The following is a 71,827-nucleotide window of genomic DNA, read 5'->3' on the forward strand; positions in this document are numbered from 1 at the left end:
ACTGAGCACAGGTGGGGACCACCTTCACAGGCCCATCCCAGGCCCACTTCTGCCAGGCAGGCCCCGCCCACTGACCCAGTCTTTCAAAAACAGTTCCACCAACTGGGTAGCAGACATTCAAAATGCAAGGCTGTGGGAGGTTCAGATTCAAACTGTACAAAGGAGGAGAGAGGGCTGCAGATGGAACCCAGCGACGAAGCTGTTCTGCGCTCAGGGAAGCATGACATGATACCTTTTTCAGACTGCACAGGACTTTGTAGCTCAGGCTGGTATTCGATGCGCATGTTAAAATATTACTTAGGGGGCCGAGAAGACTTCTCAGTGGTAAAAACACTGGCTGGTAAAGAACAGAGCCCATTACTTAGGTCAGGGATCCTAGGGAGGGCCTAACAATACACCTAACGGCATTCCTCATGTAGGAGTGGAATGAGGTCACTGGAGGGGACAGAGCATGGGCTGCCCAGGTCACTTGGGAAGTAAGCGGAGGGCAAGAGGGCGCCACACACCAACCCTGCAGATCAGTTGGTAATGCGCTTCCATGGGAATAGGGATTCCAGGGACACCCCCTACACACACACACACACACACACACACACACACACACACACACACACACACCCTACACACACACACACACACACACACACACCCTACACACATACACACACACACACACACACACCCTACACACACACACACACACACCCTACACACACACACACACACACACACCCTACACACATACACACACACACACACACACACACACCCTACACACATACACACACACACACACACACACACACACCCTACACACACACACACACACACACACACACACCCTACACACACACACACACACACACACACACACACACACACACACACACACATTGAAGGATGGAGTGGACTGTACAGGTGTACAGGTGGGGTCAGGCCGACGAGAAAAGGAGACAGAATGACCCAAGAGGCAGGGAACTGGCTGGACCATCAGTATAGACTTGTGTTATCACGCTATATGTAAAAGTCGGAGGTTCAGAAGAACAGGACTGACAGAACAAACATTATCTTACAAAGGGAATTTATCATCTTGCCTCACATGATATGAACTGTGCTGTCCAACAGTGGCCAACTGCGTGCTGCAGAGCCCAAGGACCTGGGGCCTCTTTGGTTCACAGGTCTGGAGAGTATCTGGACTTCAGTCCACATGGAAGGCTGAAGAACCAGGAGGCTGAAGGCTGTGGAGTTTGGTGGCATCGGCAGTGGCTGACATATTACTTAGGAAGAAGTGAAGACAGACAGGCAACACTTTTCCCCCTCAGACATCTTTGTTTGTTTGATTGTTTGTTTTTGTTTTTGTTTTTTGAGACAGGGTTTCTCTGTGTTAGCCTTGGCTGTCCTAGTCTCACTTTGTAGGCTGGCCTCGAACTCACAGCAATCTACCTGCCTCTGCCTCCCGAGTGCTGGGATTAAAGGTGTGTGCCACCATGCCCAGCCCCTCAGACATCTTTATTTCTGGGCTGCCTACTGGACTGTGTCTCTCACTCTGAGGACAGACTTTTCTTCCTCGGTTCGTCTTCTCTGGAGGATACCTCACCACACACCCAGTGGTGTAACTCTGAGGTGACTCTAGAGCCCCTCATGTTCCCAATCAACGTTAACGGTCACAATGTTGGTGCACATGGCTACACATAGGAGCACCGCGGAAACTTGTGCACATGGCTACACATAGGAGCACCGTGGAAACTTGTGCACATGGCTACATATAGGAGCACTGCGGACACTTGTGCACATGGCTACACATAGGAGCACTGCGGACACTTGTGCACATGGCTACACATAGGAGCACTGCGGACACTTGTGCACATGGCTACACATAGGAGCACTGCGGACACTTGTGCACATGGCTACACATAGGAGCACCGCGGACCCTTGTGCACATGGCTACACATAGGAGCACCGAGGACACTTGTGCACATGGCTACACATAGGAGCACTGCGGACACTTGTGCACATGGCTACACATAGGAGCACCGCGGACCCTTGTGCACATGGCTACACATAGGAGCACCGCGGACACTTGTGCACATGGCTACACATAGGAGCACCGAGGACACTTGTGCACATGGCTACACATAGGAGCACCGCGGACCCTTGTGCACATGGCTATACATAGGAGCACCGAGGACACTTGTGCACATGGCTACACATAGGAGCACTGCGGACACTTGTGCACATGGCTACACATAGGAGCACCGAGGACACTTGTGCACATGGCTACACATAGGAGCACTGCGGACACTTGTGCACATGGCTGCACACGGGAGCACCGCAGACCATTGTGCACATGGCTGCACACGGGAGCACTGCAGACCCTTGTGCACATGGCTGCACATGAGAGCACCGCAGACCCTTGTGAGCATGGTTGTGCAGACTGGAGGCTCTGCTTGGTCTGGGACCTCTGTGTGGGACACACTGGCCTTGGTGATGCTCCTGGTACTGGGTCTTCGCTTTGTTCCTCTCTGGGGCCTTCAATGACTGACTGCAGGTGAGCAAGAAGTGGACGAGGGGGATTTGACGTCAGGAAATGACGGAAGCTCTCAGTCCTAACACCCCTTGCCACGGCCACAGCTGAACTGGAGAGATGGGTAGAAAGGAGAGTGGTCATGGCTTTAGTGACATTGGTGACATCAGATCATGATTTGCTAGAAAAACGCATCTGAGGAACTTTGAGGAGAAAGCTGAAAGCTACTGGGAAAGCCAGGTTACATGCAGTCAAATGCCCCAGAGAGGTTACTTAAGTGATGATGATGATGATGACGTATGTGGGTGTTCGGCCTCCATGTATGTGCACTATTTTTATATCTGGTTCCCTCAGAGGGTGTTGAATGCCCTGGAACTGGATCTACATATGAGCCGCCATGTGGGTGCTGGGAATTGAACTCTGTCCTCTGGAAGAGCAGCTGGTGTTCTTAACCACGGAAGCATTTCTCCAGTCCCTGTTAAGTTATATATTTTTTAATATTCCAAACCGTATTAGTTACTTTCTCTGTGATTAAATACTTGACAAAAAGCAACTCAAGGAGGTAAGGTTTATTTTGCCTCAAAGTTCACAGGAATAAAGTGAGGAAGGTGGGCTCTGTCCGGCTGACCAGGAAGTAGAGAAGAGAGAGTGGCCGAGCTGGGCGCCGTTTCATCTGATCCCGCGCCTTAGCCCATGGGACCAACTGTGCAGCTGCTGTCCTCCCTATGCACCCTCTCAGGAGAGTCCCCTGGAGGTGTGTCTCCTAGGTGGCTCCAAATCCGGGCAAGCTGACAGTCAAGATGAAGCACACACTAATCCCTCTACACTTCTCGATTTTACCAATCTAATCTGATTTTATGCATTATCAGTGCTTATAACTTTAGTTCTTGGTTTGCCGTGCTACCTGGATCCGGTTTCACAGGCAGATGGGCTCAGAGCTTTACTGAGCTCCTGTATCTCTGAGGTCTGTTGTTTCTGTGACTGTTTAGACACTCCCAGGCTGGCAGACCACACCGTTTGGCATCCAATCTGGAGCGTTAGCTCCCTTTGTTTTTTCTTTTTCTTTCTTTCTTTTTTTTAAATAATTAGAAATGATTTTCACTGCAACACGAAGCCATGACAAACAATAAAGCAAGTAGACGCCCTGTTGGCTTTTCCTGGCCTGCCTGTTGCTGGATGCCATCTGCTTTGGCAGGTGTGGGCTCCTGACGGGGGCATACACCTCCTCTGTTCACACAGACACCCTCACCCGGTGCTCCATCCACACTCAAAATGTACCTGCTCCTTTCATTCTTGAAGCTTTCTTCCCATCCGAGGGCAGAGGGGTTCTGAGAGGAGAGTGTGCTCTGAGTAGGGACAGCCTGAGCCCTGGGAGGTTCCTGGCCACTCTGTGTGTGTTCTTTATACCTCAAGACAGGTTTATTGAATAGCAAATTCTTGGTCACAGTAGTTTTGCTTTTTGCCCTGGGACCTTTCTATTTTCCTGATTTTTCCCAGTTTTGGGGTATTTACGGAGGGTCTGTAGGCCACCTATGAGTGCTTGCACAGTAGTGACCATGTGCACTTGTGTACATGGTGGCACATAGGAACACCACAGGCACTTGTGCCCATGGCTGTGCAGACTGGAGTCTGCTCTGTCTGGGGACCTCTATGTGGGACAGTCACACCCATAGGCTTGAGCTTAAGCACCCGGCCCTTGTCGCAGCCACTGTGATCATCCTCCTCCTTGCCCTCTTCCTGGTGGGTGTGGCATGGGCCTCTGCGATTTCTTCCTGCCTACTTCTTTTCTTTCACATTGTGCATACGTTCACTTTCTCTGTGTGCTTTTCCTCCTGCGTCCTCAGTGTTCTGTCTCGTTCCGGGTGGTGGCAATCTGCAATGTGGTTTTCCTAGTCAGCTCTTCACAGCCTCTTCTGGCTCCCAATTCTGAGTATCCTGGGGTCCCTTTGTGGAAACCAGGCGTCCTCTGAGCTCCCTTTTCTTCTTAGAATCAGGTCATGATGGAGGACAGAAATCCTGCCCACATCGCCTGACTATTCTCTGGTGATTCCTCTGGTAATGGCTGTTCGACCTTTGCCTTTTGTACTTAATTCTCCAGCTGAGCTTTCTGAAGTGTTTATGCAAAGGTGTGAAGTGACCTGCCTAAAGATAATTAACCTGCTGGGTGTGTGTGTGTGTGTGTGCACATGAGCTTGTGCATGTGTGTGCGTGTGTGCGTGATGATCACAGCAGGGCATGCCTCCTCTCTAGGGTGTCCTTCTGTGACTTGGTCACATGACCCACCAGCCTGGAGCAGGGGCAGTTGGCTGGCTCGTAGGCGTCCTGGTGGCTGATGACTACAGCTGCAATTTCTCTGTGGCGTCTTCCCAAGTTTCTTTAGGGGACGGCAAGAAATTCTGATCATATTCTCACTTACCCACTTTTCTGCAAAAGGTGACGCATTCATACAACCTGTTGTTTGTGCTGTTATGTTTACACCGAGCCCAGTCTTCTGCACGTACTGCATTCACGGGGACAAACGCATGTTCAGAGCAGAACTGCTGCATCCTTAAATCCATGTACCCGCCCCCCCCAGCCTCCCCATCCCCCCACCTCCTACCCCCCCACCCCCCAAGGCTTGGTTGTGCTCCTGCTCATCCTCATACTGCTCAGGTGGTTGCTCTCAAACTTTTGGATTTCGCCCTCCTGGCAGATGAAAAATGGTATCTCAGTGTATATACATACATATACATATATATACACATATATATACACACACACACACATGAAGTTGAAATGAAATCATGAAACGGACACTTACTACTTTATCGTTCTTTGTCTATGTGTGCAAGCACGTGCATATTCATGTGTGTGCGTGTCTGTGTAGGGCAGAGGACAACCTTAGGTGTTGTTGCTCTTCTGGTATCATCCACCTTGTGTTTTGAGGCAGGGTCTCTCACTAGGACTTGGTTCTCACTGATTTGGCTACCCTGGCTGGCTAGTGAGCTGCCCCGCCTCGTCCCTGGCTCCTGGGGTCCTCTGTGCCTCCTTGCTGTTGCCTTCCCATCTTGTGTGACATTGTTGTGTCATTTCCGTTGCTGTGATAGAATACCCTGACCGGAAGCAATGCAGGAGGGGAGGGTTTATTGGGCTCACGCTTCCAAGATGCTGCTAGTTGTTTCAGGAAGTCAAGGCAGGAACTCAAGTAGCTAGTCACACCTCACCTACAGGGGAGAACATGGAAAAAAGATGCGCCATGCTGCGTGCTGCCCACAGTGGCAGGTGTCTTCTATGTCAACTACTAGTCAAGACAATGCCGCACGGACATGGCTGCAGACCAACCGTTACTTTCCCCAAGTAATCCTAAATTGCGGCAAGGTAACATTTAAAACTATCATGGACATTTGAAAAGAATAAGTGCCCCTTCTCCTTTAAAACAAAGTTCCCATTTGGATTTGGCTAGTGGTCATGGAAGAAGACAGGGTGAGCTCAGCTCAGATGGAAATCTGGATGGGGGTAAAGAGAAGCCAGAGTGCTGGTACACACAGGTGGCCCCGTGAGTCTGGGCCGGGACTCTGAGAGACATGAGCTCGTTTCCCTGGGTCAGTGGCCACCTCTCCAGTGTCTGCCACTGTAATCCCTTTGTCCCAACCAAGCCTGCATGCTGCCATTACCATGAGCTAAGTGCAGAAGCCCATGTGGGTCTCAGGACAGATGGGAGCTGTATGACAGTGCCCAGTCTGGAGGCGTATAGCTAGTGGTCTAGCCTCTGCTACCCTGTAGCCTTTAACATGGAGGTGGAGCTGGTTACACCTGACTTGGGTCCCTTGTTGAAGGGATATAGCCACGGCAGCTGAAGAATCTCCTCACTCACACATACCTGGTTCGGGACCCCGGCTTCCTGAATCATCAGGAACTAAATGAAGGAATGCCTCTAGTAAGCTGGCCAGGGCTGCCCAGCTTTGCCACCTGCCTTGCTCTGCCCTGAGCGCTGGCCACTGGCCCTTCTAGGTGACTGTTGGGCAGTTCAGCCACTTGCGCAGCCTTCCCGGGCCCTCCCCTTCTTGGATATGAAAACAGGTGAAGAGGGTGAACTGTTGCCCGCAGAGTCTCCTGGGAGCAGTGGCTGCAGGTGCCAGCCCTGGGGGCAGTGGCTGCAGGTGCCAGCCCTACCACCCTAGGAGCCTGAGGAGCTGCTGGCCCCAGCTCCACACGGTCTATCAGCCTTGGCTGTGAGGAGGATCTCTATGTGGAACGAGAGCTAGCGAGCTAGCGGCCTTTCAAGCCTGTGTTTGTTTGTTTTGGGGGGATCCCGCTGCCGTCTGAACCAACAGCTTGAAGCTATTTGAGTATTTCTGCGGTTGGTGTGGGTATGCAGTCTGCCTTCATTCTGGAACAGCTCTTCTGCCAGACTGATTCATCTAGCTGGGGACCCTGCCACGCTGGCCACCAGCAGGAGCGCCAGGCCTATTCATCCAAGGCCTACTGAGGAGCCCAGACCCAGAAAAGAACCCTCATAGTACAGCACTCCCAGGGCCACCTGCCTGAAGGATGATATAAGGTACCAGTAAGGCTGGGCCAGGCGAGCTGAGGTCATGGTGGGAAGACAGGTAGGGACCTCAGGAACCCCCGAGGCTCCCTCAGCTGGAGGCTCGCTCAGCAGGGGAGGGAGACTGGGAGGATGTCCAGTTGGGTAGGCAACCCCATAGCCTCCTGCAGGTTCTGTCTCCAGAAGTACCAGCTGAGACAGGGAAGAGCATCAGTAGCAATAGCTGTGCAGAGGCACTGGGACACTAACTTCCAGGCACCTGAGGGTGTCGGGACAGGGGCTGGCAGGGGTGGGGTGGGGTGCCTGCCTCACAGGTGGTGACGCTAGCTGCTACTGTGAGCCTGTCTTCTCTGAAAGCACCTCCTGCATCGAGCCATTTTCCCTGTGCCTGTACACAACGCATGCCTTCACGCACGCATGCACGCACACACGCACGCACGCACGCACGCACACACATGTGATGTCCGAGGGACACAGGAACGAACTTGCAGCTCTCCCACGAAACAGAGCTGAAGTTGCAGCAAAGTACACTTATAGGTTTTTTCAATCCAAAGCATAAAACTAATATCTATGACTCCGTCATGATACAAACAAACCTCAGAGAAGAGGCACCACCAGCCTCTCTCACAAGCGAGAGCAGGGTGGGGCAGCAGCTTCCCACAGGGAGGGAGCCCATTTGTCTCCCACAGGCTCTCAGCAGGGGACCAGGCATCCAACTGTCCAAATGGGGCTGTGCTTTATAACTTAAAACGACCCCAGAGCACACCACCTCCAGACAGGGCCGGATTATGGCGGCTGCCCAGGACCTCACTTGGAAACGTGGAAACCCACCCCCCCTCCCCCCAAGTCTTTGTACAGCTGAATTAGACAGACAGACAGACGCAGCACAGAGACTGTCTCAGAGGGGAGCTCTTTAACGCAGTCACACACTAACTCTGCCAGGTCCCAATCACAAGAGCCGGACACACGGGGATGCTGTGTCCTGGCTGAGTCAGCTCCCATATCCACAGGAGGAGCGAGAGGTGTGGGCACGAAGTGCTGGGGTCTCCCCTGTACCTCTTTGCCCTTGCTTCATGTATGCTAGAGCACTTTTTAAAAAAGCACCCGTGGGTTCTCTGTGTGGGTTTTGCCTCCTGGGCTTTCCTCTCCATCCACGCTGGCATGTCTCTTGTTATCCGGGTCCCGCTCACGTTTGGGCAGCCATGTTGGTAAGGCTTTATGTGTGTAGTTTCTGACATTAGTAAGAGACACAGTATCAGCAGCCCCCGAACATCTGGGTTTCACAGTCTTTCTGCCCCCCTCTTCTGCAATGAGCCCTGAGCTTTGTGTGGGGGTTGGTTTGTAGAAGTGTCCACTGGGACTGGCTCCATCCACACCTTTGAGTTTTGACTGGTTGTGGTTTTCTGTACCGGTCTCCATCTGTTACAGAGAGAAGTTTTCTTGGTGCTGGGTAAGGACAAATATTCAGACTATAGTTATAGGATTTACATTGGTTTAATAAAGTGGTACTTGTCGAGTTCTCCTCGAAGACTTCCTAGTTATCCAATACCAAATGGTCATCCCTGAAAGGTAACTTTATACAGACTGTTCTTATGTAGTTATATATATATATATATATATATATATATATATATATATATATATGTGTGTGTGTGTGTGTGTGTGTGTGTGTGTGTGTGTGTGTGTGTGTAAACACATAAATATACACGTTTATTTAACAGCAGTTAATGAGAAAGGCCATGAATTTTAAAAAAGAACAGGGAATATATGAGAGGAAAGAGAAAGGGGAGATGATGTAATGTGGTATCATTTCAAAATAAAAGATAATTTCCAAACTGGACAGAGGTGGGATGGGTGGCCCCCAGTGCAGGTCTCCTGACCTGTTCCCCGCACCCACCTGCACTTGGCTGACTCAGGGCCTGTACACATTGCACCCACCAACCCCACAGCCACCAATGTCCTGTCTTGGGGTATTTCACATGCACAGAGACATAGAAGCACTGTTCCGTCCAGCTTCTCTTGTGTCGTGACATCCAGTTCTGCCTTGTAAGTGGCTCAGTTTTCCTTCCTGGCTGAGTAACTTCCTGTTGTGGGGAGGAAGGAGCCATGGCTTGCTCATCTTCGATGAACACATGGCCTTGAAACAGTTTCTTAAGATACACATCTGTTTGCATTGCTTCTGCTCAAATCTGTCCAGGCTAGCAGGGTGGCAGGATCCGTGTGGTCCAGCCCTGTGCATGCTGGGAGTCTTCCTGCCCTCCACGGCGCTGATGCCTTGGGCTCCCCTGGCCATCTTTCTATGCCTCACCATGCTGTCTGCCTTGCCTCCATTTCCAGTTCCCAGAGCCCCACACCAAGCTCTTTAACTCTTCCTCAGAGGGGCATTCTTTGAGGTTTTATATAAATGTCGCTTCATGGGGACAGCCTGCGCAGCCCCCAGCCACACTGCTGACAGTGCACTCCCTCCAGGCCTAGCTGACCTTCAGCCTCTGGGGATAGACCCGCCTTTGCTTCACTGAGCCCAGCTCATGAAGGGAGTCTAATCATCTGGCAGCACCCAGTGAACCTCAGGGTGCCTACCTCAGCACTAGTGCTCACAGTAGACTGTACAGATTCTCGGAGAGGGTGAGTGTGGGTGCTCCTAAGAAGTGTAAGGGTACAGAGGTTTGAGGGAGGGACAGGGAGCTCCTGCTTGGCATCAGGGTACAAGCTGGCAGCGGGCAGTAGGCGAGCAGCTCCCATCTAGCTGGCCTGTGCACAGTGGTGAGTGGTACACACCTACAGCAGGAGATGTGACATATATATATATATATATATATATATATATATATATATATTTTTTTTTTTTTTTTTTTTTTTTTAAATCAACAAAGCATTTGTGTGGCTGCCACCAGCTACTACATGGCTAAATTAACCCCTTGTCTGCAGCGGGCCCACCTTGCCTCACATACTTTCAGAAATAGCTGGCATGTCTGGGTGCTGTTTTCTAGGTTATTCTGATGACCAGGGTGCAGGCAGGAAGCTCAGGGGACACCCAGGACTGAGACTCTGCCAATAGATGCGCCCACCCTTCCTACTTTTTTGGTGCCTGGTGTGCACAGTATTCGGGCCGTGGAAGTAAGGGGACGGAGCCACTTAGAGACTCCTCCCAGCTCCAGAACCCCAAGTTGTGCTTGCTGGGCTGCAGAGATGTCTAGGGTGTGGCTGCCATCGGGGTGGGTACTTGGTAAAGTTCTGAGGACCGCTATGGTTGCCTAGGATTCTACATCAAGGCCACCTTGTCTGAAACTCTCAAGGTCCTAGGTCCTGTCATTCCCCAGAGTAACTCAAACTCTGATCCATTTCCTTCCCAGGAGACTAGCTGCCCACAGCTGGTCTCAGTCCTGACTAAGGCTTGAGTCCATCTGCAAGCTGCACAAGGCTTTTCTCCTCAGAACCTTGGAGATCTTTAGAGCAAACCCAACTCTCTTCTTCTTAGGCGCGCATGTGTGCATGTGCGCTTGAGTGCATGCATGTATGTGCGCATGCTTGTGCACGTGTGTATGCATGCGTATAAGTGTGCATGCATGTGCATGCATGCATGTGCGTGCATGAGTCCGTGCATGTGTGTGTGTGTGTGTGTATGTGTGTGTGTGTGTGTGTGTGTGTGTGTGTGTGTGTGTGTGTGTGTGTGTGTGTGATGTGTAATGTAGTCTCATATAATGTCAAATCCTGCCATCCAGAGGAAGGAGCAGAGGACAGGGGTCTCCGACTCAATCCTCTTGGCTGCCTGGCCTTTCCCTGCTGGGCCTCAGGCAAGCTGTAGGCTGGCCACTGACTGATGATTGAGCACATGCTACAAGTCTGCTCTCGATCAGTTGCCTTGGGTGGCCAATTTGTCACAGGCCGCATGTTGTCCTTAAAGCCCATTCTTTTGGCTTTGAAACGTGGTAGACATTTGAAACACAGACTCACCTCCTTAAGCCTGTCTGTCCAACCAGTATTCAGTCAGTTTACATTGTGTAGGCATATTCCAGCCTCCAGAATGCCCCAGTTCCAAGGGGCATCTCGGGTGCCCTTCCTAGCCTTGCCTGGCCCCAGAGGTCCAGTTTGGCTTACTGTGTTGGCTCTCCCGTGTAGTATTCTCAGGACCCTGCCTGCTGTTTCTAGCCTCCGCCCCTTTGTTTCTGTTGCTCTTTCCTCCTCAGTATCCTCAGTTTCCAGAAGGACCTGGTGGCTCTCTGAATGTCCCTGGGAGTCCCCTCCAGCCAGAGTAAGCCCACATTCTCAGGGTGTCCCTTAGTCCGAGTATCCGCTGTCTTTGTGTCACCCTTTGCAAAGAGGAGGGTAAGCTGCTGATTTCAGCCCTACAGCTCAGGGTCTTGGGGTCGTGGGGACCTGTGACCCTCCCTGAGGACATTTGCTCACAGGAACATCTAATGAAGACACCAGAGAAACCTGGAGGAACTCAGGCCGGTACCACAGGAGATGGCCCAGCCCGTTTTAATGGAACATTTGTATAATTTTATATAAAACAAGTAACCTCTAGAAATAACAGTTTCTCCCTGCTACCTGGAAAAAAAAAATAGTGTGTTAGTGCCCAGACATGGCAATGTCCTTCTTTTGTGTCCTTGTTTCCCACTTGCCTTTGTGACTGCTCACCAGAGCGAGGGTAGGGAGATCTGGGGGTGGAGGTCTCAGTGCTCCTAGGCAGGTGGTAGCTTGTGCACCTACTGTGTGCTGGACTGGCAGAGGCTTGTGTCAGATGCACTAGTTTGTATGTCTGTGGGTGTGCTGAGGGGAACCAGGGTAGATGGCGCCAGAGGCAGGTGTGAAGTAGCTCTGGGAGGCCTCGTGAAGAGTAGGAGGATGAGGCTGAACGTGGCGCTGGGAGACAGGCGAGGGTCTGGCAGCTTTGTGGGCAGGATGGAGTGCAGCTGCTCTCCTGGCTGGGCCACCTCTCACCATGTCGCTGAGTCGGCAGTGCAAGCGCAAGCCTTGAATTTTGGCTGGGTGTGAGGCTGGGTGTGCCAGGCACTCAGATCGTCCCCCGCCACAAGGCCCCCCAGGACATATTGCACATCAAATCCCTGGACCAAGGCCCTTCCCAGATGGTGTGGCTTGTCTGGGGGGCGATGGTGGAGGAATGTTGAGCTCCGCCAGCCCCTGGCTTCTGGCCCCATGGTCCCCCTTTCCTGAGTGGGTTGCTGAGCAGCTTCTGGGACCTATGATGCCAGCAGTCCCTGGACTGTCACCTCCTAAGGGGTGCAGAAGCCAGCGCTTTGAGGGGGCCCCCTGCCTTCTCTCTACCCCTCCTTCTTTTGTCTATGACTATTGAAAAGAATCTAGCCTGTGTTCAAGCCCTGAATCAAATCCCGTTTGCAATTTGTCAAATTATGCAGAGGAGACAGCGGAGAGGAAAGGGAAGCAGTTTGATTCTATTATGTGGAAATTAGCTTGAAACAGAGGCTGTTCGCCTGTTAGAGCAATTTCTCTCCATTTGTTTCTGGAGAAAATTGCGTGTGTGCCAGCCCTCCTCTGCTGCTGGCGATGGTCCCCAAGCTGGGGGTGCGGCAAAGCAAGGCTGCTGCAGGCCTGTGCCAGCCCTTGGGTGGGCAACTTCCTTAGCCAGTAGGTGTCCCCAGAACAAGGGTAGGAAGTTAGGGTTAGCCACTATATGCTTGGGCACGAGAGGAAGGGACATGTGCCAATCACTGCCAAGCCTTCTGTCTGTCCCCTGTCTGCCACTGAGGCATTTCCTACATGTCTGTGGGTGGCCAAGGGTTGGCCCGCAAGATGGGCCCAGCCATAGTAGGACACAGGGTATGATGGAAGGCAGCAGGCTGAGGTGGGAATTTGTGGGTGACTTGTCCTGGGGTGGGACAGCTCTGCTGGAGGGGACTTGGCATCAGGAGGTCAGTCAGGGACAGACCTGGAGGTAGAGCTCCCGTAGCGGACTCCAGGGCCCTGCTGGCTGGCACGGTTTGATGGGGTAAGGGTGTCTTGGGAAGCCTGATGGGAGTGGCTTACAGCAGGGTCCTGGCCTTCGCTGACTCCTCTAAGGCTCAAAGCTGCTATGGTGCCACCCAGACCCTATGCCTCCTCATAGTGCTGTGGCTCCTGACTATGGGTGGAGAAGCTAGAAGCTCAATAGGGAAGTGTACGTCTCACCAGCAAAGCCTACATCAGCTCTACAGACCCCAGTCTGTACCCACGAGCCCTGAGCAGAGCCGAGGTCCAGCTGGGCAGAGCCCCAAGGGCGGAATGCTTGGGTAGTGGGATCTTCGTTGCCCGGTTGACTGGACTGTGGTTGAGAAACACCAGTGGAACTGGTAAATCGTGCCTCTGGATGGGACAGCGAGGGAGTTTCCAGAGAGCACTGGACCTGATAAATGGACCAGTTATTTTTTAAGACAACGTTTTATTATGTAACTTCACTGGTCTGGAACTTGCTATGTGTGTAGAGCAGGCTAGCCTCAAACCCATAGAGATCTGCCTGCCTCTGCCTCCTGAATGCTGGGATTAGAGGTGTGCGCCACCATACCTGGCCTGTGCATCATTTCTTGACAGTGACATAACGTGATGGCATCATGGAAAGGCAAGAAAATGTAGGAGGTGGACCCAATTGAAGGATGTTAGATAGGCCAAGTCACTAGGGAATGTGTTTTCTGTGTTTGTGTGCACACACATACGTGTCTATCTGTCTGTCTGTCTGTCTGTCCATAGTAAGTAGGTGTGGAGATCACAGGTGCCTTTCACCGTTGTCCGTGTGTGAGACCAACTCTCTCAACAGCCTGCAACTCATTAATTCAGAGAAGAAGCTGACTGGCCAGTGAGCCCCAGGATTTTGAGGGGGGTGCTTTGCCTCTATCCAGTCACAGGAAGCCCTCCCCTCATGCAAGGGGTACCGCTTTGTCAAGTGAGCCCCTTAACTTCTCTCAGTGGTATTTCTGCAGTTCTGGGCTATGTGTAGAGTTGGTGAGTGATGTAGTGGAAGACTGAGCTGCAGTCTGAGGCAAGACAGCTATGTATCCATGACGCCAGGGTCTGCGAAGGTGCTAGGTGGTGATGTTTGCTGTCAGAGTCTCCTGTGCAGATGCTACAGCCTACAGCAACCTGTCTCGAGGCCCATGGTTCTCTCATGATAACCCCAGTCCACTTTCTGGAACATTCTAACCGTCCTTGTTCAACGGGCAGGAGAGGAGGAGAATCTTCACCCACTGATGCCCTGCACAGCCCCCCTGGCCTGGCCTTGGCCTTTGCTTTTGCCTTCCAGGTTTGGTTATGTGTTGAAAAAAAGTGGCCTGGAAAGTTAAGCAGGGCCATCCTCATCTGTTGTTATGGTTACAAGGAGGGAAAACAATTTCCTGTGAGGTATCTCCTGATCGTTCCTGTCGGATGCTGGGGCAGATTAGCCAAGCTCCGTGGCGACGTGCTCTCGGTTCTGCTGGAGGCCGAGTGGCATTCATTTTGACCTCATACATGGGGTTACCGTCTGCCAGCTCAGTCGGAGGGAGATAGAAGGAATCTCATTAAAATCATCAGAGAAGCTCGTTGCTGGTTTTATTGCAGTGGTAAAATTGCCTTTGCCTTATTCTCTCCAAATGCCAGATCGCGGACATCACAAAAGCTGGAGGAACCTGGGTGTGAGCAGAGCAGGCGGTAGGCAGTCACCTTGGTTGGGAGTAGTCCAGTCACCAAGTCTGGTGAGGTCACAGGGTCGGTTGTGTCCTTGCTGCAAGGAGTGGAGCCCCCAGAGCCTTGGCGTGGCATGAGAAGGAAGGCGGAAATAATCTAAGAATGAAAGTGGACTGCTTAAGACCGTATGCCCCAGAGTAACAGGTGGCTGGCCACCAGTGGGCAGAGACACAGGCTGGGCTGCTTCCTGTGAAGGTGGGGCACAGTAGACAGGGCCATTTCTATGTCAGTCCTGTAGGCAGCCCGTAGCATGCTGCTTTGTTTACAGGTGTTTGCAGCTCCAGGCATGGGCAGGAGCCTCTAGGCTGAGGTCAAGGGGCAAAGGGCAGCTCCTACCTGGACCAGCCACCCCTTGACTCTCTTTGTCTTCCGTTCCCAAGAGCCCAGAGTCACTCACGGTGCTACTGGTCCTCTTCTCGTTTCAGTTTGACCACTGAAGTCCCCAGGAGACATATTCATGCCAGCCTGCCAGGTGATCCTCACCTGAGGAGAGAGGGGCTTTCTGTGTGCAGAAGTGAGGAAAGCAAAAAGAGGTTTGGATTTGATGTGAAGATCTGGTCTGAGGAGGCAGTGGGGAGCTGCAAGTGCAGTGGTTTCTAACAGGGGCAGGAGTGACGTCACCAGGGAAGGATGGGAGTGTTAGCAGTGAAGTAGATGGTTCCTGGTTCCCCGTAAGGGGAAAAAGATGGAGAGGAGCTCACAAGAAGGGACCAGCTCCTGCAGGTAGAAGAAGGCTCAATGCAGTGTCTTCCCAGGTGGGTGTCCCTGCAGATATCAGGGGTGTCTCTGCAGAGATCAGGGTGTCTTATCTCTGCAGCTACTAGGGTGTCACAATCAGGGTCCCCTTGGCTGTGTTAGGGCCTGTGGCTGATAAGTGCCTTGAAGGCTTGTGTGGACTCTCCAGCTCTCCCTCAGCCTCTGAGTGAGCGGGCGACTGCTGGCAGCACGAAGGAGTCCCACGTGCTGGGGGTGACCACATTTGATACCTGTCTCTTGCAGCCCCTTGGGCCTCATCCTCGGCGGGGTTAGGTTCTTTCTGCCTGAGCCACACCCTGAGTGGTCGGTGGAAGTGAATTTGCAGTTCCCAGGGGCAGAAGTGGTGGTTCAGGGGCAGAAAGAAGCCAGTGGAGGAAAAGACTGTGGTAGCGCAGAGGGAGCCGCAGTCCAGGCCTGACAGGAGGCAGGGCTTCCGGGGGCCACCGAAGGGGGGCGAGATGATTGGTCACTATCGTCCGTGGGCAGCCTTGGCTTGGCCTGCACAGCCCTGAGCATTGCTAGCACTAGGGACCAATCCTGTCATGACAGACAGTCAATGGCCTTGAGGCGCCGGAATTGAGGAGATAAATAGACGATCCAGGGGTTGCAGAGGGACAACGGAGAAAGCCGTGTTCTTGTTCTGTGTGTTCCTTCTTCTGTCTGATGAACCCTGAGGAGCATGGGTCAGGGCAAGAGGGGTCACCTTTCCACCTCAGTACGGGCTGCCTGGCCCTCCTGGCCTTTCACTCCACGCTGGTATGGGTCAGTGTGCCTCTAACTCTTTCCCCCAAGGGTCCTTTGGTTGAGCACAGGCTAAGAGCTAGCTCCTCCCTTGGTCTCCGGCAGGCGTAGCATCTGCAGTGAGCAGAGATCTGTGTCTGAAGTTGCCCCCACACAGATCTGAAAAGCATATCTGTAGACATGCTCTTGGTGTGGGTAGGGGTGGCACGTGTGAGATCACCGTTGCAAGGGCTGGCACTCAGGCCACTTGGACAGTGGGAAAGGGTTGCTACCATAGCTTGGTGCAGTAGCATAGCCAGGCTCTTTCCATAAGGGCTCCCTGGCCAGATCATGCCTGCCAGAGAATGAATGAGTGTGGTGGTGGTGGTGGTGGTGGTGGTGGTGGTGGTGGTGGTGGTGTGTGTTGCACATATCTTGGGGTTTGGGGTTCTAAGCAGAATTCAGAGTCATGAGCCTAATGCCCAGGCTTGTGGGAAGACTGGGTGAGTGGAGTGGGTATAAACCATGTGTGGCCAGAAGCCATCAAGAGGTCCCTTCTAGCCCATCTAAATCGGCCCTATGGTTCCTATGCTGTCCCTCCTAGACTCTGAGAAACCAGTGACCTTATTGTGCGAGTCAGGCAGAGACTCCTTCTGAGGCCTCTAAGAGGGTCCAGGTGGCTGGAGGCTAGGTGGTAGGACAACGGATATGACATGGGGACCAGGCTGGCTTGCTGGATCAAGTCAAGTACTGCTCCCCTGGGGCTTGGGAGGTTCCCTGGGGCTGAGGGTTCTCCAGCTCTGCTCTGTCTGGCTTCCTTACATCATCTTTATGACTCACCACCCTGTCCTGTGTGTGTAGGGGGGAGGGAGCCATTGGCTTAGCGCTCTTGCTAAGTTGAGGAGCAGCAGATGTAAAGACTGAGAGGCTGAAGTAGCTAGCTTCCAGAGAGGAGGCTGTTAGCGAAGAGGGTGGAAAGGAGCTCTAGTAACTTATGTGGGGACTGCACAGGCCCCTGAGTGCCTGAGTGCCAGTGTCCCATGGAGGAGGCAAACTCCAGGAGCAACCTCAAGAAAGAGCGAGAAGCAGAGAGCTATAAGGCTATAAGGCGGGTGCCTTAGAACCATCTGAGGCCTCCCAACCAGGTTCAGAGGGCTCAAAGTGTGCACAGTGCTCAGCAGAGACCTCAGGAGAGTTCTGGCTTCACGGCTGACCCAATGCTGGAGGAAAGGCTACTCTGAGTCCCTCCTAAAGCATCAAATCAATCCTCCAGAGATCAGCATCCTGCAGTAGACACGGCTGCTGCCAGGTGAAGCCCAACACTCTTCCAAGGAATGTAAGTCAATCCAGGGACCAACTCCATGTGTTCTCCAGGGCAGCGTCCGGCATCCAACCAATAGGCGATGACGACGACTTACGAAGACATGACCAGAAACAGGGGTGAGGTAAGGTACGAGAGGCACTCCAAAAATGACAGGGGTGACCACAAAGGTTGACAAGGACATTACGACACTGGTTTCACATGTGTTTATGTTCAAGCACTTAAAGAAGATGATGAAAAGGGTGAAGAGAATCAGGAGATATGAAAACTCCTAATAGAAACCGGAGCGATGGTAGACACTGCTCTGCAGTGATAGAAATGGCAGTGGGCCATACTAGCAATCAATGTGCCTTACAAGGCCCTGGCCTTTTGGTCCACTGCTCACTTCTTCTTCTTCTTCTTCTTCTTCTTCTTCTTCTTCTTCTTCTTCTTCTTCTTCTTCTTCTTCTTCTTCTTCTCCTCCTCCTCCTCCTCCTCCTCCTCCTCCTCCTTCTTCTCCTTCTCCTTCTTCTTTAAATTTTTTTTTATTTTTCACATACACATTTATATTATTACACATATATACAGTAAACTAGCTACAGCAAGAAGAACCATGAAACAATCAGGACTTATATAAATGTTTACTGCTCGTTTCTTATAAGTAAAGTTCTATTGCAATGCAGGCACGTTCCTCAGCTTGTGTTGTCACCACAGGACATCAGAGGAGAGCAGGAAGAAAGGCTGACATGTTCCTGCTGGCCCTGCTGGAGCCTTGCCCCAGAGTCATGACCTCATGATCTCTGTGCACTGTGAAGCGCCGAGCAAACGCCCTTTCTATCGAGGATAACGTGCGTTAGTACGTTTCCTCTAGTGGTCAGACTCGTTCCAGATCGTCAGAACACATATTCCCAAAGGTGACATTGTAACCTTGGGGTACAGCATGGGCATGGCGGAAATGCTGAAGAAAATACACGTGGGAGAGCAGGCCACTCTGAGATGCTTTCCAAGGCTTAGTTCACTAGTCTGGGTTTCCCGTACCCCAAAACTTACTTCAGTTGTGTGAGTATGTGGGAGAGGGGGCTCTCCTCCTGCCAGAGCATGGGCTTCTCTTGGCAGCGACATCCCTCTCATCCTCTGTGCTGTGGTCAGAGCAAGCTGGCCTCAGATGGCTGGTGAGATGTGGGAGGACCAAGGCTTGGGTCCGGAGGGGTGGGCTGAGGGCCCAACTCTCACCCTGGTGCCCTCACACGGGAGGGGGAGCTTGGCCTTTCTTCTCAAAGGCAGCTGTTGCCTCCTCTTCCCATACTCTCTTTTGTCAGTTTTTTAGCTGACATCTATAATTTGGAAAGCCATAAAAATGAATATAGATGAAATATTAGAGGGCGGCAGTATGAAGAAAGCGGGAACAAAGAGGCTCTTGCTGCTTTAAACAGGTCTTAAAACCGCTTTCATCTCCGTGCTCGCCTCAGCCCAGTGAAATTGATTCATTGACCAAATTGGCCATTTAGATTCAAAAGGCTCAGCTTTCTGAGCGCGGCCCCCTCCTCTCCAGATTTATGGGGCCGCGGAGAGGCACCCCAGTGTCTCGGGTTTCTTTTTTAAGGATGATCTACAGTGAGGCAACAGGCCCCTTCTTTCTGGAGAGTGCACATTTGCTGACCACTGCAGCCTGAAGGGGGCGCTGTGCCCGACTTGGCTCCAGGGAGCTCAGAGGGCACCTTGCAGTGTCAGCCAGGCCCCTCTGTGTGGCTGACTGGCCCTAAACTGCTGTCCCTGTCAGTTTGAAGCTGCCATCTCTGTGGGGAAGGGGGTGAGGAGCATCAGCAAGGAGGAAGGCCCTCAGCTGGGCAGGAGCGCAGGCAGCACGGGCTCCCGCCCCCCCACCCCCAGCCTACATGAAAGAAGTACAGGAAGTCGGAGTAGTGTGAACGTGGGCAGGGGCTGGAGTGTGTGTGTGTGTGTGTATGTGTGTGTGTGTGTGTGTGTGTGTCTGTGTGTGTGTGTGTCTGTGTGTGTGTGTGTGTCTGTGTGTGTGTGTGTGTCTGTGTGTGTGTGTGTCTGTGTGTGTGTGTGTGTCTGTGTGTGTGTGTGTGTCTCTCTGTGTGTGTGTGTGTGTGTGTGTGTGTGTGAGAGAGAGAGAGAGAGAGAGAGAGAGAGAGAGAGAGAGAGAGAGAGAGAGAGAGAGAGAGTGACTGCGTCTCCCTGGGTGGCAGGCAATTGTGAACGGGCCCCTGTGGGAATTACTTCACAGAGAACACCTTTCTAGCCACCCAGCCTCGATGCCTGCCTGCCGCCTAGAACCAGGATGCTACAGTTCCCCTCAGAGCTCTGTCTTGTCGCTGGGAATAGGGCTAAGGGTGAGATAGTGATTCAGGCTCTGTCTCAGATCAGGATTCTAGCTTAGCCTAAGACTGTGGTCAGGTGAGACCAAGAGTGGAGTCTGTCCGAGAGGAAACTTGAGCAGAGTTCCTCAGTTTTGACACGCAAAGCTCAGCTTTCCTTGTGTTAGGCAGCCTCGCTGAGCGACCCATGGGTCTATGGCTTCACCCTGTGAAAGGGCTTAGACTTCCCTGAACTTGCCCCGCCTCTAGATGCCCCTTCTTCTTCTTCTTCTTCTTCTTTTTTTTTAAAGATTTATTTATTTTATGTATATGAGTGCTCTATCTGGATGTACACATGCATGTCAGAAGAGGGCATCAGATCCCATTGTAGATGGTTGGGAGCCACCATGTGGTTTCTGGGAATTGAACTCAGGACCTCTGGAAGAGCAGCCAGTGCTCTTAACCTCTGAGCCATCTCTCCAGCCCTAGATCTCCTTTCTTGTCTGCAAAGAGCAGGTTGTTCTAGTCACAACACAGCTGCTGTGCCTGCCGACTCCCCAGCCAGATCTGGACACCTGGGTCCCGTATCTGGCACTGCCTGGCACGCATCAAGCTTGGCGCTACCCTACCACCACCACACACACACCTGAGCTGCCCTTTGTCCCTGGAGCTTTTGGGTCAATGAGAGACTTGTAGTAACCAAGGACTTACCAAAGGAATATGGGGGTGGGGGTGGCTGGAGTCACCCAGCCACAGGGTAGGGGCAAGCCAGCTCCTGGGGTTATTCCCAGGTGCTCTGGCCAGAAACAGAGCCAGCGGGAGCATGTAGGAACTAAAATCAGGGGCTGGGCACCACCAATCACCAAAAAAGAAACAGATGGGGCTTTGCTAGCCCTGAGCCCCGGTTACCAGAGCCTTTCACAGGCCTGCAGAAAAAGGTCAGTCATATCTGGCCAGACTGATGGAGACCATAGTCCCCAGAGGCTACACTACCTTTCCAGATGGCCACGGTGGCATGAGCTGGAACTTCCAGGCCCCCCACTCCCATATTGCTCCATTTCCATTATTTTATCTTATATTTTGTAATTTTAATTACATATTAAGTGACATACTAAAAAACCATCGTTAAAATTTAAGCCTTTGTAATACCGTTTTATTACATTTTGATGACTTTATAACTATGATACTTTATTATTCCTTCTATGTTATTCTATGAAGGCACAGTGAGATTTTTTAATATCTAATTACAGCACAGGGCGGTCATTAAACCGGATGCATGGTGAGCTCCAACCTGGACCTCCAGATTATTGGTGCATGTAGGGCCAGGCTTCCTCTGTGGGCCAGGCTGGGGGGAGGGTGCATGTGGGTGTTCTGTCTGTGTCTGGAAAGCCACTAGGTGCAATTAGCACCACACCATCTTTCAAAGAAGCTTTGGAAGGCCGGGGAGAGGCTGGGCACGGCTAATGATCTGGGTCTCTTGCTAGTGGCTCTGGGTGGCCCAGCCTCTGATGTCACTGTCTCTGCAATGCCCCCTCCCTTCAGGGGACCACTCCCTGCAAGCTGAGCAGCCTGCTAACCTCCTTCAGGAGTCTGGGGGAGTCCTCCACGAATGGGAAACATCTCCTCCCAGACTCCCCTAGGCACTTCTGGCCTACCTCAGTCTCTCTGCTGCGGCCAGATAGTCTTAAGGTCATTAGAATTGGGGAAAAGCTGGAGTGGGGAGGCCCACAGGGCAGTGCAAGGCCAGGAAGGTACAGGAAGGTGCAGGTATTTGGGCTGTCTGGGTAGTCCACTGGCCAGGGTTCTCTGCTCTCTGTCTTCTCCAGACAGAGGTGAGTGTCACAGATGGGAGACAACACCACAGACAGAAAGATTCTCGGGAACCTTTCTCATCTCTGGGACAGCAAGAGAGCCCCTTAGGGAAGAGAGACAGCCCTGGGCCTTGTCGCTAGAGAGCACTTGGCCTCAGGGTGCTGCTGGCAAGGCCCAGTCTTCGCATCTGAGGCCACCTGCCCCCTTCTCTTCTGCCCCCTGGGCTCCAGTGCCGTGAACACTTCTCATCTGGCCTCTTCTCTGCCTGCCTCGGGCCTTCGTCTCTCTGTAGACCTCAGGGTCCGAGAGATCACCTGCCCCCTCTAAGCCTTGGACCTGCCACCGAGTGACCTATTATTTCTGTTACCTGTTGCACCTGGGGTCAGCTGTAAGGGCAAGTTGCCATGTTTCTAGTACTGCCGTTCAGAAGGGCCACGATGCCACCTGCTGCTGAGCTGAGCCCCGTCCTCCTGCCTGGAGCAGAGTAGTCTGGGCCCCTCTAGACTGTTAGACCCCTGCATCTCCACAGCTGACTCAGTTCCTGCGGCCAGGCATGAGTGTACCACACTTCCTATCTGGTGGGTTCCCTGGGACCACTGAGGACCAGATGGTGGTGGTGGACACTGCGTGCAGCCCAAGCTGCTATCCTGGTGACCCTGGGGCCACACTGCACGCAGCCCAAGCTGCTATCCTGGCTGGTCCCATGCTCAGTATAGAGGCAAGAGCCCACACCGTGGTTGTCCAGGGCCCTTCGAGAAGTGTGATTGAGAACAAGAGACTTCTGTGTGAGTGCAGGGTGGGTGAGGCTACACGTGAGCCGAGGTCTCCAGAAGGCAGACCAGAGGGAGGCTTTCTCTGGGCTGTTGCCCAGCTGGTGAGTCAAAAGTAAAATTCACCCCAGCAGAGTGTGGGGTGGGGGGTGGGGGGGTGGGGAGTGGGGGCACTTGAGATGCCTCATCAACAGGACAGTGCCAGGGCCTCGGGGAGCAATTGTCTCCTAGGCACACAGCAGCAGCACAGTGCTCATTCTGCAATCCCACGACTCAGTAACTGTGCTCGGGCCCTGGCAGGGTTTGATCATCCTAGAAATTATATTGCTTGCTGGTCCCATGTGAGGGAAACTCAATTACACAGAATTGGGAGCAATCAGCATTTCATTGGCTGCGGAGATGTGGGGTCCCTGAGCCGAGGCCAGCCTGCAGCTCCTGGCCTGCTGACAAGTGGGGTGAGGCCCAGCTCCCAGATCCTGTGCCTCTCACCTGTGACCTGCTGCAGGATGATTACAAGGCCTCCAGCTGATGCCAGCGACCTCTTCCGAGGGCCCGAGGAGAAAGCTGCCTTCACCACATAGCATCTTAGCAGAGAGGGCCGTGGGTGTCCTGGGGCTGAGGCTGGGGAGATTTGGGGCACTCCAGGCATGTCTGTCCTTCTCGGGATATCCAGCACCACCGGCCATCCCAGGACGTGGGGCTGTGACTTAGCAGGAGATGCTGTGCCCCCAAGCCCATTCAGTGAGGATCCTATGTTTTGCAGACAGGTGGGAGACTCGGCCTCTCAGCTGTCCATGGGAGTGAGCTATCTGTAAGTCCTCAGGGAAGTGCCAGTCTGGCTCTCTTCTTGCCTATTTTTTCCTGTAGCATCAGTTCTCTTCCTCTATCCGCCTCTGCAGTTATGCCTACAGGCACAGCTAGTGTCCCCCAAATGCTCCTGGTGATGGCGGAGCCAACTACGAGCACCCCATCTGCAGTGTTCCCTTACTTACCCAGGAGCACCTTCTCCTCCTGCACTCACCAGCTGCACTGCTAGCCTACTCATTTTCCACCTGCCTCTGCAGGCAGGACTACTGCAGACCTGTCCTCTCAAAGGACAGTGTCACTCACCGCACTGCCTTTGTGAGTGGTTGTTCCCTCGTCTCAGTCTCCAGTCTTTCCTTCCTGACTCCAGTGGGGGTACACACTGTAGCTCCGCCCCCAGCCCCCACCATGAGGCTCCTTTCCTCCTTCATACTCACGTGTCCCAGTGAGCGTAGCATGGTGACTGCGACCCTTTTATGAGCTTCCCGGCCGTGTGTTTAGCTTTCAAGGTGTCTTTGCAGCTCTTGGGAGCTTTATGTGGCACCAAGGTACCATCTTGGGAGCTGTGCAGTGCTCATGAGGTACCGTTAGGGACCCTCCCCTGTGTGGGCTGCTGGCGGAGCTGCCTTCCTTTCCCTTGGTGGGTGAGGACCCTCCTCACCTGTCATCCTTTCTTTGTTGTTTGTCCCTCTCTGCACCCTTCTACTCAGGTGATCCGCCAACACCTCAGCTGGTGGCCCGCTCTTGAGTCAGCAATCACTGTGGTGCCCTGCCCTTCGGAGAGCCTCGGGAACATGGGGGTCTCTGGACACTGCAGTGTCCTAGCATGAGGGTGCCCTTCACTTTAGCCATGTATAACAAACAGCTTCTTGGAGGGGGTCTCCTGGTTTAGGGTTTTAAGGCTCTTTCTCCTGTGAGCAAATGCCAGGGCCAGAAACTTCCTTTTTCCTCATACCAGCAGCTTGCTCTGTGTTGGAGAAAGGCCTTGGGCTGTTGAAAGCTGAGCTGTGCCACCACTTTCTGTGATGGACAATCTTTTAACTGTCAATCTAGAATGACCAGGGAAGGGACTCTCAATGAAACATTGTTGGGATCATGTTAGCCCTACGAAGGCAACCCTGTCACCGAGGGTGGCACCATTCCCTGGGCAAGGGGTCCTGGACAGCCTAGGAGAGGAGAAAGTGGATGAGCACCAGCATGCTTCCTGCAGCATGGCTAAAATGCAGGGCTGTGAGCCAGATAAGTCCTTTCTCCCTTAGCTTACTTTTGTCAGAGTATTTTATCACAGTAACAGGGAAGGAAACTAAGACGCCTTGGATCAGAGGTTCAAGCACTATCCCCCAGGGCCTTAGCACATTGACTGTGTTTGGACCCAGCACTTTTAAAGAACCAATGGCAGTTAAAATTAAAATCACTAGGGTACCCCAATCCACTGAGTTGATACCCTTATGGGAGGAGGAGGAGATCAGGACACAGACACGCCCAAAGAGATGGCCCTGTGAGCACAGGATGAGAGCAGGAAGGAGAGTGGCTGGGAGGGCTGTGCTTGGCCAGGCCTGCAGACTTCAGGCCTCTGGCTGGGCCTGTGGGCAGGCAATGCCATCTGTGCAGACTTGCAGGCTGGGGGCTTCTCAGGCAGCAGAGCACAGAGCAGAGCCTAGGGCTTGTGAGCTGACAGGGTTTGGTGCTGGAAAGCTGCTTTCTAGGATGGCTGAGAGGCCCATTTCTCTGCCAGCATCCATGTGCCTGCTGGTCCCCCTCCCCAGAGCAATGTATCACTCTGTCAGTTTGCCAAGGTGGGTTTCCAGTGAAAGCCCCTCCCCCATCCATCTGTACTCCCCCAGTTACTGGAGACAGCAAGTTCTTACACTGACATCATATGTGCCGTCCCAGGTTTTCTTGTAGCATTTTAAATAGAATTTTATCATTACTATTCTTTTTTTTTTTAAAGCTTTACTTATTCTGTGTGTATGGATGCTTTGCTTGTATGTATGTCTGTGTACCATGTGTGTGCCTGGTGCCTGAGGAAGGAAGAAGAGGGTGTTGGCTCCCCTGGAGCTGGACTCATAGACGATTGTGAACTGCTGGGAATTAAACTCACATCCTCTGAAAGGTCAGCCAGTGCTCTTAACCCGTGAGCCATCTCTCCAGCTGCAATTACTAACGGTCTTAATTATGTGCATTTTCTGGGTGTGGGTATGTGCATGTGAGTGTAGGTGCCCAAGGAGGATCGCCGGGAGCTGGGGCTAGAGCAGATGTGAGCCTCTCACTGGGGTTGGGTGCTGGGGACCGAACTCGGGTCTCCTGAGAGAGCAGCGTGCCCTCTTTACTCTTGAGCCACTCTTGCATTTTACTTAATGTCCACTTAGAATTTATTTTAGAGACACGAGTGGTTCTGCTTTTATTTCTTTGGAGGGAGCTAGCCATTGTCACCTTATTTATTAATGCAGCGAAGCTCATGATCCAGTAACTCCCTGTCTCATCTCAAGGCTCCTAGCCCATCCCACACCTGGCCCAGGCTTCTCTCTGCTCTGCCAGCTCTCCCTGTTCATGCTGGGCCACCGGCTCCTGAGCGCCCCTGTTCTGTATGGATCTCAAACATGCCAACAAGATGTTCACCGTTCCAGAGGTCTGTGGGGGTTCTGCCAGGACGTGACGTGAGTTGAAGCTGGCACGCTAGGAAAAGCAACTTTTTTTGTCACAGATGTGCTGGCCAGGGAGGACTTATGTCTGTCTAGGGCTCTTAAAATGATTAAAAAAAATCATTTTCTTCATTCTAATTGAGTCCTCTGGAAACCACTGCCCAAGTCACTCAAGCAAGGGCGACTTCATGCAGGAGCTGATGATAGGCTGGGAGAAGGGAGGGCCGGTGAGGAGGCGAGGAGGAGGGGAAACCAGAGGTCCCTTCTGCTGCTAGAGGCACTGAAAGGGTTACAACCATGGCCAGAGCTCCTCAGCCCTACCAGGGCTCAAGGAGAGTTTAGACTGAGAGTTGAGGTCACCAAGGGTCCCCAGCTGCTGCCAGAGGTAATGCTGGTGGGCGGTGGGCAGGAGAGGGAGGGGGAGCCTTTCCTGGCCTTCACTCCTTCCCATTGGCTGAGGGGTGGGTGGGGTTTGAACAGAACAGAGTGAGGACAGAGGTCAGGCCCACAGTTCCAGGTCTGTCCATCATCCCCAGTAGTTTATGATTTTCTCAATACTGCGCATAGACTCATTTTCCTTCATTTCTACATTTTTATTATTTGAAACAGATGATGTATTGATTTCCATATAATTATATGACATTTTCTCAACCTACCATACTTTCTTATTAATTCTAATTTCAAATACAATATCTGGATTTGTAAGAAACCAAGCTTTTGGGGTCTGGGTGCAGCTTGGTGGCAGGGTGCTTGCCTGGAATGCATCCACGCTCTGAGTTTGATGATTCCTAACACCACAAGCCAGTAAAGAAAAAAAAAAAACCAAAACCTGTTTTGTCACTTCCAATTATCACGTCTTATTTTCTTGTCTGTGTGTGCCCATCAGAACCCCAAACGCTGTATCAAATTGTAAACGTGGTGTCTCTAGTTCTGACTGTCACTGAGGTAGTTCAGGCTTTTGTGAGTGGGGTTTTGTTTGTGCCAAGTGGATCAGCAGTCTCTCAAGGCAGCTGGTGGCAGTTACAGACTTGGCTGACTCTCCTCTGCCATGCTGGTGGAACAGGCAGTGCCCAATGGGGTCAGACGGAGCTTCCTTCCACCGAAAGCAAGGAAAGGTGCCATAGCTTCAGCTCTGAGTCCCTAATCCCCCAGGATGACACCAAAGCAGAAGCATCAGGTGATGGCCAGCCGCTGCTGTGTCACTGTGGACTCCCTGTAGAGGGACCTCACACAGAAGCTGTGGCTCCCTGAAGGGAGGCCTCTAAGCTTATCTTCCAGCCCTGCAAAGGCCCACAGACATACTGGACTCAGGTGAGATGGTGTCAAACCACGACCCAGGTGAGCCGTGAGGAGGTGGGTGCACAACCCTGCTGGGCACTTCCTGCTGCTTCCTGGAAGCGTGTCCTTGGCCTCCAAAGGCCTTTAATTCAGTTGTCCTGTTAGGGATGTTTGATTTAAGCTGTTTTTGCGGAACTGACTGCTGAACCGACTGCTGAGTTTGCCAAAGGCCTCGTCTGCATCTTTGGATGGGATCAGACAATCGATAGTTATGGTTTGGACGTAAATATCCTCCCAGGTTGGCAAGTTTGAACCCTTGGTCTCCAGCTGATGGGACTGTGGGAGACTGGGTCCTTTAGGAACTGGGGCCTAGCAGGAGAGTGGGCCATGGGACAGGCCAGCCCTGTGAGTCATAGCCTGGCTATGCGAGCTGTCACTGAGCCATTTCCTGTCTCCTGGTCCTCTGAGATGTAAACAAGCACCAGCCTGCTCCTGCTACCAAGCTTCTACTGGAGAACTCACATGCCCTCACCATCATGAGGTCCTGGACTCTCTGGAGCTGTGAGCCAAACCCTCCCTCCCTTGAGTGCTTTTGGCCATCTCTTCAGCGCAGTGTGGAAAGCAACCAACACAGCTAGAGGCTGTGTCTCCACAGGGCACAGGGCCACCCTTGCATAGTGTTTATATCTCCAGACTCTATTCGCTAGTTTTTTATTTTATTTTATTTTTTAAGATTTATTTATTACTATATATACAGTGTTCTGTCTGCATGTACACCTACAGGCCAGAAGAGGGCATCAGATCTCATTATAGATGGTTGTGAGCCACCATCTGGTTGCTGGGAATTGAACTCAGGACCTCTGTAAGAGCAGCCAGTGCTCTTAACCTCTGAGCCATCTCTCCAGCCCCTTATTTGATTCATTTAAAATGCTTCTTTTTATCTTTTTTCCTGTTCTCTTCTAATTAATTATATAATTAACATTTCCCTGTCCTGATAAATTATTCTAGATATTTTTTCTGCCCCCGCCCCCCACCCCACCCCGATCCTAGAATTTTCAGAATAACTTTGGAACTACTTGTACTGTTATAAAGATAAATTCCACTCTGGCTGTGCTGACTAAAAACAAAAACAGAGTACCTGAGATATGAGGCATATGCTGTGTGCTGTACGCACTTAAAGCATACAAATGAATGTGTTTTGTGATATCTGCAAGATTACCCGGCAAGGCTGTACTCTAATTTACGAACACTCGCCTCACTCATAAAGGAAACGCTGCCTAGTGCGCTGACTCTGGTTCCTCCGCACCTTAGCTCTCTACGGCCGCATTCTCCTGCTGGCTCCTTCCTCGTGAGGAAGCCTCCACTCTCAAGGCAGTTTGGGTAAACCCTTTCTTTTTAACTACCACACAGTCTTCCATTGTACAGATGTGGTATCTTCTACCATCCCCTCTGGGGGCGGGGGAGGATTGGTTGATGAGAATTTGGGTTGTTTCCATGTACGTGATGAGCCTTTACAATGAGCTGCTGAATGCTTGCCTTTCTCTTGGGTGTATATACACTTAGGGGTGAGGTCATCAGGTCACGTGGTCTGTCAGTGTTTGGAGCTGAAACACCACCAGGCTGTCTTCTTCGGTGACTTGGGGGTTCTGCAGTTTCACCACCATGCCTTGGGGGGGGTGGTCCCAGCCTCTCTGCGCCTCGACTGTGCCTGTTGTTCTTAGGCCGTCTTCTTCATCTAGCCAACTCTGGTCGTGTGGGGGGAGCCTCCTTGTGGGTTTGATTTGTGCTTCCCTAGTGAGTAAGGGTACGGAGCAGATTTTCATAGGCATGCTGTTCATGTATTTTCTTTGAACTGTGTTATCTGTCTTTTGCTGTTAGGTTAGGGGTGTGTGTGTGTGTGTGTGTGTGTGTGTGTGTGTGTGTGTGTGTTTGTGTGTGACACAGATACAAGTGCCTCAGTACACTGCTGGTGTGGACATATTTTCTTCTGTGAGGCTGTACTTTCTCCCTCTTCTCTCTATGACGTTGTCCACAGCATACGGCTTTATATTCTGACGTGGCTCACCCACTTCTCCTGTGGCTTGTGCCCTTGGTGTCACATCTAAGAAGCGACTGCAGGGTCAGGATGATTTATTCCCATCCGTTACAGCTTTATCTCCTGCATTCGGGTCTGTGTTTGGTCCAGGAGCTGCTCACGGAGACTTAGCGTTCCCTGTGCATTCTCTCCACGGGGACGTACAGCTGTCGTGACACCCTGTGCTGATGCCCCTGCCTCGTGGGACACCAACTGACTATGGTCGGAAGTGTTGATTTTTGGACTCTCAATTACCCCTCACAGATCTGGCCTTGTGCTCTGCCCCCAACTGTGGTATTTTTGTATTAGATTTGAAACCAGAAGTCTCAAGTCTTCCCATTTTATTCTTCCTTTTTGGTGCCCCTCCCCCACCCCACCCTACCCCCCCCACCACCCCCCACCACAGTTTTTATCCTCTACGTTCTCATAGGAACATTAGAATCAACTAGGCAGCGAAGCCGGCTGGGCAGTGGCTACCGGATTGTGTTGGGTTTGTAAATCAGTCTGAGTAGTGCACTGTCCTGACACTGTGAAGCTGACCTAGGGACACTGACCTAGGGACTTGTGCTCTCCTAGCACCGACACTGACCTAGGGACACTGACCTAGGGACACGTGCTGTCCTCCATTGGCTTAGATTCGCTTCACTTTCTTTCAACAGTGTTTATAATTCCCAGTGTTCAGCTCTTACCCTCCATGTGTTACTTTTATATCTAAGTATTTCAATTTTTGATGCTGTTATGAGTGAAGATCTCCTTAATTTCATTTTCATATTGCCCATTGCTCTTTGTGCATCACACTCCCAGCCCACATCCCCGTGCCGCACACACGGTTCTAATAGACTTCCCTGTGAGCGGATTCCTTGGGACTCCGATGTATAAAGTAATATCATATGAAAATAGAGATTCGTGACTTGTTACTTTCCATTTTCATTTCATTTTCTCACCTGGTTCCCTGGCCATACCCTCCAGCACCATGCTAAACAGTGGTGCGGGGCAGACTCCCCTCTCACTCCTGACCTCGGGGGAGGGAGGCCAAAGTTAGCTATGGCTCTTTCTAGATGCCTTTATCAGATGGCAAGTTTCTCTTCATTCCTAGAACGGAATGGGTTTTTTTTTTTAAACTACCCTTCTGGGTATATTTAAACAACCACACACTTTTGTCCTTTGTTCTTTTCTTGTGTGTCCCATGACGAGTGGCCTGGCATTCCTAGGGTGAACACTCTTTGGTCATGGCACAGGGTCCTTTTATATGTTGCTAGAACTGGCTTGCTGTAATTTTTTTATAGTTTATATTTACAACGTAACTCACTGGTGATTCTGGCTTGTTAGTTTTACTTCCTTGTGATGTCTTGGTCTGGCTTTCCTTCCCGGGAGAGTTGTAGCCTGAAACACTGAGTTGGGGAGTGCCCCTTTCTCTCACGCTCAGATAATCGTAGGAAAGACTGATTAGTCTTTTGAACACCTGTTAGATTCTTCCCCAGTAAATGCAGGATCCAGATGCTTTTTATAAGAAGTGGGTATTTTTGTTGTTGTTGTTGTTCTTGTTTGTTTGATTGGTTGGTTTGTTTTTGTTTCGAGACAGGGTTTCTTTGTGTAGCCTTGGCTGTCCTGGACACACCCTAGACCAGGCTGGTCTCAAACTCACAGAGATCCACTTGCCTCTGCCTCCCTGAGTGCTGGGATTACAGGCGTGTGCCACCACATCCAGCTTCTGGTTTGTTTTTTGAGATAGGAACTCTTTATGTATCCTGCCTTAGCTACATAAAGTGAGTTGTCTTGTGTAGCAACTCACTATGTAGACCAGGCTGGTCTCAAACTTACAGTGATCTGCCTGCCTCTGCCTCCCACATCTGGCTATGGTTTGTTGCTCTTTTAAACATCTACTTCGGTTTCTCGTTATAAATCTGACAAGATTTTCCTAGTTCTTCATGAACCAGTTCTGGCTAGTTTTCTCCTGCCATGAGTTCACCCACCTCCCCAAGTTCGCTGTGCTGTGCTCCATAGATGCTCATGACATCAAAGTCAACACTTTCACTGATTCATTGCTTTGAGTCTCTCTCTCTTCCTTGGTCTGAACAGCTCGAGATTTATTACTTTTTTTCATCTTTTCAAAGAACCAGACGTGTGTTCATGGGGATGAAACTTTGGGTGTTGACTTTACCGGTTTTCTTTCTCTCAGGTGCTCCTGTCTCGTTTTTATTAGTGCCTTCCTCCCGTTTGCTTTGGGATTGGTTTGTTCTTTTCTAGTCTTTCAAGGTGGAATAAGAGGTTATTGGTTTGCGATCTTTCTTCTGCGGTGTGCATTTCCCTCTGAGTGTTCCTGCACCAGCTCCTGCGTGCTGTCTTTTTCACTTTCGCTCTTGTAAATGAATTCACTTTTTGTGAGCTTTCCTCTTTGGTGTCCGGCTATTTCGGAATCTTTTGTCTAATTTCCATGTGAGTTTTACATTTCCTTTTAGCATTGATTTCTAGTTGAATTTCCATTGAAGAATGGAAAGATGCAACACTTCAAATCGCTTAAACCTTTTCAAGTTTGCTGAGGTCTCTCTCCTTATTCAGCACACACTCTAGTCTGCCTGGAGAGTTCTAAGTGTCCTCTCTGGTGGCCGGGGTCGGAGGTGGGGGTGGGGGTGGTGCGCTGTCCACTGCTACTTGGGGTGGTATGGTATCGAAATTTGTTGGGTTTCACATTACAGATGTATTCCCTTATTTAAAACGCACGAGATTAGAAGTATTCAGCTTGAGGCCTTTCATACTTTGGAATATTCACACAGACTTTATTAGTTAAGCATCTTTAATCCAAAATCTAAAATCTTCCCAAATTTCACAACGATTTGCATAATTACATGTCTTTATTCTTGTGCATTCGCTGCAGCCTTGCGCGCACCCTGAAGCACTCCCTGCAGTGTCTCGGGGAAGGCAGCGTCGTTGGCAACAGGTCGTCTTTGTCTCACCTTCAGCTTAATGGTAGGGTGCACGTGGGATCTGTAGTTGACAGATTTTTCTTTTAACACTTTGAGCATGCCATCCGTGGCCATCTGGCTCCCGTCGCTACTGATGACGCTAGTTGGTAGCCTTATCCGGTCCCTTTGTGTGCGAATTGCTTCTCTCTTGGTGCTTCCAAATTTTCCTGTGGGTCTTTGTCTTCCGTGTTTAGTGCACAGCGTGTCTGGCCACGTTCCTCTCCACCCTGCTTGAATTCTGAGCGCCTTGGATGCCAGGCTAACACTTTCCACCCGAGTTGAGGCACTGTCCGTCACCTTTTCTTCAAATGCCTTTTCTTTTCCTTCCTCCCCTTCCTGTCACCCCAACTCCTGCTTCCTGTCTGTGTGCTGACGGTGTCCATCAATTGTTGGCGGCCCTGCTTTAGATCTTCCTATATCCTTTATACATTGTTAGTCACTATTGACTTATTGTTCACTGGTCAATTCTTCTGCCTACTCGCATACTCTGTGGAGTGCCGCCCAGAGCGTTACCCCGTTGTTTGGTCATTCTGGTCATGACTTTTTATACCCCATGCCTTGATCTTGGCTTTCCCACTTTCCATCACCAACTACAGTGGCCAGACCTTTCCTAGGCAGAACAGGGGTTGTTCAAAAGGACCCAGCATCTTGCGGTGTCTGAGACAGTGGCATATCCAAACCTCATAATGAAGCGATCACACCAGTGGGATTTGCTGGCCAGCACAAAGTGCCCCAGGAGCCAAGCTGAAATGGTTGGACAACTAAATAAAGTGGCACACAGCTCTAACGCAATACGTGAAGCAAGTGTCTGTGAGTCCCTGCCCACGCGGATGCACATAGCTGAATAAACGCACAGGCAGACAGGGGACATAAGTGGCCCATGCAGGTGTCCAAGTCATCATCCCCGCCTTAGACGCTCCTTCCAAAGCCCACAGAAGGCAGATGGGAGAGGAGGCTCCTTCACTGCAGAAATCCAGCAAGCTGGCCTCACTCTTGTGATAGGGATGTCCTTGGAAGTGGTGTTATCCTGAGGAGTGACGCTTACCTCTGTCTGTCCCTCTCTGAGCCATATCTCATTAGTGCCACACTCCCCTCCTGTGCCCCCACCTCACCCCCCCATTTCTTGTCTTTGAGAGCCTGTGCTTATTTTCCAGGGCCTGTACCTGTTTCTCATAGTTTCCATCCCCTCCCACTTCCCCTGGTTCACATTCCTACAGCCCCGCCCACTGCAGTGAGCACGGCACTCTTCCTATCTTCTCTGAGGAAGTCTGCGACATGGGACTCTTGTCCAGCTTCTGCTCTGGGTCCTACGGAAGCTCCAAGCACCTCTGGTTGTTACGGCTCTTTATCCTCACCTCGCCCCTGCCCCTGTCCTTCCTGGCTGGCTGTGACTCAGTTTTGCTTACCACCCCGCCAGCCAACAGCTGTTGTACAGGTGGCAAAGGCCGGGTGGCCTTTCCAACCACGACTGTGGCACAGAAGCAGGCACAGTGCAGCGTGGGTGTCCTAGAGTGCTACGCAGCCTAACTTTTCCCTGTTGTCCCAAGTTCCAGGCAGTAAGGATTTGGCCACTATGAAGCAAGCATCTGCTGCAAAAGGGTGAGTGAACTGGGGTAACACCGGAAGGATGAGGCTGCAGTCAGCCTCTCAGACACAAGGAAAAGAGGCCACGAGGTGCGAGCATGTGCAGGCCCCGGGGTGTTGGCCTCCAGCACTCTCCACAAGCAAAGGCATCTGACTGCCCCCCCCACACTCTCCAGTTCTGTTGCACAAGCCACAGACTCCTTGTCAAGGTGGCAGAGCGCAGCAGCCTTCCTCGCCTGCAGCAGGGACCTGTCACGAACCACTGAGGCAACAGTGTTCCTCACGAACCACTGAGGCAACAATGTTCCTCACGAACAGCTGAGGAAGAGACTGGGGACACTTTTAGTGCTCCCTGGAACACAGTCCTGACCTCGCCACTGAGTCCTGGTGTCAGGAAGAAGTCCGAGATGCCTAGAGAAGAGCAACTGTCACGCACTGTGAGTGACCTTGAGCCTAGCTCTGTGAGCCTATCTTCGTCATGCAGCCCGGGCAAGCACAGGGCCCCCTTCAGCCACATCCCCACGCAACTGTGCCCAGCAGGCACAAGAATCAAATTTGGTCCGGAGTAAGTTCCTGATTCCTGGGTTAATGGCTGTTTTAACTTTTAAACTTTTTTTAAAAATTAAATTTATTTGGTTATTATGTATGTGCATGTGTGTGTGTGTATGTGTCTGTGCATGTATGCTTTTAGGTGTATATCTGTCTGTTTGTGTGCACGTATGCTTATAGGTGTGTTTGCGTCTCTCTCTGCATGTGTGGTGTGTATGTGCACGTATGCTTGTAGGTATGTGTATGTATGTGTGTGTATGATGATGTGTGTTTGGAAGTCAGAAGATAATTTATAGGAATCCCTTATCTTCTTCCACCAGGTGGGTGCCAGGGATCAAATTCAGTTCTCCAGGCTCTGAGGCAAGCACCTTCATTGGTTGTGTCATCCTGTCGGCTTTGGTGGCTGTTTTTGATGGACAGTCCTGGTGTGGGAGGGTCTCAGGCAATGTATACCTGGTGTTGGCTCCACTCTTGTCCAAGTTAGTTTGTCCACTAAACTGGGTGTAGGTGACATTCAAAGGCAGCAGGCATCAGAGGCAGGAGCACGGTCAGCCTGGCTGGCCACACACAAGGGAGGTGTGGCACATGTGTTGTAAAACCAGTCTTCGAGGAAGGCGGGCATGGGGTCGGGTGAGGGCCATGGCCTTCACTGTAGTTACATCAACAGGTACCAGGAGAAAGCAAGGGACACTTTGGAGGCTGCAGTGGAATTGAACCCCGCTGTCTGCAGTGCCGATGTTGAGAGGAATTCCTCTCCCCTCCCATGGGGCCACTGTAAAGCCTGCATCCAGCCTCAGACTGAGGTGCAAGGTTAGAAAAACCGGAGGCAGAGTCAACAGTTCTAAAGGCATTTCTCACCATGGTCTGAGGGTTCAGTCAAGGTTACAAGACAGGAAGCAGCAGCTGTGCCGCACCCCATGGACAGGCCTCCCTGAGGGGACCCATGAGATCAAAGGCTGACAGCATGGTGCAGAGGCCTGGCTGCACACTGAGAGGGTGAGCTTGGTGCTCAGTGGGCTTCTCCCTACATGCAGTTCACTGCTCCACAGCAAGGTGACATTATCCACACCGTCATTGGACGTGATGGAGAAGAAAGTCCAGATAGGTCAAAGTCCGACATTTGAAGCGTTTAAAAAAAAAATACTTAGATGCCACTTTGGTGGAATGAAAACTATGTCAAGATACAGAACAGCAAGATGCAACCAGTTTAATAAAGGTGACTGTGCTACAGCTAATAGCCTCCACACACAAGGCAACAGAGGGTTAAAACTTAAGCTACCAGCCACACACTACAGGTGGAGCACACAAAGAGCATACACAGCTGATAACACAAATAGCGGAGCAATGGAGAAGCAGGCACATAATCGGATCCTGCAGTTGATAGAAGAGGAATCCCAGTGGCCAAGTAGCAGGAAGAGCGCCCTCTCCCCATCAGCCAGGGAAGTGCAGTTAATACAGCCTTTGCAATGATCAGGCTCAGGGACCTTGGTGAGAACGGGTGGGTTAGCTTTCCGCCACACTGAAGGGACCGTCTGCCGTTGACCCTCAATAGAGCAATGTGGCCTCTCCTAGCAAAGATAGAGCCAAGCTTGTCCCTATCCCTCCCAGACACGGCACAAAGTGACATCCAGGAATGTGCACAGAAGAGTGTGGGACCATGAGCCCATCACGCAGGAAGTGACTGTCCACAGCTGCCATTCTTCTCTGCATGGTCTGGCATATCTACACCGAGCAAATGACTGTGACAAAGATGCCAGCAATCGGTCCTGCACAGACTCAGATCGTCTGAAATGTAACGCCGACAAAACAAAAAAAATATATTCACAGGATGATGTCATCCGTGCTAGTCTTTGCTGCAACCACGTGGCACATCACAGTAGAGGTCTCAGAGGAGAATAGAAGACTGTGGGGGAGAGAGAAACGGGCTCTTTTTATTTCTAATGTTTCACTCCTTAAAACAATTACCTGAAGCAAATATGGTGAAGTGCTAACATGCATTAAGTCTGGGATAAAATTACACATTGATAGTTTACAAAGAGTTCTGGATGTTTGCACTGTCCCACAGTGAAACACTATTGCGAAGGACATAGATTCTGAATAAAAAAAAAACACACAGAAGAACTATAAGAAAACAAAAGATGCTCAGATAGCAGAATGGATGAAAAATGAGCCCGCAGAGCTGGGATAAAAATGGAAGAGAAAAATAAGCCATTTCACAAATGGGAGCAAAGGACACTGGGACTGCAACATCAAGGACGTTCATTCATTCAACAAATAATAATTGAACACCTGCTGAGAGTCCGGCCCTGGGGACTCAAGAGGTCCCTTCCTTCCTAGAGCTGAGTGTGACTGCGAAGGGGGACAGACTGTCAGCAAGAAGCACAGGGCGCAATCAGAAAGAGGTGACTGTGGGCTGCGAGGACAGCACCTGCCTGGGCAGCAGGGGCAGCGGAGCTGGAGGAAGCTCCCTGTTGGATGGTGAGTGTGTGGGGGCGGGACTTGGCATGCGTGGGGAGAGGAAGGAGAGCTACGCCACCCGAGGCAGGAGGCCCTGAAGCCCACAGGGTCCCACGGGAGTCAGGACAGACTACGTCAAGACAGACTACTTCTGCCTATGTTGGAGTGGAGACTAGGGGCCAGCCTGGATCCAGGGTGGAACCAGGGAAAACTCCGAGGTCTTGCGAAGCTAAGGCCCAGCCAGGCCAGGCCAGCATAAGGTAGTTTATTGTATTATTTAACATGTACGAGTATTCTGCCTGTATGTACATATGTGCGCCGTGTGTGTGCCCGGTGCCTGTGGGGGCCTAAGAGGGTGTAGGATGCCTGGGAACCGACCCTGCATCCCCTGCAAGAGCAGTAAGTGCTCTTAACTGCTGAGCCATCTCTCCAGCCCCAAGTTTACAGCACGTAGAGACAGGGTAAGCTTTCTGCCTCCTCTTTCAGAACAAAAATGGAAAGGAAAGCGAATAAGAAGCAGATGGAAAGCTACAGCCATGGTGGTCCAGGTGGGTTCAGAGCGACAGTCTCTCAGGGACGAGAACAGATGCAGGAACCAACTCGTACCCCACAGTCAGGTCAAGGCTGCAGGATGTGTCAGAAGGCCCAGGAGCCTAAGCCTGGGTCGCTCCAGTGTCCACGTGACTGCTGTGAGCCTGGATTTTCAGCACAGCACAGTACCGCCTCGGGCGCAGAGGTGGCTTGGCCCTACGAAGGTCAGTCTCCCATGTGCCCAGCTCACCCGGCCCCTCTCAGGGATGGAACATGAAGAGTCTAAGGCACTTGTGCTGCTCTCTGTCCGCTGAACTCAGAGAAGAACCATAGGTGTGTGTGTGTGTGTGTGTGTGTGTGTTTGTGTGTGTGTGTGTGTGTGTGGTGAGGGTGACGGCTAATAGTGCAAGGATGCAGGCGACGACGGCAAGCCTCAGCAGGACCCTGTGGTCAGCGAGCCGCCCTCACTGTGGCGCCCTCACTGAGCTATTGCCAGGGTTAGGGTGGAGGAAGTGTCTAACTCACACACACACCAAGTCAGAGGCTTTGTGTCCTGGTTTCCGAACAAGATCTCACGACACAGCCTAGGCTACCCTCAAACACGCAATTCTCCTGCCGTAGCTTCTTGGGTGTTAAGCTTACCGGCATCGTTGTGCCTGGTGCTCGAACTTGATCCTTGGTGCGAACCAGATGAGACGGCACATTCACTCCCAGCCTGAGCACCGGGATGAGAGTGCACCAAAGTGATTCTAGGTAGAATTTATTTCTAGGTAGAATTTATTTCTTGTAAAAGCTACACCAATCCCATTGGTTGAAAAATGCCATGAGCAGAACTCAATTGCTTGAGATCAATGGACAGAGGCCCTGTGTCCCTTGTGGTGCATATCCATTGCTTTTCCCAGTTGTAAAGGCCCTAGTCCCCTTCACACCCTGGACACCAACTCTATCTGTCTATCTGTCTGTCTGTCTGTCCGTCTGTCTGTCTATCTATTTTTCTTTCTAACTATCAATCTACTTATCTATCTATCATCTACCTATCTATCATCTATCTATCATCTGTCTGTCTGTCTATCTATCTATCTATCTATCTATCTATCTATCTATCTATCTATCTATCTAATGTAAGTGGGAGTCTTGCCTGAATGTCCCTATGGGCACCATGTGTGTACCTGGTGCCCACAAAGGCCTGAAGCTCAGCTCGGATCCCCTGGAACTAGAGCGTCACACGGTCATAAGATGCCTACCGTATGGGTGCTGCGAATTGAGCCTGGGTCCCTGTAGGAGCAGCAAGTACTCTTAATCACCGAGCTATTTCTCTAGCCCCCCAACTGCTCTTTTGGTCTGTACCCCCACCCCCAGCTCCTGCATGCTCACCCACTCTGAGCACCTTGTTTACTTTCCTGTGTTGATGCCTTGAGAAGCTGCCTCACTATATAGTTCAGGCTGGCTCAGCACTCAGGATCCTGAAAGCTGCGCTTAGGCGGGTGCGTGTGCCACACAGCTGTGGACGCAGGTCCGAACAGACCTTTTGAGCATTTTGGGGCAGCCTGATGTGTGGGTCTCTGCTGCTGTCCTGTGAGTCCCTTTTATTCCTTCACCCAGCTCTCCTGGGCTCCCTGCTGGGGAAGCCCTGACGGTGGCCTCAGCTCTAGGCTGCCATTTGTGTCATGTGGATGACTTCTGGGACAAGCGGCACACAAGCACCGTGCTGGCCGCGAGAACTCTCAGGGTCTGCACGCAATGTGTGGCCACTGTAGGCCGGCCATGGCTGAATAGAACACTGCTTCTGATCCACAAGTTTAACTTTCTGGTCAGCAGCGCTAACCAGCAGGGTGAAGCCTCTGTGGCCTATGCATCCGTCCTGCTCTGAGTGTGGAAGTCTGAGCACTGAGATCCCCGCTCGCTGTCCTGCCTGCTGGGTGTTTAGATTGCAATCAACCCTGCTGACCCATTTCCAGTTCAATTCACTTCAGCCCCGACTCCCGTTCTCCCTCAATCCACTTTCAGTTCAGTAGAACTCAATTTCGTGTCACACAGTTCAGTTCAAAATTTACTTCCTATTTTGCCTAATCTGTGTTCGTGGAGCACTGCCGCACTTGCGCCACTTGCCTGGCTTTCCGGAGCTGCTGACAGGGCCTGGCCTGGCAAGATGACATCCAGACGTGAGGGGTAAGGTTGGGTATCAGGCAGGAGGCCTGGGGGAAGGCATGGCTGGAGCAAGCCGTGGGTGAGGGGTTAGTGTCAGTGTGATGTGCAGTCTGATCTCTGTTTCTGCTTGGAACACGTTGTGCTGACTCCCCCGAGTGCATCCGAGGCGCCTCGTCCTGTGGGTCACGGCGTGCCTGGGCCTCTGAAAATATGATTAAATGCTGAGCAGCTCTGCATTCCTCTCTACAGTCCTCAATGCTCTTGTGTACATCGGGACCTTCTAAGGAGGGAAATAGGTAGAAATTGTTTCTAGAAGTTTCCTTCTGGTCATGGGATGGGCCGGCTCATCGGGGTCAGGACTCCTAAGTTACGCTCAGCTGCTATGTGTGGGCAGGCCTGTGTCACATTCTGCTCTTAGCAGAGGATGGTTGTGGAGGATGGCCCAGCTCCAGGGCTCTTGAGCAGGGGTGTCAGGTCCCAGTGCCCAGGCACACTCCTTGCCTCCAGCTTTGTGCCATCGGCCATTCATAGCAACCGGAAGCAACTCACCTTGCTGTGCCTGCACAGCAGTGGACGGATGACTTAGGGAGCGTGTGCGCACACGCCTCCTGTCTCCAGGCGGCATGAGGTGGCCGAACATAAACTCTTTTCTGAGCTTGGTATCAAGTGCCCCTCGGTGCCCTGTGTGCCTGCTGGAAGTTTGCATGAAGCACGGGTCTCCCGGGAGGTGGCAACCAGGAGACAAATCCTTGTTTTTCTGTACCTTGGTGTGGGCTGATCTTTGCACAGAGCCCCCCTAAAAGTGCATCTCCGCTCTGGGGCAGGAGTGGTGTGCATGGGACATTTGAGGGCGCAAATTCAATTCATCATTATTTATGAACCGACACGAGGCACTTTATTACTCTGATCACCCACTGATCATCTCCCATAAATGCAGGGACCGACAAAATCCCACCGAATCAATAAAGTGGTAAGTTCTGTGTCTAAATCACAGCACCCAGTGCTCTTGAGTAAACCTTTCGGTAATTTACAAAGGCTGTTGAATTTTATAGTAAGTGTTTTTCAAACCAAGCTGGATTCTAAACAATAATGACTTTTTAATGTGGCTCTGTGATTACATTGTCATAGTGAAATACGGGGGTCTTTGACTGCATCCGAAATGAGCCCGGTGTGAATTACTCCTAGGCACGGGCCAGAGCAGCCCCAGGTAAAGCAATCTTCATAAATCACCCTCCAATCCGGGTGGCCTGGCAGGCGAGGTCTGATGCCAATTTTTGCAACTCAAATTTCAACGGACAATTTGTAAACAAGTGCTTCCATTTGCTCCGACGCAGTGGCCATGGCCAGGCACCCTCGCAGGGGTGGCGCAGCCTGTCAGTGTCAGCCTCCACCTCAGGCAGCACAAGGATGGTAGCCGCTGGACCACACAGCGGCATAAGTGGAACAGAATGTAAGATAGCTGACCCATGCATAGGCCATATATCAGGGGCCCAGTGGCCCAAGTGGCTAGTAGCATTGAAGGATAGTTCTTATGCCCAGGACAGTGGGCTGGACAGTGGTGGTACCAAGTGTGGACTTCTCTCTCCTACATACACAATGATGCTCCCTTGAAGGTTGTGACAACCCAGCCTTCTGGCAGGAAGACTCCAACATGCCGGGCAGGAAGGGCTTCCGAAAGCCGAGTACTGGCTATACGCACTGTAATACTCCTGATAATCCCAAAGCTACCGGGTAATAGGTGAGCCTGGTCCATCTCTGAGTCCAGCTGTGAAGGTAGAGTGACCTCTGTGGCCTGAAGAAGCTGGGCTGAATGCTGCTGTGCCTGCCGGACCTGGGAATCAGTCTCGGTCCCTCTGACTCTCACTTCTCAAACTGGGCTCTAGCTTTGGGTGGGTGAGTTTCTCTAGGTCCTGACCTCTCCCAGGATGAGTGTGTCCGTGGGTGAGTGGAGAGTCTCCATCAGAGTTCCCTCCTGCTCCAGACAGGGCAAACTCACCCTTCTCCCTTTGAGGGTCTAGAGTCCTCTCGCCCTTCAGAAAGGAAGGGCCCGAGTTCCTGGGGTCTTGAGATGGCTCCACTGAGCACAGACGTTTCCAGGATGCCACATGCCTCCTTGGCAGCTGTGAAGCTCATCTCTCAGAGAAGAGACCAATGTCAAGTCTTTGTTAAAGTTCCAGAGGGGAGTCAGGTAGGGGCACGCACCTGAGGGCATGAGAAGACCTCCAAGGGCTATCTGGCCTCAGAGGAGATGGTGACAGGGTAGGGGGGACTTGGAGGCAGGTACCCTAGAGAGCAGTGCTGGCCTGTGTCACCCTTCTGACACACACCACCAACACCATCACAACCACCGCCGCCGCTGCCGCCACCACCACCACCATCACCATCACCATTTTCCTGGGATCTGACTTTCTCTTCCATGGCACTTGACATATAATTCCCACTTAGTAGAGAGGGAAACAGAGTCCTAGCAGGCGAGAGAACTGTGCGTGGGTCAGGAGGTACACTGATCATGCCCTCCGTCCTCAGGGGCTCCAGCCTAGCCTCAGTGTGTGCACACGGGGACCGGGCGAGCGCTGCGGACTTGGCAGGATGGCTGAGGCGATTAAATGACTTAATGAATCGCAGATGGTTAGGCCCACGGAAGCCTTGCTGTTAAGTTCCTTTTCAGTATTTAACAAAAGCATTTGTTTGCAGCTGGGGGACCATTTTAGAGAGGAAAGGGGTTTGCAACAAAGCTGAGCTTGGTAGCTTATGGCCCTTTTTCATTTAAAAAAGAAAGAAAGAAAGAAAAGAAAGAAAGAAAGAAAGGGAGGAAGGGAGAAGCTGAACTGTCTGCTACCAAGATGCAAGACTCCGTTTAACTTCCATAACACAGGACTCCAATGACTGGGAGGTCCCCAGGGAAGATAAATCCAGCCCTTTAAGGGAAGGATGGTTGTGCTGAGTATATCATGTCAAAAATTAACATATGAACTTCAAATCCATGCACCAATTCAAAATCTGATTTAACAAACTGCTCTTATTAAAGTCAATTGGCGAGCATTCCATTATCAAAACAAATGAAATCTTTCCCGTCTATGAGATAAATAATTTTCTCCTCACACCTAAGCGGGAGGCATTAACTTAACGGGTAATGATCTAAATTATGTATTAAACTCAATTACTTTTTATTACCGCTTTCCAATTAGGGTACCCTGATTGACTGCTAGGCAAGGAGACTTCTCCTGGGCTGTACCTGGGCCCCCAGGCCCTGGGGCTGGCTCCACAGGCCTATGCACCCTCAGCTTAATTGAGTGTGTCTCTGCCTCGCTCCAGAGAGAGTGAGGTGCAGCTTCTAATGGCGAATAAACAATGATGTGGCATGATTACCAGCTAAATTACCCATCGCCAGAACTGCTTCAGCGATTGCTCCTGATGTGATAACAAAGCACTCGACTGGGCTCATGACACCAGCCCCAGGTTTGGCTCTGGGAAAGTGTCCAGGCCATGCTCTAAACTGAGTGCTGTTGCTACAGGTGCCCAGCACCACAGCCTCCAACTTCCTAGTATATCACTTCCTGTGGCTTCCATTATGTGAGGTCAGTCTTGGTTTGACCACACTGAATGGAAAATTCCAGAAGTGAACGAGAAATTCCAGACACTCTGCACCTGTGTGAGGAGTGTGAGGAGACTGGTCATCATAAGGTAGCACCTGCTCTGGCTTGTGAGACACCCCTCAGTCCAGTGTGTCCACGCTGTATACACATGGCAGTCACAGCTCGATCACCGGCTGGACGGTCACGACATACCAATATTTGGAAGGCCTGCAACTGTCACAGCACACTTCACCTCATCACACAGTATTTGTCACTCACACTTCTAGGAGGGGACTGTAGACAGCAAGAGATAGATGGTGGCACGCACTGTATCCCAGTGCACGTAACTGCTCCATTTTATTACTGTTGACCTCTTACTATTTCTAGCTTTATAAGTTAAGCTCTATAACGAAAAACACAGTATGTGTAGGATTTGGTGCTAGCTGCCATTTCTGGTGCTTGCTGTACATTCGAGGACGAGCTCTCTACGAAGTGCATTTAAGTTAAAAATTGTGCCTACGCCAAGCAGTGAGGCTTCCTTCAGAAGAGCACTTTGTATAAGCATGCTTGCAAGCGGGGACACAAATCCCACATAAGCAGACGTTCTGGGGTGCTCATTCCTCATTCTCAAAAGCGTCATGGGATGGGCACCAGGCAAAACAAGGAAACCCTGGCACTGTGGAAGTGAGTGTACGGGTGGGAGGGGAGCCAGGTGACAGCTGGCTTGGTGAACGGTCAATGTCTTAGTTAGGGTTTCCATTGCTGTGAAGAGACACAGTGACCACAGCAACTATTATAAAGGAAAGCAGTTAAGTGGGGTTGGCTTACAGCTCAGAGGATTGATTAGTCCATTGTCATCATGGCAGAAAGCGTGGTGGCGTGCAGACAGGCATGGTGCCAGAGAAGGAGCAGAGAGTTCTACATCTAGATTGGCAAGCAGCAGGAAGAGGGTGAGACACTAGGCCTGATTTGAGCGGCTGGAGCCTCAAAGCCCGCCTCCAGTGTCGCACTTCCTCCACCAAGGCCACACCTATTCCACCAAGGCCACACCTCCTAATAGGGCCAGTACCTAAGAGCCTTTGTGTGGGGGGGGACATTTTCATTCAAACCGCCACAGAGAGCACACCACAACAGTGCATTAGATGGTGGGTGGTGCCTTGGCAGAAGGGAGCAGGATGGAAATGAGGCTGGCTGGGGAGCGGGGATGAGGGTGGGGGTGGGAGCAAAGAGTATGTGGGGTGGGAGCCGGGGTGGAGGACAAACAGTATGTGTTCCCACTCAAGGGGTCAGGCACGCCAGTGGGAACAGACCATTGAGAAGAAGTTGGGGAACACCAGGGACAGGTCCTGCTGACACCAGAGGACAAGGGGCCACAGTCCTGGGATCAGTGCCTGGTGCTAAGCACTTACTTCACTGTGGGGACAACTGCAAACAGGATGGTCCCTGCGGGGGCCCCAGACTGATCTTGATGGCCCTATTCTTCTTGTTCCCTTCTTGACTACAAAAGACGCAAGGCTGGAAAGGGTGGAGGTTAGCTCCGTCTGTAGCAACTTCTGTGGTAAAGGGGTTGAGAACCTAGAGAAATGCCCATGAGGAATGTGACGCCCCACACCAGCAAAGCTCTGCTCCTGAGGCCTGGCTTGGATGGTACTTGGCCTTGCTCATCCACTAGGGCCTATGAGAGCTGTGGGAGGGCCAACAGCATAGACGCCCTACTTGACCCTTCATGTACAGAGCAGAGGGCTCCACGAACATCTGGAAAGGGACCTGAGCTTCATCTGCTCATAGGCACTTGCCTGATGGTCAGGGCGTTCCAGCTGGGGTGAGGCTGCTGGACATCACTGGAGTACATGTCCATGTAGCTAGTCATTACGTACGGTGACAATGGACGGTGCCACCAGGATACTTGGGTAAGCCCCTGCCACTACCCCAAGAAGGGACGCTGAGGGGAGCCAGAGAGGTATTTTAAATGCCCACTTCAACTCTGGAGTCCCAACATCCAAATGATGAAACCCTGTCATGTTGGTGTCTGGTGAGCCATGGCTTGGCGTTATCCTTTTCTGATGGAACTTGGGGTCTGCAAAGCGTCAGTGCTGGCTTGATCAGGCTATCAGTCCGCACTGAGCCACCTTGTAAAGTCTCTCACAGGAGGGAAACTCGAGAGGCTCTGAAATGAAGTGCCCTCTGGGCAGTTGAATGTGACTCCAACAGCAGTGGGTGGGTGGCACTTGCTGGTGGCCTTCCAGCCCAAACACAGGGCTCTACAGTGGGTCTTGGTAGGGCACCTCTGAGGATCAGGGCTGGACACTGTGAGACTCAGATAGATGCTAGTCAGGCACCAATGGCTGGGCACTAAATTAAAACATGGCAGAGTTGAGGATGGGAGAAACAGGGATGTGTGTGTGTGTGTGTGTGTGTGTGTGTGTGTGTGTGTGTGTGTGTATGCTATCAGTTTGTGAACAGGTAGTGTTGTGGTTTAAATAAGCAACATCCCCAGTCTCATTTAAATATGAGACTATTTAAACAACAGGGTCTCCAATTGGTGATGCTATTTGGGAGAATTAAGAAGTAGGGTCTTATTGGAGGAAGTGTGTCACTGGAGGGGAGGCGGGCTTTAAGAGGTCAAAGACTGGCACTATTTAGAGTTTGCTCCTTGCTGCTTGAGGGTCAAGGTGTGAGCTCTCGGTTTGCTGCTCACTGCTGTGCTTTCCCACCACGACGGACTCTTTGGAACCTAAGCCACATAAGCCCTCCCTGCCTAAGTTGCCTTAGTCATGGTGTTTTTATCCCAGCAACAGAGACGTAACTGGTACAAGAGATAGCTGTGAATGCATGCTGTGTGTGTGTGTGTGTGTGTGTGTGTGTGTGTGTGTGTGTGTGTGTGTGGTGGCAGCAGGCAGGTGGGTGGCCTTGCACACTATCAGAGTTCTCAGGTTTGTCCTAAGGCCCTGTGAGCCCTGGATGCAGTGAGCTCTGGGAGGGAGTGTCAGTTAGTTCTGTCCAGAAGAGCTTCATGGTTTGAGTTTCTTCGCCAGTGAGGAGGAGCCAGGCAGCTGGCACCATCTCCAGGTTATTGCTCTTCTTCCTCCTAAACAGAGGGTCAGCCCCACCAACCCACCATGTTCCCCAGCAACTCCTTCTGTCACAGCTTCCTGACTGGGGTGCCCACAGCCTCAGGGCAAGCAGGCTTTCCCCTACCCAGAAGCTGCCCTGTTTGGGAGCCCACTCACAGACCTCATCCTCTGCATTACCACTGAGCCACACCCTCCACAGCGCCTCTCCTGGCCTCCCACAGTTCAGGCCGCCAAACCCGGTATCAGCTGGGAGACTCTCACTTATTACCGAGTTCATCATCAGCCTGAGACACGGCTTTGGCCCTCTCTGGACCACCCTGTGTGCCGACCCTGAGGAAACACTTCCCAGAAGATTTCACCTCAGTGATGGTGGCCTCTTCTTATTTTCTCAGCCCCATTTCATCAGCATCCCTTGTCAAGTGAAAGTTTCACCTCCACGAATTCTCAATTCAGCTAAGTCACACAAAGGTTCCACAGAGTTCTTTGAAGAACTCTCAAACTTCCCTCCAAAAACTCACAAGACAGGTTTCTGCCCTCGGAATTTCTCTCAGCTTTAGCCTCCAAGTTTCCATAACAGCTCTTTAAACTCTGAGCATTTGCTGGCTTTTCCAACCTGAAAATCCTCCCCCCTTCCTCCTCCACAGGAGCCCAATGTGTAAATGCCACAGTCATGGGCATTGTGGCCCCATCTCACTCTCTGGTACCAATTTCTGGCCTAGTTTGGTTTCTGTTGCTGTGATTAGTACATGACCAAAGGCAACTGGGGAGGAAAGGGTTAATCCACATGGTTTACAGATCTCAGTCAGAATGCTGCTCACAGGCTTGCTCTCCATGGCTTGCTTTACTTATACAATCTAGGATTACCTAGCCAGGGTTGGCACTGCCCACAGGGGTTTCCTCCCACACCAATCATTAATCAAGAATGAGACAAAGCCACAGGCCAATCTGACGGAGACAGTTAGTCAGCTGAGGGTGAAGTGACTCTAGTTTATGTGACACTGTCAAAAATGACCAGTAGGATATCCTTTTCTAGCCCCTGAGGCAGCCTAGGTCCATCCAGGTTAGTATGTGCCCATAGGCTGGATGCTCTGTGACAAACGAAGGCTGAGCTACCCAGTACTGCTGTGGGAGCTGGACTGAGGAAGGTGGCCCTGGAGACCAAAGCTTCCTTTCTGAAAGGAGATGGCATGGGACCCCCAAGCTCAGAACCCCAAGCTCTCCCAATTACAAGGGAGAAGCTCTGGTGGCAGTAGTTTATAAAATCTGCCTTGGAGTCCCAACTTGATGGCGCCAGGGGCCTCAGCCAGGGGCCTGCGTCCTGTTCCTCTCTGTGGAAGCCTGAGTCTCTGCCCATGCCAGATGCCTGTAGGCGCTGAAGCCACCACCATGGTCCTGTCTTGCACGGACCTGGAATTTGCTTTTTGTTTGTCTGATGAATTCTTCGGATGCTCGAGAAAGAAATTAATTTTACTTATTCCTCCAAGCGGTCATTAGAAAAGCTTTTAATGAACACAGTAAAAACCAACTAATTATCGCAATGGCATTTTACTCTAAATAAAATTGACAGCAACCAAGAATATGATGCATATAATTCTCCTTAGTTTATTAAAACCCATCTATCACATTTTATCCTAGAGGAAACTGATCATATTAGTCTGTGATAATTTAGCTAATATTTTCTGGGTGCATCTAATATTTAAGGGGAGCTGCTGATATTAAAGCCATTGTGCATTACGTGGCAGTGACCCGCATTCTGATTACTCTTCCCATTGAGGGATGGACAGAGACAAATGCTTGTTCTGCTCTGCGCTTTCCAGTCTGAGCTTCCAGTTAGAAAACTTCCCTGCTGGAGTCAACTGACTGTTAATAGCAGCAGGCAGGGAACCAGGCTGGGGCCCAGACATGCCTCATTTCTTACACAGACACACACCACCTTCACCACAACCACCACAACCATCACCACCACCACCACAACCATCACCACCATCACCACCACCTTCACCACCACCACCACAACCACCACCACCACCACCACCTCCACCACCACCACCACAACCACCATCACCACCACCATCACCACCACCACCACCACCACCATCACCACCACCACCACTACAACCACCACCACCACCACCACCATCACCACCACCACCATCACCACCACCATCACCACCACCACCACCACCTGCAGCAGCAGCCTTTGTGCCTCCCAGTGTGTGGCAGACAGTTCTTGAGTACAAAGGAAAGAGCTTCTTTCTTTCTTTCTTTCTTTCTTTCTTTCTTTCTTTCTTTCTTTCTTTCTTTTTTCTTTTTTAACTTGGAAGCCACACTCTTCAGACTGGAAGCAGCTCTGACTCCCCATTTTGCCTCAGTCCTTTGAGAGTTCAGGCCATGCTGTGTAACTGAGCACAGGAGATGGGGCATCTGACTCACTAAACACAGGCTACTTTGTGTGCTTTTGGCATGGGCAGCCACCGTGCAGTCATTGAACATTCCTGAGACCCGCCATCCTCCCATTCACAGGCGTGAGCTTTACCTTCCCAAGGCCTCCTACATCCTCCCTGCAAGGGTGTAGGTGCATTTGTCTGGGCTAAAGGTACCCAAATTCCTAGATGCCTTTACCGCTGGATGGCCGAGCGGGTGTTCTTCTACCTCATTGGCAAAGGCAAATCACCTGACTTAGTGAGGTGATGAGGCTGGGGGTGAGACCCTAGGGGTAGCTGCATGCTCTGGCTCAGATGTTCACATGGCAGGGATCTTTGGCTCAAGGAGTGTCCCATGAAGACCCTGGCCACTGAGCCTTCTATGCTCTTCCTCTTGCCAAGTCTCTGGGTACCTGTCCAGGCTACCATCTAAGGACTGTGCTCATTCCAAGACCTGGAAGCACCTAACTCCTGTGCCCCAGCCCTCACTGGACCTGGCCTCCACACTGGCCTTTACTGTCCATCTTCCCCACCTGGCCCCAGGCACTGGGGCAATCAGAGAACATTCCACAAGGACAGGCAGGCATGCTGCCTCCCCAGACCCTAAGCATTGCTTAACCATCCTACCATGTTCAAGAACATCTAGCCTTGACTATAGGACAGGGCTCTTCTCATATAATGGTGCTCCCCAGACCCAAGTCCCCCCCCCCAGATTTCACATCTAATGGTGCTCCCCAGGCCCAAGTCTTCCCCCCTCCCCCCGCAGCCATCTCCCTCCTCTCTTTCCCACGGAGAAGCCAGTGTCTCCTCATAGGAAAGCTCATATCTAAACCGGGAGTTCTGAGGCACACCTCACCACCTCTTGACTGTGTATTGGGAGAGACCCTTGCCTCATTTGGCTACCCATGGCCAGCTCTTTTCCCTATGTGGGCACTGTCCACGTGGCTCACCTCTTAGAGATGCACTGGGCAGAGCCCTTCCTGGTCTCCGCTGGTCGGCCTGACTGACTATCCCCACTCTTTCCCTTCCTGCACGGGCGCCTCCTCCTCTCCTGTCCACTCCCTGCTAACCGACCATGTGCACCGGCACCAGCGAGACTTGTTCTCCATCGCCGCAGCTAGTGGACCCAGTCTCCTCCATCTCCGAGCCCCACTCCTTCGGCCTGGCTTCCCTATGCCACAGTGGGGCCCACTGCCCCCTGGTCTCCACGCCCCGGCTCCCCTCACCAGTGCTCCCATGCTCTGGGGCAGCTCTCCTGGGCTCCTTGTTCCTGTTTCACCTTCCGTCCTCAGCTTCAGACGCCATCTATCCACCTCCGACACTCAACTTTTCCACTTCAATTTCCTCCCTTCCCGAGCTCGCAACCTGTGCAACTACCAGCCTATTTTAATTTCTTTTTATTGTCTCGATCATTTGTTAAATGACACCCACGGCACACGGAAAGGAGCCTGGGGGACACTCTGCCCACTGCCATTTGTGGCACTGAGTGCAGCTCCTGAGTGGGGCCCTCCCTACTGCCCAAACTGCTGTCTTCTTCACGGTGGCCGGCACACGTGCTCACAGAGGAAGGGAAATATACAGTTTTGTCTGGCGATTTTGCCTTCGCACAAATGGAATCATACATATTTCATGGGTTGTCTGCAGCTTGCTTTTTATATTTAACACAGTGTCTCGGGAGCTCTCCGTGTTGGCACACGGAGCCCGACCTCATTTTTTTGATAGCTGTAGATTCTTCCCTCTTAGCGGTGACACTGCTGGGTAGCAAGCTCTCTCGCTAGGGGGAAAAAAAAGGACTTGTTTTTCCTTTTCTCCTTTAATCATTTTTCCCTATTACCCAAGCGCAGACACGGCTCCTAATCAGGATTCCCCGCCAGCCACGGAGGCCAACTCTGCCTCTGCTTATGTCTCTGCCATTGTAGGAAATCATAAGCTTTTTACCTTCCCTCTTAATTTTAGGAAAGATAAGTAATATCTCACAGCTGCTTTCGCCAGTGTCCCCACGTCCCCCTGATTAATGGTGAAGTCAGCATCGCTTTTTGTGCTTGTCCGTCTTCAGATGACTTTCGTTACCACATAGAAGGCTCCCGTGTTTGTGACTTAACCTGTCCCAGTGGGAAGCCTGTCTCCGGACCTCCAGCTTCCGACTGCACCTGCCGCCTGCCTCCCCAGAGTGTCCCTACTGCTCAGACGAGCAGCCTCCTTGTCACCTGCAACTTGCATCTTGTCTGCGAATCCAACTGTCTCTGCTCTCCTTTGTCAAAAGCTAATGTTTACAAGTATTCTCTTTTCCTGGGGAGTTTCACTCAGCCTGTCAAATTCCACGGGAGATGCGAGTGTGGCTTGACAGGGTTTCCGCTGTGTGGACAGATCTCTGTGGGAGACAGTGGCATTTTACAATGTTTTCTCACAGAACCAGGCGTCTTTCTCCACTTGTGCAGATCTTCTTTCGCGTCATCCTCAGCACGGGTTCTGTAAGCATTTCTGTTGATTTCCCCCCTTTTATTGAGCCCAGCTTCTCCAGCTGCTGTAAACAGGCGGCTGCTTTTACATAGTGGATTTGTACGTTCAGGCCCAGTCTTTGACGACATCACTACGTTCTCAGTTTTTCATTGCTTCCCACACCTTGTAGTTTTCTAGACCTGATTATATTCTCAGTGAACCACAACATCGTTTTTGTTTTGTTTTGTTTTCTGGTACCGGTCGCCTTTAAAACATACTGTGCTGACCTGGTTCCCATGAGGAACGGAAATGGGAGTGTGGGTACCCTCCTGTTGCTCCAACTTTAACTGACCTCAGATGCCGCTCAGTGCACAGCTCTCTCTGCTCCTGCTCCTGAGGAATCCCAGGCCAGCTGGGATGGAGAGTTAGCAAACGCTACTGTGGTGGGCACCAAACCTCTGCGTTTTCTACCTGAATGGAACACAGCGGTTACCTTGGTGGATGCCAAACATCAGATGCCCAGGAATTTCCGTCGTGATCCTCCTTGCTCCAGGTTCTGGCTCCTCCAGGAGCCTCCTGATTTCCCAAGCTCATAGCCCCTTCCTGGAGATGGCTCGGCTCCTGCAGGTAGAGGGACACCCTGCTCTGCCACAGTGTGCGTGGGTGCCTTTTCCATGTACAAGTTCTTTTTTTTTTTTTTTTTTTTTTTTTTGAGACAGGGTTTCTCCGTGTAGCCTTGGCTATCCTGGACTCACTTTGTAGACCAGGCTGGCCTCGAACTCACATCATTCCACTTGCCTCTGCCTCCTGAGTGCTGGGTTTAAAGGCACGTGCCACCGTACCCAGCCAAGTTCATACTTTCTATCATGTGTACATATCCACTCACAGTAGTTTATGGTTCTGAAAGTTTACATGAGGAGTGAAGTGTTCGCAACTTGCTTTTTTCAGGCAACATCAGCCTTCTTACAGAGATGTCCTGTGTTGGTTGGCGGCAATCGGGCTTGCTTAAGCTGACTGTGGTGGAGTATTCCCTGGGTCAGGAAGGCATGGTGTCTTATCCTCCTCACTATGCACCTCTCAGCCTGCCCTTCTGCCTGACCGGCAACCATGCCTGATGCCCAGCTGCCTTGTTTGTTACCTGTGAGTACGGTGTGTGATTAAGTAGTGACAGGGCTGTCCCGATGGTGATGCCAATTTACCCTCCAGCCAGCACTTCTCAGAGCTTCCATTTCCACAAATTCGCTGCAACACTCAGTGACATCAGATTTACTAATTCTTTATGTGCTAATGGATGAAAAATGGCGTCTCGTTGTTTTAATTTGTGCTTCTCTGTGTTAGCCCTGAAGTTGAACGTGTTTTCACGTATTTATTACTAACTGTCCTCTCCCCATATTTATTGTTTCTTATCATTTCCTCATTTTTCCATCGGCTGCTTGCTGTTTTCTTATTGATTTTCAGGAATTATTTATGTATCTGGGTAGTGATACTTTATTGGCTATATGGGCTGTAAATATATCCTCCCAGACCGAGGCTTGTATTTTTTTCTTTGTTGATGGTGTCTTTTGCTGAACAGAACTTTAAATTTTCATGTGTCTGCCGCATCAGGCTCTCGCTTATGTTTTGTGGTGTCCACATAAACCTTTATGTTATCTCTTGCAGTTCCCTGTCCTCGCGTCTGGGCTTCGGCCCACCTGTGATTTGTTTTTAGTTTATGGTGTAAAGTGGGTTTAGTTTCCTGCTATACCAGTGCTGTGGACCTGACGGATCGACCCTTCCTTCACAGGGAGCTCGCGGATCACATACCACAGCCGTGTGCACTGACAGCCACGTACCACAGTCACGTGCACTGATGGCCACGTACCACAGCCATGTGCACTGACAACCACGTCCTAGCTTTCTCTTCAGTGTCTGTGCTGCATTTGTCCATCCCTGAACCATAACCCATTCTCTCAGAGACTATAGCTTTACACGCGTAAACGTGCCAAGTGCTGCTCAGAGCCGACAACGTCTCCTTCCAAGCTGGTGTCCCACCTACAGGGCCTTGCCATCTAGAAGGGAAGACCCCACCTTTGTCTTCAAGCCTATTCTGCCTATTTCTGAACCACTGCTATTCAAATAACCCACGAGGAAAGATAGAGCCAAGCACTCTGATTAAGCCAGTTAAGTGCGTATACAGGTCCTTTAATTTTGTCTGGCAGCCCAGAGTGTCCTAATGCCTCCATCTTTCTGTGTTGAACCTCGGGCACAGAATTTTTAAAGGCAGCTCATCAAGACCATAATTTCCATCAAAGTTAGATGAGACTCAGAATAACCTTAAAAGCTTCACTCTTGGCAGAGCACAGACATTAACCAGATACACCATGACACTTATTTCTGATGTATACCTTCTCCAGTTATTGTAGCTTATGTTGTTTGAATAAATATTATTTCGGTTGCAATGTCAAGGTCATGAAAATCTCATCTATGTGGCCAAGGGGGGGGGGGGAAGAGGGCTGAAAACTGTCTAAGCAAACAGAAAATGGAGTCAGAACAAAGTGGCCTTACCTTGGTCACTTCACTACGGTATATTAGTTTTGCAAACTAGCTTGAATACTTAGCTTGGATGTAGATTGGAAACACAATTTTTAAAATCTATATATCAACCTAAAGGTAATTTTTATCATTATTGACTCTTCCCATCCATGAATATGGTTTATCTACCTGCTCATGTACTTCAAGCCTTCCAACAAAGTTCAGCTGTTCCCTCCCACTAGAAGGCCTTCCAAGCCATCATTGCTACGAGGTAACATTGGAAATGGTCATTTATTTTTACTATTTCTTATTATATCATCATTACTATTTCTTATTTTCACTATTAATTTATTAAGCTGAATTTATTTTCTTCAATTCACTGGGTTCAGTAGAATGTACTGAAAGTTCCATGTAACTTGAGACAAGGTTGGAGAGATGTCTCTGTGACTAAGACTGCTAGCTGCTCTTGCAGAGGACCTGGTTTTGGCTCCCAGCATCTGCACGATGGCTCACAACCATCCATAACTCCAGTACCAAGGGATCCAACACCCGCTCTGGCCTCTGCCAGCACCAGGCATTCATATGGCACACAAACACACATACAAACATACCAGAACACTTGTACACATAAGATAGAAATAAACACATCTTTAAAAAAAAATAGCCTGAGTCAGTAAGCGTTTGCTTTGCCCTTTCTCCTCCTTGCCATCATTTTCCACTGGGCTCTCCAGTGGAGAGTGGAGCTTGGGTTAAAGGGAGGTGCTGGGCTGTAGCGTGAAGTATACTGTTTTTAGTTTAAGCTAAGGAAATGCTCTGTGTTGCTAGGTTGTTCTCCCCAGGGCGCTTGTTAGCATTCATGGGTCTCCTCTAGCTTGAGTCCAGTGTTTTTATGCTGCTGTTATCAGCACTCAGCATTGACATCCTTGTTCACACCCAGCATCCCTCCGCATCGACCCACAGCGACTTGTATTGTCTCATTCACAACGGCTTCCCATTGTTCATGGCTTCAGTTTTGTCCCCTTTTGGTCAATACATACCTCTCAGCAATGCATTGTGGGGAACTTCTCAGGATGCTAGGGATCCTGGCTGCTGCTCTCCACATCACACTTGGGATGTTCTGTTGCACTGTGTGTGGTCTTGACTGTGTGTCTGTGAACACATTTGCTTGCCTATGTATGCATGTGGGTACAGAAGCCAGAGGTCAGCAACAATGTCTTCCTCTGTTATTCTCCACCTTCCTTTTTTGAGACACAGTCTCTCATTGAACATGGATGTGTACCACCTTGTTCAGTTCTGATGTGGGTGCTAGGGCGTCCAAGCTCAGCTCCCTGTGCTTGCACAGGAAGCACCCCCCAGCCATCACTCCTGCACGTGTTGGAAGTATACAATGTGATGCGTGTGTACTGTTTAACCTGTGACGTCATTACTGCCATGGCAGAAACAGGTACACTCCTCCCTTTGACATTTCCCCCTTCCTCTTAATCCCTCTCTTCCTGCTTCTCTGTCCTTGCCTTTGTTCCTAGGGAACCACTGTTAAGTTGTCAGTCACTCAAGATTGGTTTGCATTCTCCTTATAGAGCATATCTCACTACCTGGGGTGGGGGTGGAGCCTAGCTTCTTTCCCTGGGGTGGGGGTGGAGCCTAGCTTCTTTCCCTGGGGTGGGGGGGTGGAGCCTAGCTTCTTTCCCTGGGGTGGGGGTGGAGCCTAGCTTCTTTCCCTGGGGTTGAGGTGGGGCCTAGCTTCTTTCCCTGGGGTAAGGGTGGGGCCTAGCTTCTTTCCCTGGGGTGGGGGTGGGGCCCAGCTTCTTTCCCTGGGGTGGAGGTGGGGTGGGGCCCAGCTTCTTTCCCTGGAGGGGGGGTGGGGCCCAGCTTCTTTCCCTGGGGTGGGGGTGGGGCCTAGCTTCTTTCCCTTAGCAAATTATTCTGCGCCAACTGCGTTTGTGAACAGAGAACGTGTACCATGTGCTAACACATTCACCAGCTGAACATTTGAGTTGTTTCCAGTCTCTGTACATTTCACACAGAGCTGTATGAAAATCCAGACACGTTATTTTGCAGACATACTTCTGTCGCCTAGAAGCGGAGTGGCAGCACTGTACAGTGGGCGAGAGCCCAGCGTCACTTACCAAGGGGTTGTGCTTTCCCATTGAGTAGTCACAGATCAATTGACCTCATATATTCGAATCTGTTTCTGAATTCTCTGTTATGTCAATATTCCAGGCTCCAACTGTCAGTGTTTACCAAAAATGAACATGACAGTGTTTTGGGTGAGACCCACTAAGCTGTGAATAAACATGGAGAGGCAACCTCAGGCCTCCACACCCCTGAGCATGTCTCTATCCCATCTGATTTGGTCTCCTTTTTAATTTGATGCTGCATTTTTTCATGTTTTAAAAAATATAATATTTTAATTATTCTTTGAGAATTGCATGCATGCATATTCAGTCCCACTCCTACTGTTAACTCCTCCCAGATCTAACCTCAAACCCCCTAAATGTTATGGTATCCTTTTTTATAACCAACTGAGTCCATTTTTGCTGTTCTTAATGTACAAATATCATATATCTTTTGTTAAAGTTTTAAAATGTCTGTTTCTTATTATTTGTTATAAGTATAGAAAATGCTATTGATCCGTGTGTATTGATACACTTTGCCACTTTGCTTATTTACCAGTTCCAGTAGACATTTTTTCCTAATTTTTATCAGTCCTTTGAGAACTTCATACAATGTGTTTTGATCATATTCATCGTCCCCCCGCCCCTCCCAGATCAGAATCTCTTAACAAAACAGAATCTCCCTCTCCCAACAGTTAATTGCCAATCTGTCCGCACTAGGAAGGAAGCTTCACGTCCACTTCCTGCTTCCACGCTACGATTTGGCCTGAGCTTTCGAGGGTCTCATACATGAGCCTGTGTATTTGGAAAACACAGAGACCATCGTGGAAGAGCAGGCGGAAAGAGTGTGGGAGGCCGTGTCTAGTGGCTCTGATCCTTGGGTTCAGTGAGCTGTTCTACACAGAAGAAAGGTGTCACCTGCTTTCTGTGGCGATGACGTTCCCTACGCCCCTCCTTATTTGTTATGTAGACCCCCCCTGCACAGTGTGGAACACCTTTAACTTGCTCTCGGTCTTGGGCAATGCAAGGCTTTATATTTGTTTTGTTTTCATAGCTGGCCTTGACCAGATAAAGCACCTTCCAAATTTACTAAGGACATTTTATTAAGAATCCAAATTGGGCCTTATCAAGTACTTTTTTCTATTGAATGAGGTTTTCTTTTCAGTTCATTACTATGATGGGGTTGGCTGATTCCTGAGTGTTAAAGCAACTCTGCCTTGGTAGGATAAAGCTGCTTTGTCACAGCTAAAATTAGCCGATTAAAACCCCTAAAATTCTGGTAATTTCCGTTCGTGAGGCCTGTTGCTCTCTGCTGTTTCCTGTGATGTCTTTATCTGACTCAATAGCAGGGCAATACTGTGTGCCTGGATGGGGCATGCCTTCCTTCTCGAAGTCAGTGGCTTATGCAGCGTTGGCTCTACTTCTGTTAGATACAGTACACTTCAACACTGGAACTTTCTGGGTCTGAAATTCACTTTCACAAGGCTATTACTTGCAAATTAAGTTTTACTGGCAGGGACAGACACTAAGTCTATCAATTTTATTTTGCTGAACTTGATGAACTGGTCCATTTCATCCCGGTTGCTGAGCTTATCAACAAGTGTTCATGGCAACTGTTTGCTTGTGAGAACTCTGGGGTGTTTCGTGATGCCCACCTTTTCCTAGCATTAACAATTCATGCTGCCTTTCTTTCTTTGACCAGGTGACCTGACTGCTTAAGTTTTTAATAGCTTCTTTGAGACAGCCATATTTTTGCTGCTTTGATACTCCTGTTTCATTGATTTATACATCATCATCATCACCATCATCATTATTATTATTTATTTTGTTTTTTTGAGACAGGAACTTTCTGTGTAGCCCTAGCTGTTCTGTAACTCACTCTGTAGACCAGGCTAGCCTTGAACCCATAGAGATCCGGCTGCCTCTGCCTCCCAAGTGCTGGAATTAAAGGTACGCGCCACCACCACCTGGCAATCTATATTTTGTATTACTTTCTTCTTCTTCTCCCAGTGTCTAGCACTGTAAGCTCAGGTTGTTGTCTTGAGACCTCTCTTTTTGAGTTTGCTCGTCAAAGGCTCAGCTGCCGGAAGCCTTGCCCTTGAGGCGCAGTGCTGAATGACGATGACCGTGGACCATGTGGGAGGTGGAGTCCAGGCTGAGGCAATGAAGCCATGGGACAGCGCCCTTGGATGGATTGATGCCATCACCCCATGCGAGCAAGTTGTTATAAAATGGCAAGTCTGTCCCCTGAATTTCCACCTTCTTGTCTCAGCGTGTCATTGCTGTCACTGCATATGTTCAGGGTACGATCCTATCTGCCAGGAGGCTCTTAATCACAGGTCAATAGATGGAGCTGCCTGGTAGTGCATTCTCAGTCTCCAAAATAAACTACATGTGTGTGTATGCATGTATATATGCATGTGTGATGCACATGTACACATATATGCATGTAGCTATAGTATATACACATATTAATATATTGCATGACATATGTGTGTAAAAGGTTCCCAGCCTCAGGCATTTGATTATAGCAATGGAACTTGGACTAATATATCACCTATATTTACCTCCAAGCACATATGAGCCACCTCACCTCAGGTTTGCTATGTTGGATTTTCATTTTCATTCAGCTCAAAACACTTTCAAGCTTCCCTTTGATTTCCTGTTTTGAGCCACAAAGAACATGTTATTCAGTTTCCAAATATTCTGACTCTTTAGATATCTTTCTGTTGTTTTGTTTTGGTTTTTGGTTTTTCGAGACAGGGTTTCTCTGTGTAGCCTTGGCTGTCCTGGACTCGCTTGGTAGACCAGGCTGGCCTCGAACTCACAGTGATCTGCCTGCCTCTGCCTCCCAAGTGCTGGGATTAAAGGGGTGCACCACCACGCCAGACCCGTTTATGCCTACTTCTAAGGTTTCCCCTTTGTTGTGGTTTGGATGAGAATGGCCCTTGTAGGCTCAAATATTTGAATCTTTGGTCTCTTGTTGGTGAAACTGGGAAGGATTAGGGGGTGTGGCCTCATTGGAAGAGGTGTGTCACTGGAGGTGGCTCTGAGGCATTCTCTCTCTCTCTCTCTCTCTCTCTCTCTCTCTCTCTCTCTCTCTCTCTCCCCCTCCCTCCCTCCCTCCCTCCTTCCCTCCCTCCGTCCCTCTCTCTCTCTCTCTCCCTCTCTCTCTCCCTCTGTCTCTCCCTCCCTCCCTCCCTCTGTCCCTCTCTCTCTCTCTCTCTCTCTCTCTCTCTCTCTCTCTCTCCCTCCCTCCCTCTCTCCCTCCCTCCCTCTGTCCCTCTCTCCCTCCCCTCCCTCTCTCTCCACCCCTGCTTCAGGCTCATGGACTGAGATTCGAGCTCTCAGCTCCAGCTCCAGTGCTGTGCTTCCTGCCATGAAGGTCATACACTCATCTATCTCTAGAACTGTAAGCCCCAAACAAATTGTTCTGAAAGTCGCCTGGTCATGTGTTTAGTCACCACAACAGAAAAGCAGCTAATGTAACCCCATGTCTCTGGCTATGAGTAGCCAGGCTGCACACAGCTGCTCCAGGCTTCTCTTCTTGAGGCTTCTCCCAGCCACTGTGTTCTCACGGTCCCCACCCCAAGGGAGTCTATCACACACTAACCGCCACAGGTCACTTTTATCCTCTGTGTTCCATCCACTGTGGAGACCTCCGGTGTTCACACCCTTCCATTCCCTAATCTTTTCTTCTGTGGTATCTGCCTAATGGGCTCTCAATGCCCCAGTACATTTACCATCACGGGAAGTCCGGTTCTCATGGGGTGACATTGGTAGCCATCCCTCTTAACTTCTGCCGTATTCTTAGCATGCTGGCCTTTAACATATGGACAGCATTTGTCTGTGACTGTGTGGTGATCCTGGCCCCTTTCTGTGCACTGGCTTTCCTTGCATGTTCCTGTCTGGTGATTTCAGCCAGATACTGATATTCTCTCCCTCCCTCCCTCCCCTCCCTTCTCTCTCTCTCTCTCTCTCTCTCTCTCTCTCTCTCTCTCTCTCTCTCTTTGTTTTTTGTTTTGTTTTGTTTTTTGAGACAGGGTTTCTCTGTGTAGCCTTGGCTGTCCTGGACTCCCCGTGTAGACCAGGCTGGCCTCGAACTCACGACGATCTGCCTGCTTCTGCCTCCCGAGTGCTGGGATTAAAGGCGTGCGCCACCACGCCCGGCTTCAGACACTGATTCTTATGCTACCGGTTGCTGCTTATTCTTGTGTTCTTCTTACTATTTTTAGATCTTGTTCTTGGACAGTTATTTTTCACTTATTGCTCTTTTCGCAGCTTGTGTGTAAGCTCTGACAGTTGGGACAAGAGTAACCTTTCAATCAGACTAATTCTATTCCTTCGCTGACACGGGCCTCTGGGCTCTTGGACCCATGGCTGTGACATCTGCACTCTGCAGGGTTGGGGCTCATGGCCCAGGGCTGAGCTGTGTTTCACCCAGTCACCACAGCCAGGGCCACAGAGACAGATGTCCTCTTCCGCTGCGTCTCCTGGGCCTTGGGTCCCTCTTCCTATGCGCGCACCCACTAATACTCCTCTCCTCAGAACCTGGAGCCATTCGTCTGCCCAGCTTCCCCTTCCTGCAAGCTTCTCCCGAATACTCAAGCACTGTCCAGCTCAGTGAGGAGGGCTCCGTGCGGATCCCAAGGCAGCAGGCAGGGCGGCCCGGGACTCACATCTTCATTTCCCTTCCCTGGGCAGCATCCTCATGAGCTTCCTGGTGCCTTGGTGTATATGCTTCTGAGCTGCGAGGCTAGGACGGGCCAGGGATCCACCCTGCCACTCTGTCCCGGCTGGAAGCAGAGCCTGCAGCACGTTATGTTTATGTGGAACCTTACTTACTGCTTCCCAATGTTTAAAATTAGCCAAATGGCAAACCCTAGACGGCTTAACTGTATCACAAAACATCTAGGCGCCGTAAGCCAAATCTATGTAGAGCAGGAGGCCAGCTGGTGTGTCTCAGGTGCCAAGCTGAATGTCAACGGTAAGAAACAGGTATTTACTTTTTCTAGTCTACAAAATGAATTAAAAAAATTTTTTTAACTGTAAAAACTCACAAACTAGGAAACAAAGGTTGGATTCCTTATTCTAAGTTTCTTGGCATGGCTTAGAAATCAGCAGAGCGGAGTTGCTCTACTTTGGTACTGGCCCCTCAGGCCAGCTGTGCCTGTGCCTCCTTTATTCCTGGTACAGAAGTGGCTGGGGGCAGGGATGGTTGGCCAGAGCAAGGGAGCTCAGAGGAAGGGACCTCACACTATCCACAGCCAAGCTGCCCTGTGCCAGGAGCCATCCCACCCTGTCCTATGTTCCCTGCTCTGTCACTGAAACTGTTTCTCAGGCGTGTAGAGATCCAGAGATGTCCCAGGTGCCAGGACATGAGAGGGTTAAGGAAGTGCCAAACACATGTAATTTACATGCAAAGGCTTCCCCATCCTTCAGTCCTCACAACCTAAGGCTTGTGCAAGCCAATCAATATTTTATGAAGACATTTCCTTCCTTCTGATACTGAGTGAGGAAGATGCTCCAGGCTTCTTCTGTGAAAGGGAGAGGAAGGGCCCAGGTCTGCATAGCATTGGGGCCCCTCTGTTGCTTTCCTCCGAGTTAGCCCTGAGCTAGCCCTGAGGTAGCTACTGTTGGATGTCTTGGGCTCATCCAGTTCCAGGTTGATTTTTTTTTCTCACTGCTGGGTCTAAGTTGACCGTGGCACACCCTTTGCTTATTGACAGAGTGTAGCATATGCTGCTGTCTCAGCAGCCAGCAAAGGCTTAGATCCTCTAAAGGAAGGTCAAAGGTCCTATCTTCCCTATCAGTCCCAAGGTGCATCTGTCTCCTAGGAAAGGCCGACATGCCTGTACTTTCCAGGCTCTTCTCTGGGCCCTCAAGAGAATGGGGAGACATGAGGAGATGAGGTACCCTGAGGAGACAAAATACCCTGGAGAAGCGAGGCCTAGTGTATGGTGTATCTACCCTCAGAGGATTTTTTTGGGCCCATGTCTGTCTGTGACAGATTCAACTCAGAATACCGAGCTCCTGTTAGATATGTCCTGAGACAAGTTAGGGGCTTGGCCTCAGTTTTCTCAGCCAAGATTTGCTCATTTACAACAGCCCTTTCTCAAGAACTGACCGGGCTCCTGGCGAACTGCATCAGCTCTGTGTTGCGGGCACAGGCGGGCAAGGATTAACAAGCAGCTCTTCGCCCTGGGCCCTAGGATGCACAAGCCTCCCAAGCCATTGCTTAGGAGGAAGTCCGTGCCAGGGGGCTTACATCAGGTGAGGGCTCGCACTGCAGGCAGACAAGCAATCGCACCTGCCAGACACTCAGCATGCTGACCTCAGCAGAAGGGGGCCCCCTTGAGGATTGGTTTCACCCCCTGGCCCTGCAGGTTCCTGAGTAGCAATTATCCGAATTACTCACCAAGACCCTATGTCTGGTCCTTGCCTGGTCCCCACCTTCTCCTGTCCTGTCCCGTCCTCTAGGAGAGCAGCGGGAGACAGGGAGGGAGGGCTCGCATCCTTCATCCTCCGGTTGCTCTTCTCACCCATCCATCCATCCATCCATTCATTCCATAGCTCCATAGCCATTCTCAAGGCTTCCAGAATGCGAGTTGACCCTGAGTGTGTCCTGGGCAGAGAAAGACGAGTCCTGTGGCCTGCTCTTGGAGAAGGAAACAAAGGTTCTATTTTCCTGACGCCACAGGGTTAGAAGGCTTGTGTCGTCTTGGAACCCCAGACGTGCCAACCCCCAGGATGTCCATAATCTTGCCTGCCCTTTTGAACTTTGCACCAAGTTGTGCCCAGTGCAGGGTGTGTAAGGAGTTCCCAGGAGGCTGGCTGTACTCCAGGCCCTGCACCAGCCTGGCTCTTCCTGTGGCTAGTGAGGCTGCTGAGAGAAGCTGAGCACGGAGGAAGGAGGCATTTGTCCAGAGTCGGAAGGGATTTCTGTGAAAGAAAGCTTCTAGCCCAGGTCGCACAGTCTCACACAGCAGCTCTTGGGTTTGGACAGGGCCTCATATTAGCCCATTTTTTGTCCTTGTAGCAAAATGCTCAAGGCCAGACACTTTGTGAAGAAAAGAGAAAAGAAAAGAAAAGAAAAGAAAAGAAAAGAAAAGAAAAGAAAAGAAAAAAGAAACGAACTCAGCTCTGGAGATTTAGAGGCATAAGGCTGGCACCATCTCTTACTCTGATGGGGACTTTTTGGCATACGGATGACTCGTCAATGTTGTATGTGCAAGGGGAGAGAGAGGGGGGAGGGCAGACACATGTGCTTTTAAGCAGCCTTTTCTTAAGAACTCTTAGGGGCCATAGGAGAGCCGCATTGGTCCCTTCTAAGGGAGGCCCGATCACCCAGATACTTCCACTTAGAGGTTCCATCGTCTCCCATCTCCCCCCCCCCTGGGGACCATGCTCTCAGTATTCAGATGTTGTGGGGGCAAATCATACCCAAGCCACAGCAGGCCTGTTCCACTTTTGCCAGCCTGGGCCGGCAGCAGGTGATCCAGCAGCTGCCTGGCCTCTGGGGTCTGCAGAGGGCGATTGCAGTCCAGGAAAGAGCAGGGTAGGTATGGAGGGCAGAGGGGAACTCCAGCCTGACAGGAAAAAGCAAGGGACAATAGAGTCCACTTTACATTGTGTTAAACTGCCATTTCTCACGGAGACACTGCACACAGAGATGAAAAAAGCTCTCGTGTGAGCTCGGGCCTTTGTGGGGAGCAGAAAGGATCCATTTGCGGCCTGAGTGGATTCCCAGGGTATTGATGGCTCCAGGCTATGCTTAGTGGGATGGGCTTAAGCAAATGGCTCCTCGTTTTCATGTGAAGCAAGCTGTTGATAATGTGTCCTGTTTTCTGTAATTAAAACCTGAATGGCAGGTCCTTGGGCATTCAGGGAGGCAGGAGCAGAAGCTGGGGTGCTGTACTGGGCCATGTGCAGTCTCCGGCCTCATTGCTGGGGCCTTGCCTGGAGTCTCCACGGTAGACAGCGAGTGCAGCCAGCATCTGCTAGTTGGCTACCTGACCACCACATGCTGGTCCACGGGGGCCTTCTTACCCTATGGCCGCCTGGCCCTTGCTGATTGCCTGGACTCTTCAACCACTGCCAGGTTGGGCTGTCTTCCTGTCAGTTGGGGTTGCTGGGCTTAGCACTTCCCCCAGATGACTGGGAACAGTCCTTCTGGACAAATGAAAGGTAGGATGGGGGAACAACCAGGAGGGTAGGACCCTGGCCCAGTCCCATCATGGATTTTTTTTTTTTAGTGTTGTAAGTAAAATCTCTTCTGGTACCTATGCCTCAGTTTCCCTATCTGTCATTGAACCCCTGCATCATCAGATGGGGGTGCGGTGGGGCAGTGTGCAAATCTGAGTGGTGCTGCTTAGAATCCCACTGTCCACCTTCCACGTTTGTTGGGGCCACTGTGGGCAAGCGCTGCAGGGAGGGTGGTTTGAGCAATAGGATGCATTCTGTGGGAAAGGGAGGTGCGAGGTCTTGGGCAGAAGATGACTCCTTCTGAAGTGGTGAGGGGCGATCTGTCTGAGCCGCTAGACTCATTTCGGTGGGTTGTAGCCGTCTATCTTTGACGTTTCTCAGCTCGTAGACACATTTCCCCAAGACAGCCTTTAGACGGGACCCTTCACTCAGCAACCCCCGCAGGCATGTCTGCATCCACGGTCCCCTGTCCATAGAGACACCATCACGCAGCCCGCGGGCATGTCCGCATCCGCGGTCCCCTGTCCATAGAGACACCATCACGCAGCCCGCGGGCATGTCCGCATCCGCGGTCCCCTGTCCATAGAGACACCATCACGCAGCCCGCGGGCATGTCCGCATCCGCGGTCCCCTGTCCATAGAGACACCATCACTTGGGAGACAGCTGCCCTATGACTTTATTCTAGTTTTGCATAGCTCCATCCGCAGTGAGCCTACTTCCCCGTGAGGTAGCATTCAGATGGAGCTGTACTTTAGGATTTCATCATTTGGGCTTTTAGGGGGACAATATTCAGCCCCAAGCATCTGGAGATGAGGTGAAGTCTAGGCTCCAGGCTTAGTCCTCACTCACTATCCCCCACCCCACCCTCGCCGGGTCCGTCTGGGCTAATCTAAACTTTCCCACACCAGAGAATCTGCCTGAGCCTCCTCCTTGGTATACACGGAGCCCATTTATGCTAATGCTCTGGCTGTCCAGACAGGCTGGTGCCACCACTGGAAGGCTTGTGATGTTGGTTGTGTGCAGGGGTCACCACCCCTGCAGGCAGGTGAGGACTACCATCAATGGTCCTGGGATAGAGGTGGGGGCACACAGGGGCCCACTAGGCACCTGTTGGTGACTTCTGCCAAAAGACCGCAGGCTGGACGGATGAGAGAGGTCACACCCCTGAGACCCCGGACGTTTGTACAAGAAATCAAGTTACAGGTTAGGGTAGCAGGTTGCCTGCAGGCCGGTGGTTCCTAGTGGATGGTCTCTTGCTGTGCCATCAATGGGTGAGTGACCCCGCCTCTGCCCTCTGTCTGCTGAGGTCCTCTAAGGCCACTGAGACCACTGGATCATTGGAGTTAGTTACATCGAGGCAAAGCCCACCAAGACCTAGCAGTCCTGTGGCAACCATCACTGGAGTTCTGCTCCTCTCCTGCCCTTAACTCCCCAAAGCAGGCAGGGGCAGGCCCTGGGTAGCCCCGATCCCCGTTACGTCCTCCAGCCCTTGGGCCTCAGTCCCTACCCCTACACTCTAGTCCCCACACTCGCAGTCCCCAGTCCTTAGTTGCTCCCTCTGAATTCAGGAACCACCCACCTGGGTCCTTCAGGAGCTCTGCTGTACAGAGCAAAGGCTCCGAGCCCAAGACAGCACCGGCTCCAGCATCTCTGCTGGAGGTTCCAGAGCCCTGTGCTTCCCAAGCGCAGTGGGCACCCACCAGGACCCCAGCTTTCCCTCTCTCCGAACCACACTGGACCCAGAGGTACACGAAGTCACCTCTGGGCCTTGATTTCAGGTTCAAGTCAAGCTTTCCCCCAACTTGTACCTGTCTTCCAGGAGCAGCAGGCTGCCTGGGGTTGAGGCTGAACAGCAGGTGTTCAGTCAGTCAGCCATGCCACGTCCTCGTTGCAGTGTCAAACTGTGATACCGGTGATCTGGGACAATTCGGAAATGAGGTTGGTGGTGCCTCCTTTGCTGAGGCACATCTGGGGACTACTTGGCTGAGCTGGGGTTTGCTAAGAGCCCGGTGACTGGCTGGCAGCTCTGTAGGAGAGGGGCCCGAGAAATGGCTGAAGTGACCACGGTCTGGGCTCTCTAAGCTGTAGCTGCCGTCAAGGGTTATGCTTTAGAGAAACAGGTCCTGGCTGTGCCTCCCAGACCAGTGGGACAGAGCTACTCCCACAGGCCTTCGGCTGAGATGACTGGCAAGAAAACCAGCCAGGACAGGCTGTATAAGAACCCAGCAGCAGCCACGAAAGGACCTGGAGCACACAGGCTGTGCCTCTCAGTTTAGCATCACCAGTACTCAAGTTTTGGGGATCCCTCAGACCCAGAGGGCTGTTTAGGCAGAAGCTCTGGGAGGCAGCCTCTTGCCCTTCCTAAGACGGGACAGAGTTTGGAAAGTGGCTTCCTTCCTTACTCCTGCCATTGGGGCTGTCACCCTCCTGGGGACTTGGATTCACCTGAAGCTGAAGCTGGCCTATGAGTCTCAGCAGCCTGTGCCTTAGTGGGGCAGTCTGAGGTAGACAAGATGCCCGCTCATGCATCCAGCCCACCGAGCTACAGGTCTTTGCTGCTGCTGCTGCCCCACCGTTCTAAGAATGGCAGGACAGCCGCCGCCAAGCCTTCCCGGAGAAAATGGGAACTCCCCAGAGCTGTGCTGCCAAGTTCTTCCTTCCAGTGCCCAGCACTGCTCAGATTGACAGCCTCCTGACACTTGATGTAGTCACGCCCACTCCCCCCCCCCCCCCCCCGACAGCTCTACGCTGTGCTGATGGTGTGTGGTCATGACGAGAGGGGCGTTTTCTAGTCCCCTTTCTTGCTGTGACCTGGTACTTGACAAACAGCAAGTTATAGTGGGATGTGTGTGTGTTGGCTTAAGGTTTGAGGGCTCGGTCATCCATGATAGGGGAGGCACGGTGGCAGGAACCTGAGGTGACGGTCACACTGTGTCTGCAGTCTGGGAGCAGAGAGAGAGAGAGAGAAAGAGAATGCTGACACTCAGCCTGCCTTCTCCCTTCTTTTTTCTTCAGTCCAGACACCCAGTCCATGGGAAGATGCTGCCAACACCCAGAGTAGCTTTTTCCCCCCTCTTACTTGAACCTCTCTGGAAAGCCGCTCCTGTACATACCTGGGAGTGTGTCTCCTGCCCACTTCCAAATCTAATCTACTTGGTGGTGGATGGAGGTAACCAGCGCAGACACTTGCCTCTGAGGGTTGCCTCCCCACACCATCACCCTGGCCCAACAGCACACCCCAGTGGAGGGTCGCTCTGCCACCACCTGGCCAGGAGTCCCACACAATGAGCAAGGCAAGGCAGAGGATGTCACACCAAGAAGTGTCTGAAAGGGTGACGTGACTAAATCTCACCGAGACAAGATCCTGAAACGGAAAATAGATGTCAGGGAAAACTAGAAAATCTGAACAAACCATGGCCTTTGTAAACAGCATGCAAACATACGGCTGAGATGCCAATACGTGGACCAATGTGAGAACTTCATGAGCTTGCCTGGCAACTTTTCTATGGACCTCAAACTGTCTAAAGCTACATTAGAACATTTGCAGGGGCCCAGGGTGCCTGCTAGTTTCTTGTCTAGCTGGCCACGAGGGAAGGAGGCTGACTGAATCATACCAGCTACTTTATGGGTATTTTGAATTTGCATATAAACATGGGCTTGGTGCTCATGGGCAGAAATCAACAAGACAATGCTTGGGAGTCTGCCTGCCAGGCTTGCAGCCGCACCCAAGGGCCTTGTTGAGACAGGCAAGGTGAATCCAGCCCGCACACCTTGACTTCCGCGCCCTGGCCCTGGAGTGGGTCCCATTCTACAGATGGTCCCATCAGGACTTGGCAAGAGGGTGGGGCCGCAGCCAGGACTGCTGTCTCCAAACTTTAAGAGAAAGGAGTCAGGTGTCTGGAGCATCCAGGGAGAAGAAACTCTGCCGCCAATAACCTGAAGCAATTGAATTCTGCCAACTGCCTGAATGCCGAGAGGGAGTCCTGAGGCACAGCTGAGAATGTAGGGTAGATGCCGTGTGTGAGACACTTGGCAGGAACCAGTGCCTCTGTCCTGACCTGAAAAGCTGAGATAGATGCAGTTTAGGCCGCCAGCTGATGGCACCTCTGTTCCCTGCCCCTGACACACACCATGCACAGGCTGTGTGCTCACATAATAACAAATGTGATCATAAAGGTGTGGGGAACATATAACAGGAACAGTTATATATGCATATATACACACAGACATTTTGGAATGCAATACATGTGCTTATGCATACCAGAGTGTGTGCACACAGACACACACAGACATACAGACACACAGACACACACAGACACACACACAGACACACACACATACATACGTACATACATACATACATACAGACACACACACACAGACACACACACATACATACACACACACACACACACACACACACACACACACACACACACGGAGAACTGGCAACTGTATACAGAGACACCTACACTAACTTGGAGGCCTGCAGAGCAGCAAACTAGATGGCTGAGTCTTTTCTTAGAAATAGCCGAGGGAGGCAGATACTGGCAGGTCTCAGGATGCCCCTTGGAGGTGACAGAGCTCTGGCATGTCAAGGTGGCTGGAGAGGACATGGCAAGGAGGGGACCTAGCAAAGGGAGTTGAGGTCCATGGAGGGTGAGTTGCTTATCAATGGGCCTGAGCAGGCCCCACAGGGAGCTGGCTCCTGCAGGCCTTGCTCCAGTGAGGAGGAAAATGAGAGCAGGCTCCTCCCGCCCTCCCTCCAGCTTCTGGCAGGAAGGTGAGCCACAGCCTAGAAACTTTCTTCCCGACAAAATCTGTGGTCAAGAGAGGGTTAACTCACCCAAGCAAGGGGACCGGTGGCCAGCCCGTATCTATGTGCCCAGTCCCACTCACCCAGCCTCTCCTCCAAGGCCAGCTGTAGCCCAGGAGCTTTCTGGACACCAGCTGCCTGGCACCCTGCGTAGAGTTACCATCGCCTCCAGAAGTATTGCCCCATGGGCCTCTGCCTATAGCCCTGATGCCTCTCTACTCCCAAGACAAGCCTGGGCGTACTGTGCTCCAGCTCATCAGGCCTTCCCTCTTTTTATGCTTTGTCCCTCTCTAGGGTCTCTCCAACAGCTCCTACCTCCCCCGGGCCTTCTCCCAGCACATCTTCCTTTAAGCCCGGGGCCTACCTGACTTGACCTAGGGGATTGGTCTGTCCCTCGGCTGGGCTCAAGCCTGCTTTACCAGTGTGGGCCGTGCTCAAACCTCCTAAGGGAACTTGAGACGGGCAGTCAGTCTGTCCTGGATGTTAGGCAGCAGAGCCAGGCGGGGTCCAGGCATGAAGGGCAATTTGCAAATCCAGATTTGTAATTTGGATTCAGAAGGGGGCAAGAGGATGGTCAGAGTAGCAGTCAGGAAGGGGAACAAGTGACCTGGGCTTTACCCAAGAATTCTCAAGAGGTGGTGAGCAGCTATGAAGGGAGGTAGCATTTGTGCAGGAAGGCAGGAGCCCAGCAGCCTCTTCTAGGAGGATTGGGGTTCAGGGACCCCAGAACTTCAGCTTGAGGGCTCGTATGGGAGGCCCTGGGCTGGTGGACGAACTAGATTCCTGCTTTAGGGGCAGAGAGAGAGAAGGTATTCACTCAGAAGACATCTATGGTTGTGGGCCCCCAGCTGTCCTCTACCTGGGACCCTGCTTGAGTCTACACCCAGACATGGCCTCCCCTGTAACTTGTTGCTGCCCACAGTGCCCACCCACTGAGCCTCCCAGAGCCTGGCTGTGGGGAGATGCTGGGAAGCAGGCCTTTGCTGAGGCCTCAGTTGCCGTCCCAGGCCTCTGAGACGGCAGTAATACTGATTGGGCATCCCTCAGGGTCCTCTCGGACTCTTCACAGGGTTTGAGTCTCTTAGCCATCGCCGGCTGCTGTGGCTGCAGGCATTGGGGTGCTATATGACCGCTACTAGGTGTGCCTGAGGGGACCAAGGATGGCTTCTCAGCAGACCCGGTCATCACCTCATACTGAGGGAGGCAGAAGTTCAAGCTCCCTGGAGGAGGCTCAATGACTCTGATGAAAGTGGGGAAGTGTGCACGGTGTCACTCAGCAGTCAAGGTGGGGTGGCATTTGCCCAGGGCCGCAGAAGAGTAGATGTCACCATGCTGGATGCTCTCTGAGGAGCAGCAGGGCAGCCAGGGTCAGAGGAAAGATTCCTCTCAAGGCTGTTCTGTTCTGTGGGAACAACATGGGAATAAAAATGAAGTGTGATTTGCCGTGACACCAGGACACATCGTGTCACCATGTCTCCCTGAGCAGCCTGTGGGCCCTAGGCTTGCTGAGGAGGAGGCTGTTGTGTAAGCACAGGGGATCGTTTACAGCTGGGTAGGCCTACACATTAGGCAGGCACAGAGCTGAGGGCAGCAGAGCCTGCCAGTCTCAATTCTCCTAAATCTGTCCCCCTCCCCAACCCCCAAGTCAATTGATCCAGCGTTGGTACATTCACAACTCAGCCACATGACAGCTCGGCACTTTGGTCCAGCATCCGCATTTGGCACACCAGGAATGGGGATCCTGAGGACTGTCCTGTTTTGGGGACCCTCGTCTGTCCATCGGATCGGCTAACTTGACAGGCCAAGGTTTGCGCTCTAATAGAGTCACTGGATGCCTTTCACAGGCCTTTGGAGCTCAGCAGCGGCCGCTGAGTCTCTCCAGGGCAACTGAATCCACTCACTCAATAAAATTTTATGGAGTCTTAATCTGGTCCTTGAGCAGGACCTGGAAGGACACAGTGGCTCTTTCACCCTCCGGCCAAGCGTGGGAGAGAACGTCCTGTGTGCTTCCTCCCAGGAGGCACCTCTGCTGCAGTCAGCTCTACTCCCATCTCTCCCGGGAGCCTGGCAATTAGGCAGCGGCCCTGCCTGAGGAGCACCTTGACAGAGCTGTCCTGCTGTTGCTAAGAGGGGCCTGTGCTTGCTGGATGCTTCCCAGGGAGCATAGTCTTCTCTCACCAGGACCGTGTTGCTGCGTAGCTGGTAAAATAACAAGTGCACACTCCGCAGCCTGCAAACGACCACGTCCACAGTGGGGACAGACTTAATGAGCTAATTTGAGGACACAGAGAAAGAGAAGGTTGAGACTGAGTCTGAGTCTGAGGCCTGAGTCCCCAGCAAAACTGCTTCCATCGGGGAGGTGTAAGTGGGGCTGGCAGGGGGCCAGGCACCAGGTCTCTAGGCTGAGCTCCAAATGGGCAAGGAGTGCAAGCTGATGTATACGAGGTAAATGTCAGGTCATGGAGGTCAGGTGAGCTTGGAAGGCCATCTGCCACACTTTTCAATTATCCCTGAGTGGTGTAAGTCTCTGCCACCCGTGTCCGAGGTCTAGGGTGCCCCTCTGCTCTACGGGCAGATGCCTCAATGCCCAGGGCCTGTGGATGTGTTTGGGGCCTGGGCTTCTTCTGGACTTCCTGTGCTCTGGAGCCCTGGCCTGGTGGACTGGTGGCGGTGCAGCCTTTGAGAGCCAGCTAGGAGGGGGCAGTCAGTGTCCACATCAGCTGGAAACTGAGGTGCTGGGGTGATCCCTTGGGACCTAGGGCTTTCTCTAGGAACTGGTCACAGCCTCAAACCACAGCCCTGTTCACCCAACACCTAGCATCAAGATGCTACAGAAAGGGGTGCTAAGCTCCCCTCTTCAGTCCAGAAGCCTCTAGCTTTTCCCATGGGTCTTCCTCTGTGTTCTCAAAGCCCAGAGTGAGGGGCGGTCCCTCCACTCTGGTGGCGTTTCGCTTCAGCATCCTCACCCTGCTCCAAAGGGCTTCTGCTTCCCAGTTCTGCCTCACTGCTTGAGCCTTCTGGGGTGGGGGGCAGCGGTCTTCAGTGTTGCAGCTCAGAGCGTGGGCTCTGCAGGTGACCTTGGTGCCTACCATGACTCACTCTAAACGCTTGAAACCTGGCTCATACTATCTGCAAAACGTCTACTATTTTCCTCAATCCTGGAAGCTGCTACTAGAAAAAAAAATTGCAACTTATGAACAAGGGGTCCATATTGTTTGGGGTGGGGAAGGG

The sequence above is a fragment of the Acomys minous genome (genome assembly GCF_964271855.1).
Source record: "Acomys minous genome assembly, chromosome: 8".
Classification (NCBI taxonomy): Eukaryota; Metazoa; Chordata; class Mammalia; order Rodentia; family Muridae; genus Acomys; species Acomys minous.